The 72,089-nt window shown below is 36.7% G+C and overlaps 5 protein-coding genes and 1 pseudogene across 5 annotated transcripts; 4 read left to right on the top strand and 2 right to left on the bottom strand.

The window, feature by feature from the left end:
* The first annotated feature begins 3,495 nt into the window (after nucleotides 1–3,495).
* Nucleotides 3,496–5,668, top strand: LOC101968742 (olfactory receptor 4C46). Its single transcript, XM_005329957.3, has 2 exons — nucleotides 3,496–4,375; nucleotides 5,655–5,668. Exons 1-2 carry the CDS (start codon nucleotides 3,496–3,498, stop codon nucleotides 5,666–5,668), a joined length of 894 nt encoding a protein of 297 aa, XP_005330014.3.
* A 17,079-nt stretch (nucleotides 5,669–22,747) lies between these two features.
* Nucleotides 22,748–23,677, top strand: LOC101968441 (olfactory receptor 4C46). Its single transcript, XM_005329956.3, has one exon. The coding sequence runs from the start codon at nucleotides 22,748–22,750 to the stop codon at nucleotides 23,675–23,677; it is 930 nt and encodes a 309-aa protein (XP_005330013.3).
* Nucleotides 23,678–30,677: 7,000 nt separating this feature from the next.
* LOC101968144 (olfactory receptor 4C12) lies at nucleotides 30,678–31,610 on the bottom strand. The gene has a single exon (XM_005329955.2). The coding sequence runs from the start codon at nucleotides 31,608–31,610 to the stop codon at nucleotides 30,678–30,680; it is 933 nt and encodes a 310-aa protein (XP_005330012.2).
* Nucleotides 31,611–46,806: 15,196 nt separating this feature from the next.
* LOC144376759 (olfactory receptor 4C45-like) lies at nucleotides 46,807–47,726 on the top strand (annotated as a pseudogene).
* A 3,905-nt stretch (nucleotides 47,727–51,631) lies between these two features.
* LOC101967866 (olfactory receptor 4C3) lies at nucleotides 51,632–55,808 on the bottom strand. Its single transcript, XM_005329954.3, has 2 exons — nucleotides 54,908–55,808; nucleotides 51,632–51,687 (listed from the first exon to the last, which is right to left on the bottom strand). Exons 1-2 carry the CDS (start codon nucleotides 55,806–55,808, stop codon nucleotides 51,632–51,634), a joined length of 957 nt encoding a protein of 318 aa, XP_005330011.2.
* Nucleotides 55,809–68,926: 13,118 nt separating this feature from the next.
* On the top strand, nucleotides 68,927–69,856 carry LOC101967581 (olfactory receptor 4A47). Its single transcript, XM_005329953.1, has one exon. It carries the CDS (start codon nucleotides 68,927–68,929, stop codon nucleotides 69,854–69,856), a length of 930 nt encoding a protein of 309 aa, XP_005330010.1.
* Nucleotides 69,857–72,089: the final 2,233 nt, after the last annotated feature.

Raw genomic sequence — 72,089 nt, 5'->3', positions numbered from 1 at the left:
TAAATTCTCACCAATATGTGCAATCTAAAAATGTCAATGCATAGAGGTAAAGTTGACTATTGTTGCCAAGGGCTAGGGGGTGGAGGAAATGGGGAGATGTTGGTAGCAAAATATGCAGTTTCACTCATGTAAGATGGAGAAGTTCAAGATATCTAATGTACAGTGAAGCTATGAGGGTAAATCTAAAGTCTCACTAACAAAAAAATAAAATTATAACAGTGTTAACTATGTAAATTGATAGTGAATTTGCTTGTGGTAATTATTTTACAGTGCATATGTACCTAAAAACTTCAAGTCATACAATTTAAATATGCACAGATTTTATTGGTTAAATCTAACTCAACAGTCAGGGATGGTGGGGAAGAAAAAGAGATTGTGGAATAAAATACTTTAAAATAACTGCCATTAATTTTCTGCCTTCACCCTGACTTCCAAACAATCAAAAGCAAATTTCCAGAAAAAAAGATCGATATTGATAAGAAAACAGAAGCTCTTTCTGTGACACTAGTCAACAGGGAGATCAGAACCAAGGTTCTCATGCTGGAATCATGCCACCTTTGTATCCACGTGGCATTCAGGCAGCTTAACAACCCAACATCACACAGAGAAAAGAACTGACCTGCTTATATTCCAAGGGCAGGGAATACAATTCCCCATTCAAACACCCCTGACCCCACAACATGCCCATGTCTCTTCAGAATATATACTTCTAAGACAAAGCTTTTCCATCAAGACCTAATTAATTCCTGGGAGATAAAGTCGCAGATATAAGACAAGGTCCTTGAATCTTTGTGGAAACCTTTATAAATGTCTATGCAGTGCAAGGTAAAAAAATAGATTTTGTTGTTAATATCCCCAGGTCAAGATTCACCAGGAGTGGAGTGACTCATCTAAGTGTATTTCCTCTACTCTTTATGCCTTTTGCCCTGTGAGACAGTTTTTCCCAGAATATCAATTTTCCATAATATTTTAAATAATACATTAAAATTAAAATGCTGGGTTTTCCATGAAAATGTTTTGAGGCTTTAGACTAGAAGAAAAGACTTAGATTATAGTGATACTCTGTTAATAGCTGTTGAGTTCATATCAATTTACATGAACAGTTTCTAAGTGTGATTTATCTTTCCAGTTGAAATTTATTTCAAGAGGAACTCAGATTCTGCCTGATCACTCCCAAACACCATTAGAATCATTCAGATGGAGTAAGGTAAGTTTTTCAGTGGTACTGATGCTGATATAAAATTCTTACTTTCCACACATATTTCTTCATTAATTTTCAAACATAGTAATAGAGTCTTTTCTCTTCACCCTAATTCTTTTTTATTTGTTTTAATTAGTTATACATGATAGTAGAATGCATTTATGCACTTTGATGTATCATACATAGATAGGATATTATTTCTCATTTTTCTGAGTATACATGTTGTAGAATCATATTGGTCATGCATTCACATATACATAAAGTAATACTGTCTTTCCTATGCCAAATTGGTAAAATCACTTACATCATTTAGCAGCTAACAAATTTGAACCTTTTGTAATTAAGCAATTTGTAGGGTCCAGTTCTCTGAAATCAGGTATCATGCATTTGCTTTGAGACATCTCCTTAATAAAGCAAGATGAATTATGAAAACAAAGCAAAATTCAATACATTTTATATATGTAGAACCCTTAAATATGAATACTATGTAGCCTAAATCATCAGCTGTTTAGTCCAAGTATGAAAATAAAGACTCCTTCCTGGGATCAACTGCTTTAAATAGTAACAGTCTCTGTGGCTTAGAGAGTAATATTGGAGATGATTCCTCCTGAGTGTATTGAGAGTTTAAATATTACTCTGTATTATTGTTTTACTGTCAATTCTGCCTGTACCTTAGGTATATGCATGCTAATAACAGTAAATTCAGGTTCTGTATATGGCCACAGCACTGTGGTGGATATTTGCCTAGGTTCCTTCTATAGATTCTCATGACAACCTGTAAGGTGTACATCATTATTCTCAGTTTATAGGCAAGAAAATATAAATGTAAGGTGCCAAGAAATGCACCTGGATAAAATAAATTGCATGTAGCAGAACTAGGATTCTAATCTAGACTGTGAGTTCTAAAACCAATATACTTAAAGACTGCAATAATTGTGCAGTCTTTTTCAATATTTTCAAGAAACATTTGGAGACCTGAATTTGGGAATGGTGTTAGAGAAGGAATGAATAGAGCCAGGAGAGAGGACAAGTCAAAAGGCTCTTCATTGAATGCAGCACTCAGTGAATGCGTTTAGATGTTATTGTGTATATGAACATGTGTGTGTCTGCTAATAAAATTGTCCCATACAAATTTGCCTGTGAAGGCAAAATAAAATAGTCATAACTACATTGATCACATCAAAAGGAGATGACTAGCTCAATGTTATTAATTCTAACATTATAGGAGACAAGTTAAAAATTTGAAGTAAAAAAATAAATACATAAAAATAACTTCAGATCTAACCTTGACTTTGCCCTTTATAAGCTGCTGGACCTTGGGCAGAATCTTTAACTTGTGTGCTTCTATTTTCTAATGTGGGAAATATGTATAAAAGTGATTGTAGAGAGGATGGAACCAGCAAATGACTACAAAAACAGAACACACTCAGTGTTCACCACATTTACATAAAATATCATTGTTGTTATGTCCAATAACATTTGATCTTCTAGACTGTTGTCTCATTTGCAAAATGAGTAGAACAATACCAACCATAGGGGTTGTCACAGTTATTAAGTGGAATAATGTGTGAGGAAAACTCAATGCCATACCCATGCATAATCAATTTAAATGGGTATATTATCAGCTCTTATAAAGTTAGATTTTAAAAACAAACATTATTAATATGTCCACTGTAGCCCTTACATCCTTTATTGCTGCATCAACTCTGCCCTCTTCTTATGTCACCTACTCTAAATAGTCTGCTAATGAGCTCCTGTCTCGGGCATCTTCTCCCTTACTGAACCTCAGACCACCTCACCCAAGGCACACAAACATCTTTACTAGAGTAATATCCAGGATTTTCCTTTCTTCAGATTCTTCTTTCCATTTATGACATTGGCTATTTCCAAGGTCCCGCATTCATAAAGATACAGAGAAAATTCTTGGGGTTGCTTTCATGAAGATCATCATCTACTTCCCTTTTAAGACTTAACTGCCACTAGTATATGATCTAACAATACAAGCTGGATTCTAAGTCATCTCAAATGATTAACTGTACACAGATGTCTCTTACCTTGGTGTTCACAAAAGTTCCTCAAACCTATGCTCTTAACAGAGTCTTCATCCAGTAGACAATGTAGGTAATCCTCAAGAATTCAGAATATATTTTTCTGTATCAAATAAAAACTTCACAAGAGTTCACAGCTCAACATAATTCAGACATTTATTATTTATTACAATGGAGAAATTTAATAAATGCATGATTACGTCAATAAATTTTTCAGGTAATATAATTAGTCATCATATGAAATAAATGGAGAAAAGGAACAACGTGACAGAATTTGTTCTACTGGGACTTACAGAGAACCCAAAGATGCAAAAAATCGTATTTGCTGTATTTTTGCTCATCTACATTATCTCTGTGGTAGGAAATGTGCTCATTGTGGTCACCATTACTGCAAGCCCATTGTTGGGGTCCCCTATGTACTTTTTTTTGGCCTATCTCTCCTTTATTGATGCCTGCTATGCCTCTGTCAGTACCCCTAAATTGATAGTGGATGCTCTCCATGAAAAGAAGATTATCCTGTTCAATGGATGCATGACTCAAATCTTTGGGGAACATTTCTTTGGAGGCTCTGAGATAATTCTGCTTACAGTGATGGCTTATGACCGCTATGTGGCCATCTGCAAGCCCTTGCACTACACAACCATCATGAACCGACGTGCGTGTGGCCGTCTAATGGGAGTAGCATGGACAGGAGGCTTTCTCCATGCAACCATCCAGATCCTCTTCATCTTCCGACTACCCTTCTGTGGCCCTAATGTCATCGATCACTTTATGTGTGATCTGAACCCTTTGCTCAATCTTGTCTGCACTGACACCCACACTCTGGGGCTCTTTGTTGCTGCCAACAGTGGGTTCATCTGCCTGTTAAATTTCCTCCTCCTGATGGTCTCCTACGTGGCTATCCTGCGCTCCCTGAGGACCCACAGCCTGGAGAGTAGGCGCAAAGCCCTGTCCACCTGTGTCTCCCACATCACAGTGGTTGTCCTCTTCTTTGTTCCCTGCATATTTGTGTACATGAGACCTGCAGTCATATTACCCATTGATAAAGCAGTTGCTGTATTCTACACCATGATAACTCCCATGTTAAATCCCTTAATCTATACCTTGAGAAACTCCCAGATGAAAAGTGCCATTAGAAAACTGTGTAGTAGGAGAGTTTTTTCAAGTGACAAATAAAATGTGTCTGGAACCCAACAATGATTCAACTGAGTAAAATACCAAAAGGGATTTTTTTTTAATAATTTCAGATAAGCATACTTATTGGATAAAGAAAAAAATATCCATGCAGTTGATTTATAGATTCTTAACTGAAGGGAGTAGAAATGGATACTAGAAAAAATGGGAAAACCTAACGCATTGCCATTCTTTTCATATTGGGGAAATTCTACAGTTCTGATCTTTAATATTATCAGCTTCATCCTTATATATGGGTTTATAAGCAATCACTCAATAAAAAGTATGAATGAAATAATATATATATTAGTGCTGAGCTTTAATCTCTGCAATGATCTGAAGCAATTGGTACTGCTATTATTTCTATGCTACTGGTAAGGAAAACAGCAGAAAGGGTGAGATACCAAAACTCTCAATATTGATATTGATATTGTTGAGCCAGGAGTCAAAACATCACTGATTTCTTGGACCTTTCTTTTTCCTATATTCCCCACCAGGTAATGAAGATAAAAAGATCAGAAAATTATTACAGCTGTAATATTTTTTTAAAAAATTACTCAGATGCACTTTTATTCTTAGCCCCAACTCAAGCATGAGCAACAATGGGAGAACATTTTTTTTAAAAACAGATCATCAGTCACTTAGATAAGAACTTCTCAAGTTTCATTGCAAGGGTGTTTAAAAATAGAAAGCATTTCAGGACTGGTTGCCCTATGAATAAAAGCAAAAGATTTACTCTCACTCTTTTGCAAGGGTAAGAAAATTATTGTCTTCTGTGTTAGGATTTACCTAGAAATCTTTATTGACTTTACTATTTAAATAAACTCTAAAAATAAACCACTATTTCCAACAGCTGGAATTTATTAAACAATGAACTGTATTGGAAACACACATTAGGCAAGAAAAAATATAATAATTTTTTATTAGTAACTCCTTGTATTTGTGTAGCCAAATTAATGGTCACTTGTTTTCTGAAACTGTAGTATTTAACTGTGTCAGGGATATAAAAGCAATGGGCCCTTTCACCTCTGATGGGTAGTGATGAAGACTACACCATGATTCCACACTTCCTTGTTGGCTTCAGATCTATTTTGCATTGCAGCTGTAATCTGAAGTTTGCAGCTGACCCATCATAAAAGATGATGACGACTCAAAGAAAAGAGCATCTGAGTGTCAGATTGGAGTCTCTACTCATGAGCTACACAATCATATTCTGTAAACTCCTACAACAGATTCCATGAGATAGAACAAAGCCTGGTGCACAATACATGTTTCATAAATGGACCAAAGAATAAAGGATAAAAAATAAATTAACGTGTGGAGAACAGGAAAAAATAATGAGGAATATAAAGGAATTCCTTCCTACATTGATTGGATTTAGATTCTAATGAGAATTCTAATAGTCCATGCAGGGAGACCACATTCGTTTTTACTCTTGCTTAAACTGAGGAATGAGAAAGTTATTGAAGCAAATTTTCAGCATGAGAGCAAAGATTTTACCTTGATATTTCTCTGCACTCAACAAGATATCATTTGTCTTACGAATATGAGCTATCTATATTTTGTTGGCTAAACAGTTTATTTGGAGGCAACGTTTTATTACTAAACACCATTAAAAAATATGGCTTTACCAGGGAAGGATACAGTGGAGGGAGGGATGGAAAGAGGATGGCTAATGGGTACCAGTGTGGAGTGGGAGAGGAGGAATAACTACTACTGTTCTACAGCACAGTAGGATAACTACAGCTGACAACAATTAATTCACTACTTCAGAACAGGGAGTAGAGAAGATTTGGATGTTTCTAACACAAAGAACTGATATAGGTCTGAGGTGATAGATATGTCAATTACCCTGATCTGATCATTACATTTTGGATGTATGTATTGAATGTCATATTGCAACCCCCGGACATGTATGTAATTACTATGTGTCAATTAAAAATAAAAATATTTTTTTCAGTTTTTAAATGTTTTCATTAGTGTATTATAATTATGAATAATATTTGGATTTATTTTGATATAATCATTCAAGTATGGAGTAGAATTTTCTCCACTTTAGTCCCCAGTACTTTCTCTTTCCCTTTCTTCATTTTCTCCTTCCTATGCTCTTCTGGTCTTCCTTCTATTTATAATGATTTTTTTGATGCTTTATAGACATACACAAATGTGAAATCCACTGTGGTATATGCCTATCAACACACAAAGCAATTTCAGATTAAATACATTCTATTTATTCCTCTGTCATTTATTAATCAACAATTATTGTGAGTGCAAGTTTGTATCAGGCATCCAGATATTTGACAGAGGTTTGGTAATGAATAAAAAGAAACCCAGATCCTGCCTTCACAGAGAGTCTTTGCTACAACATTTCCAGAACAGGACAGAAATAAAAACCCAGCAATATAAATGGGATGATCGTGGGAAGCACATGGTGCTGGGAAAGCATGCTGAAGGGCACACAAAAAAAATTCTTTTGGGAATCAGGAAAGGATTCCTAAAACAAACAATCAAACAAACAAACAAAAACACCAACAATGGGACCTAAAGGATCAGAGTCAGGAGAGTGCATAGGCAGGAGGCTGAGCTGAGGGTATTCCTAGAAGACTAGAAGTTCTCCATCTGCATGATCATCTTTGAGCTGCACCATCAGTTTTTTTTTTTTCCTGCTTTGGGTTTGCACTGTAGCTCCATCTCTTCCTGCCAGCATGTCCGCTTGAACCATAGCACTGACTCTGTTTCAGGACTTGTTCTTGGGGTGAAAATGGCTCTCCTAGGTCTCCAGCCAATTGTGGATCTTGGAACTTATCAGCCTCCATAACCACATGAGCCAATTTCTTATAATAAATAAATAAGTGTGTGTGCCTGTACATATGTATCATATATATATATATATATATATATATATAATACATATACAGAAATATATTCTTTATAATAATAAATACTTTCCCCATATTTATTATAGTAAATCATTATGTTATTTTATTTTATTACAATAAAATAATGTTTCATTTATTTGAGGCCATGTGTTTGTATTCTCCAAATAAATAGAACCAACAGGAGACAGCTAGGTAAGTAGAGAGAATGACAAATAGATAGATAATCTCCTATTGGTTTGTGAGCATCTCCTGTCAGTTCCATTTCTCTGGAAAATAATGACAAAGGTCCTAAAGATGTGATGGTCATTTCTATAGCCATTTTGAAAGCTAGAAAAGAAAGTTAAATTTTCAAGACTTTAGGAGTTGATTAGAAGTTCCCTGGTGAGAAGCCCCCTGAATCCAATTCTACTGAGCCTTCTTTCAAAGTATCCAGTCTCCGGGTAGTCACATACTCTGATCCCTGGAACTGAGCCTTCCTTCTCCCATCAGCTCACTAGAACCTCATATCTAGAACTGGGGAGAGGCATTGCCTTTGTGATTAGCTCTGCCCAGAAATCCTCACAATCTGTGTTTTTCAACTCCTTTAAACCTTATGCTACAGAACCATGAGTCTGATTCAAGTGAATGACTCATGTTTACAATCTTTCCTTAGAAAAAATTATTTAATTTTAGGAGCCATTCCCCCCAAAAATCAACCAAGTGATGTTTCACTTTTCCTTTCTCCTACTGTTCTTTTGACCAGTGAATGACATTTTTGACAAGGTTTAGAATTCATCTATGGAACAGGGAAAATTATCAGGCTGCAGTTAGAACCTTGAATGTTTTTTTCTTTTTTCTTTCCAACAAGTGTTCATTAATATCTAAAATACACCAGGCCTGGTGTTATTAAAGGAAAAAAGAATTACAGTAACTTTTGAGTGTTATCCACCACTGTGGGAGGCCATCCTCGCACGTGATTTGAGTTACCTCCCTGGCTGGGTGAGAGGCGCTTAGACACAGCTGTGTCAGAGCTTTCCCCACCCTTTCCCAGGCCTGAAGGCTTGTCTGTGCAGAGGCGTGCTGGCCACTGCCCTGAAGACCCAATCCTCGCCCCTGACCTTGGGATGCTGCCCCCTTAACCTTCATTGGATGGGATTTTCCCTTGATTTTTTTTTGTTCACCGATAAAAGCTCACTCCCTGGCGTGCTCTCCCTCTCTTGCCAGTCTCTTCTGTAAACCTCACCACTGCATTAGGTGGCTGGATGTTGGAGCTAGGAGAAGCTGACTCGGAGCTGGTATTAAAGGTAACGAGAGTCTGTCTGTTTAATTTAAAGCTCCCTAGCATTTACTCATGAATGGAACCTTCTTTCATGAAGCCAGCGCTGGAGTGGCAGACACCACATCCCGCCTTAACTCTGTGAGAGGTCCTGCTATTAATTCTACTTTATAGCTGAAGAAATTGAAGCTCATTGAATTTAAGTAGCTTAATCAAGACCAAAAGTGAGGAGGATGGGCTGGGATGGTGGCTCAGCAGTAGAGCACTTGCCTCATGTGTGTGAGGCACTGGGTTTGTGTCTCAGCACCACATATAAATAAATGAATAACATAAAGGTCTATCAACAACTAAAAAAAATATTTTAAAAAAGTGAGTAGATGACTGAACTAATATTGAAAGTCCCCCAAATCTGCCTCCTTTGTTTGGATGGTGTCTTTAATTTCATGATGCAAGAAACCAATCACTAAAAGAAGACCAGGTATTACTATAAAAAGGACACAGTACCATATGAATGTATAAGGAAGGTGTGGTCTAAGCTGGGGTAGGGGTTGAGTGGTCAGGGAAGATGTCTGGTCCACATCCCAACTGTTTTCTTAAGGGAGGGTTATTTAAGCTGAAACCAAAGTTATTAAGCCCAAGAGTAGATAAATAATTGAGAGCTTGGGAGGGCTAAAAAGTTTGGGAATGAAGCTGGACTGTGTTATTTGGTCAACAGTGAGAAGTTATATGTGGTAGCCCACCAGGTAGATTTGTAGATCTAAGATTTTTATGAGCTAAAGTTAGTCAATTTCACTTTCCTGAAGGCATCTTAAAATACATTATAAGCTCTAATTGTAACTCTCAATGAGCTGGAAGTTACTAAATGTATTGAACAAGTGAGAAACTAGTTATAATTGACCTACATTTGAACAAGTACAGTTTAGTACTTAACATCTACCTTTAATCTAAACTGTCATAAATGTTCTCTTACTTTGAAATAAGCTACTTAATCTTTCTGAGCCTCAGTTTTCTCATCTTCAGAATGGGACTAATAATATATTTCATTGTTTTGAAGGTTAAATAAACCTGAAACTGGAGTTTTGAGATGAGACTAAACATTTTTAAAGCAACCAAAAAAGGGAAAATATAGAATCAATTGCAACTAAATTTATAACACATCTAAATTTATAGAAAACTGTAAAAGCAATGGATAATGTGCCATTCGAGCCAAACCTAGTCAACATAGTACTAGAATTCCAACCAGAAAAATTAGAAAAGAGAAAGAAATAAAAGGCTTACAAATCAGAAATCAAAATCAGTCTGTTTGCAGAAAACATAAAACTCCCAAACTCCACCAAAACAATCCTGTTAGAACTAATAAACAAATTCAGTAAAGTTGCATGATACAAAATCAACACATCCCCAAACAAGTTTTATTTCTATATACTAACAATTACTATAAGATAAATTATAGAAACTATCCCAACTGGTTACAAAAGCATCAAAATAATAAAATATTTTAAAATAAATTTAACTAAGAAAGTGAAAATGAGCACTGTTATGGTTTGGGTGTGAGATGTCCCCCCAAAAACTCACATGTGACACAATGCAAGAAGGTTCAGAGGAGAAACAATAGGGTTGTGAAAGTCTTAACCCATTCAGTGAATTAATCCATTGATAGGGATTAACTGAGTGGCAACTGAAGAAATGGGATGTGGTTGGAGGAGGTGGGAATTGGGGATGTGGCTTTGGAATATATATTTGGTGAGTAGAATTTCAATCTCTCTCTCTCTCTCTCTCTCTCTCTCTCTCTTTCTCTTTCTCTCTCTTTCTCTCCTTCCTGGTCATCATCCTGATCATCATGTGAGCTGCTTGCCTCTACCATTTTCTTCCACTGTGATGGAGCTGGCTACATATGGAGTGAGACATCTGGAACCATGAGCTCTCAAATAAACTTTTCCTCCTCCTCGATTGCTCTAGTGGGTCTTTTAGTCCCAGTAATGAAAAAGCTGACTAAAACAAGCACCAAAATCTATAAATGATAAAAAGTATTAAAACCAACAAAAATAAGTGTAAAAAAATAGCACATGCCCATAGACTAGAAAAAAAATAATACTATTAAAATATTTGCACCACCCCAAATTATCCACAGATCCAACATAATTTCTATCAAAATCTTAGTGGCATTTTTCACATAAATAGAATAAACAATCCTAAAACCCTCTTGGAACCATGAAAGACCACGAATGGCCAAAGTGATCTTGAGAAAGAAAATCAAACCAGGAAGCATAATACTAGCTGATTTAAAATTACATTTTGAAGCCGTTGTACTCAAAATAACATGCCACTGACATAAAAACAGACAAACCAATTTAAAAGAACAGAGAATGCACACACAAACCTGTGTATACATGATCAACTAAACTTGGATAATAACACCAGGAGTACAAATTAGGGAAAGGAAATTCTTCAATAAGTGGTGTTGGAAAAGCTGGATATCCACATGGAGAAAAAAAGAAATTGTATTCCCATTTTATACCACATACAAAAATAAGCTCAAAATGATTTCAAGATTTAAATGTGAACCTCCTAGAAGAATACATATGAGAGAAACTCTTTGACATTGGTCTTGATATTGTTTTTTTTTAGATAAGACAAAGATAACAAAAAATCTAAAATAAGCAATTATGACTATATCAAAGTAGAAAGTTTCCATATAGCAAAGGAAACAACAAAATTAAAAGCCAAAATAAAGCATGGAAGAAATATTTACAAACCGTGCATCTGAGAAGAAGTTATATACAAAATATCTAAGGAACTCACACAACCATATAGCAAATAAATAAATAAATAAATAATTTGACTTAAAATGGGAGAAGACCCTGAGTAGACATTTCTCAAATAAAGTCATACAAATGACAATGAGCTATATTAGTGAACATCACTAATTATCACAGAAATTCAAGTCAAAACCACATTGAGATATTACTTTATACATGTTAGATTGGCCATTATCAAAAGGTTTAGGGATAACAAGTCTTGGCAAGGGTATGCAGAAAAGAGAGTTCCTGTACCCTTTTGGTGGCAATTTAAATTAGAAAAAAACTGTAATGGGAAGCATTACTGTGGTTCCTCAGAAAATTAAGAAGAGAACTTGCATAAGACCCCACAATACCAGGTCTAGGTATGTGAGAAGGAAATTAAATCAGGACCTCAATGAGAGATATCTACACCCCTATATTTATTCACAATAGCCCAAACATGGAAAAACCTGTTTCCTTTGGTGGATGAATATACATGATTCCTCCCTTTGTAACAACACAGAAGAATCTGGAGGACATTTGTGTTAAATAAAATGTACTAGAATCAGAAAAACAAATACTGTATCTCACTTACATTGGGAATTTAAAATAGTCAGACTCAGAGAGGAGAATCATGGTTGCCAAGGGATGGGGCGAAGAAACAGGAGCATGTTGATCTAAGAATACAATCTTTCTAGGGTGTTAGAAGGAACTGCATGGGTCACTTGGGAGATCGAGAATGTCACTTTGTGTTTGGAATCATTATAGGAAATGGGAATATGCTAGAACGTGACTCCCTGGGAGGGATTAGAAGTAAAATTATTTATTTTTTAAAAGAAACAGTACAATCTAAAAATATTCCATTTTTTTAAAAGAGTATAATCTTTCAGTTTTAAGGTCAAAAATTTCTGGAGATGTAATGTACATCATCAGTGGTGATAGGTGTTAATTTGTAATCGTTATACAATGTGTAAATATATCAAATCAAATCATCACATTGTACACCTTGAATATACAGTATGTCAATTAAGTATTTTAAAATGGCAAATAAATGAACAAAAGGACTGACGTAAATTATATGCCCTCACTTTCTCTGGCTCTCAAGCAAGCGTTAGTGGTTTTTTAGAAAAGTTGCAGCCCAGCAACCCGCGGAGGGGCAGACCTGCCCCCTCCCCCCGCACCAGCAAGGTAGGTGGAACTGTGACCACCAACAGAACAGGCTCAGTGGCCTGTGGAGGGGCAGAGTTGCCAACCACGCCTGCAAAGTAGGCGGACCTGCGACCCACCAGCAGAGTAGGCCCAGCAACCTACGGAGGGGCAGAGCTGCCCCACGCGCCTGCAAGATAGGTGGACCTGGGACCCACCAGCAGATCAGGCCCAGCGGCCTGCTGAGGGGCAGAGCCGCACCCTCCCCCCATGCCTGCAAGGTAGGCAGACTTGCGACCCACCTGCAGGTCAGGCCCAGCAACCTGGGAGTGGCAGAGCCGCCCCATGCGCCTGCAAGGTAGGCGGAACTGTGACCACCAACAGAACAAGCTCAGTGGCCTGCGGAGGGGTAGAGCTGCCAACAACGCCTGCAAAGTAGGCGGACCTGCAACCCACCAGCAGAGTAGGCCCAGCAACCCGCGGAGGGGCAGACCTGCCCCCTCCCCCCACGCCAGCAAGGTAGGCGGAACTGTGACCACCAACATAACAGGCTCAGTGGCTTGCGGAGGGGCAGAACTACCAACCACGCCTGCAAAGTAGGCGGACCTGCGAGCTACCAGCAGAGTAGGCCCAGCAACCTGCAGAGTGGCAGAGCCGCCCCACGCACCTGCAAGGTAGGCGGACCTGCGACCCACCAGCAAAACAGGCCCAGTGGCCTGCTGAGGGGCAGAGCTGCCACCTCCCCCTGCTCCAGCAAAGTAGGCGGAACTGTGACCATCAACAGAACAGACCCAGTGGCCCGCAGAGGGGCAGAGCAGCCAACCACACCTGCAAGTTAGGCGGACCTGCGACCCACCTGTAGAATAGGCCTAGCGACCTGCTGAGGGGCAGAGCTGCCCCCTCCCCCTGCGCCTGCAAGGTAGGTGGAACTGTGACCACCGACAGAACAGGCCCAGTGGCCCGCAGAGGGACAGAGCTGCCAACCACGCCTGCAAGGTAGGCGCACCTGCTACCAACCGACAGAACAGGCCCAGCAGCCTGCTGGTGTGGTAGGCACATTGCCCCAATTGGAGGAGGAGCAGAGCCCTAGCCTGCGCCTGTGTGGGAGACTTTGCAACTATACAAGAGTAATACAATTATATAGGGGAAAAATCCAATAACACAACAGTTTCAGCAAGCAGAAAGAAACACGAACAGTATGAAGAGACAAGGAAAGAAAGGACCACAAGCAATGCAGGTCAACTCAATGTTAGAAGAGGTAATATCTGTAGCAGATGGAATGTCAGATAAAGAATTCAGGATATACATGCTTCAGATGATCTGGAGTCTCAAGGAAGACATTAGACAGCAAAATCAAACAATGAAAGATCACTTCAACAAAGAATTACATAAACAAATCCAGGAAGCAAAAGATCAACTATACAGGGAAATAGAGGTTATAAAAAACAAACAAACAGAAATCCTAGAAATGCAGGAAGCAATAAACCAACTTAAAAACTCAATTGAGAATACTACCAGCAGAGTAGAACACTTAGAAGATAGAACATCAGATAATGAAGACAAAGTATTTCAACTTGAAAATAACATAGACAGCTCAGCAAGACTGTTAAGAAACCATGAGCAGAACATCCAAGAAATATGGGATAACATAAAGAGACCAAACTTAAGAGTCATTGGGATACAGGAAGGTATAGAGGTCCAAACCAAAGGAATGAGCAATCTACTCAATGAAATAATATGAGAAAACTTCCCAGACTTGAAGAACAAGACAGAATCCCAAATCCTAGAAGCCTACAGGACGCCGAATGTGCAAAATTATAAGAGATCCACACCTAGACACATTATAATGAAGATGTCCAACATACAGAACAAGGAGAGAATTTTAAAAGCTACAAGAGAAAGGAAGCAGATTACATTTAGGGGTAAACCAATCAGGATAACAGCTGATCTCTCAACACAGACTTTGAAAGCTAGAAGATCCTGGAATAACATATTTCAAACACTGAAAGAAAATGGGTTCCAACCAAGAATTGTGTATCCAGCAAAATTAAGCTTCAGGATGGAAGATGAAATTAAAACCTTCCATGATAAACAAAAGTTAAAAGAATTCGCAGCTAGAAAACCATCTCTCCAAAAAATCCTCGGCAAAACATTACAGGAAGAGGAAATGGAAAATAACAATGAAAACCAACAGTGGGAGGTAGGACAGTAAAGGGGGGAAAATAATCAAAGAAGAAAACAAACCATGTTCAGTAACAGAAATAAACAAATATGGCTGGAAGAACAACCAGTATCTCAATAATAACCCTGAATGTTAATGGCTTAAACTCACCAGGGTAGTAGAATGGATCACAAAACATGACCCAACAATATGCTTCCTACAGGAGACGCATTTGATAGGAAAAGACATACATAGACTGAAGGTGAAAGGTTGGGAAAAATCATATCACTCATATGGACTTCGGAAACAAGCAGGAGTATCCATACTCCTATCAAATAAAATATATTTCAAGCCAAAGTTAATCAAAAGGGATAAAGAGGGACGCTACATACTGCTCAAGGGAACCATACACCAACAAGACATAACAATTATAAATATATATGCCCCAAACAATGGTGCAGCTATGTTCATCAAACAAACTCTTCTCAAGTTCAAGAGTCTAATAGACCACCATACAATAATCATGGGAGACTTCAACACACCTCTCTCACCACTGGACAGATCTTCCAAACAAAAGTTGAATAAGGAAACTATAGAACTCAATAACACAATTAATAACCTAGACTTAATTGACATATATAGAATATACCACCCAACATCAAGCAGTTATACTTTTTTCTCAGCAGCACATGGATCCTTCTCAAAAATAGATCATATATTATGTCACAGGGCAACTCTTAGACAATATAAAGGAGTAGAGATAATACCAAGCATCTTATCTGATCATAATGGAATGAAACTGAAAATCAACGATAAAAGAAGGAAGGAAAAATCAGGCAGCACTTGGAGAATGAACAATAGGTTACTGAATGATCAATGGGTTTTAGAAGACATCAAGGAGAAAATTAAAAAATTCTTAGAGATAAATGAAAACACAGACACAACATATTGGAATCTATGGGACACATTGAAGGCAGTTCTAAGAGGAAAATTCATTGCTTGGAGTTCATTCCTTAAAAAAAGAAAAAACCAACAAATAAATGATCTCATACTTCATCTCAAAATCCTAGAAAAAGAAGAGCAAAACAACAGCAAAAGAAGTAGAAGGCAAGAAATAATTAAAATCAGAGTTGAAATTAATGAAATCGAAACAAAAGAAACAATTAAAAAATTGATAAAACTAAAAGTTGGTTCTTTGAAAAAATAAATAAGATCCACAGACCCTTAGCCGTGCTAACAAAGAGAAGAAGAGAGAGAACTCAAATTACTAGCATACAGGATGAAAAAGGCAATATCACAACAGACACTTCAGAAATACAGAAGATAGTCAGAAATTATTTTGAATCCTTATACTCCAATAAAATAGAAGATAGTGAAGGCATCGATAAATTTCTTAAGTCATATGTTCTGCCCAGATTGAGTCAGGAGGATATAGACAACCTAAACAGACCAATATCAATTGAGGAAATAGAAGAAACCATCAAAAGATTACCAACTAAGAAAAGCCCAGGACCAGATGGGTATACAGCAGAGTTTTACAAAACCTTTAAAGAGGAACTAATACCAATACTTTTCAAGCTATTTCAGGAAATAGAAAAAGAGGGAGAACTTCCAAATTCATTCTACGAGGCCAACATCACCCTGATTCCTACACCAGACAAAGACACTTCAAAGAAAGAAAACTACAGACCTATATCTCTAATGACCCTAGATGCAAAAATCCTCAATAAAATTCTGGCGAATCGGATACAAAAACATATCAAAAAAAATTGTGCACCATCATCAAGTAGGATTCATCCCTGGGATGCAAGGTTGGTTCAATATACGGAAATCAATAAATGTTATTCACCACATCAATAAACTTAAAAATAAGAACCATATGATCATCTCGATAGATGCAGAAAAAGCATTTGACAAAGTACAGCATCCCTTTATGTTCAAAACTGTCGAAAAACTAGGGATAACAGGAACATTCCTCAACATTGTAAAAGCAATTTATGCTAAGCCTCAGGCTAGCATCATTCTGAATGGAGAAAAATTGAAGGCATTCCCTCTAAAATCTGGAACAAGACAGGGATGCCCTCTCTCACCACTTCTGTTCAACATAGTTCTCGAAACACTGGCCAGAGCAATTACACAGATGAAAGAAATTAAAGGCATAAAAATAGGAAAAGAAGAACTTAAATTATCACTATTTGCAGATGACATGATTCTATACCTAGCAGACCCAAAAGGGTCTACAAAAACCTATTAGAGCTAATAAATGAATTCAGCAAAGTGGCAGGATATAAGATCAACACGTATAAATCAAAGGCATTCCTGTATATCAGCGACAAATCCTCTGAAAAGGAAATGAGGACAACCACTCCATTCACAATATCCTCCAAAATAATAAAATACTTGGGAATCAATCTAACAAAAGAGATGAAAGACTTAAACAATGAAAATTACAGAACCCTAAAGAGAGAAATTGAAGAAGATCTTAGAAGATGGAAAAATATACCCTGTTCATGGATAGGCAGAACTAACATCATCAAAATGGCGATATTACCAAAAGTTCTCTATAGGTTTAATGCAATGCCAATCAAAATTCCAATGTCATTTCTTGTAGAAATAGAGAAAGCAATCATGAAATTCGTATGGAAAAATAAAAGACCCAGAATAGCAAAAACAATGCTAAGCAGGAAGTGTGAATCAGGTGGTATAGCAATACCAGACTTCAAACTATACTACAGAGCAATAGTAACAAAAACAGCATGGTACTGGTACCAAAACAGGCGGGTGGACCAATGGTACAGAATAGAGGACACAGAAACCAACCCACAAAACTACAACTTTCTTATATTTGATAAAGGGGCTAAAAGCATGCAATGGAGGAAGGATAGCATCTTCAACAAATGGTGCTGGGAAAACTGGAAATCCATATGCAACAAAATGAATCTGAATCCCTTTCTCTCGCCATGCACAAAAGTTAACTCAAAATGGATCAAGGAGCTTGATATCAAATCAGACACACGGCATCTGATAGAAGAAAAAGTAGGCTACAACCTATACACTGTGGGGTCGGGCTCCAAATTCCTCAATAGGACACCCATAGCACAAGAGTTAATATCTAGAATCAACAAATGGGACTTACTCAAACTAAAAAGTTTTTATCTCAGCAAAAGAAACAATAAGAGAGGTAAATAGGGAGCCTACATCATGGGAACAAATCTTTACTCCTCACACTTCAGATAGAGCCCTAATATCCAGAATATATAAAGAACTCAAAAAATTAGACAATAAGATAACAAATAACCCAATCAAGAAATGGGCCAAGGACCTGAACAGACACTTCTCAGAGGAGGACATACAATCAATCAACAAGTACATAAAAAAATGCTCACCTTCTCTAGCAGTCAGAGTAATGCAAATCAAAACCACCCTAAGATACCATCTCACTCCAGTAAGATTGGCAGCCATTATGAAGTCAAACAACAACAAGTGCTGGCAAGGATGTGGGGAAAAGGGTACACTTGTACATTGTTGGTGGGACTGCAAATTGGTGCAGCCAATTTGGAAAGCAGTATGGAGATTTCTTGGAAAGCTGGGAATGGAACCACCATTTGACCTAGCTATTTCCCTTCTGGGTCTATTCCCTAAAGACCTAAAAAGAGCATGCTACAGGGACACTGCTACATCAATGTTCATAGCAGCACAATTCACAATAGCAAGACTGCGGAAGCAACCTAGATGCCCTTCAATAGACGAATGGATAAAAAAAAATGTGGCATTTATACACAATGGAGTATTACTCTGCATTAAAAAAATGACAAAATCATAGAATTTGGAGGGAAATGGATGGCACTAGAGCAGATTATGCTAAGTGAAGCTAGCCAATCCCTAAAAAACAAATGCCAAATGTCTTCTTTTATATAAGGAGAGTAATTAAGAACAGACTAGGGAAGAAGAGCATGAGAAGAAGACTAACATTAAACAGGGATGAGAGGTCGGAGGGCAAGGGAGAGAAGGGAAATTGCATGGAAATGGAAGGAGACCCTCAGGGTTATACAAAATTACATACAAGAGGAAGTGAGGGGGAAGGGAAAAATAATACAAGGGGGAGAAATGAATTACAGTAGAGGGGGTAGAGAGAGAAGAGGGGAGGTGAGGGGAGGGGAGTGGGGATAGTAGAGGATATTAAAGGCAGCAGAATACAACAGACATGAGTATGTCAATAAGTAAATCAATGGAGGTGTAACTGATGTGATTCTGCAATCTGTATACGGGGTAAAAATGGGAGTTCATAACCCACTTGAATCAAAGTGTGAAATATGATATATCAAGAACTATGTAATGTTTTGAACAACTAATAAAAAAAGAAAAATAAAAGAAAAAGAAAAGTTGCAATATTTATTTCAAAAAAGAAACAGAAGCCCTTTCTGATTAGTGAATTAACAGGAAAAGTACAGCAAAGGTCCACCCACTTGATTTACTACACCTTGATCTTCATATGGCACCAGATTTTCTACCAACACAGGTTCAGTTAGAGAAAGGTTTAGGTTACAACTGGAGGGAATATAATTCCCTATTCAAGAATAGGATATTTTCCAAACATCTCTCTCCAGAATACCAATTTTGAAGAAAATCTTTTTCATCAAAGGGGCTAATTAATTCCTGGGAGAGAAGGCAGCAGAAACAGAACAAGCTCCCTCAACCTTTATGGAAACCTCTTTAAATATCTATGTGGCACAAGGTGAAATGTTTTGTTATTCAAACATCCATAGCAAAATTAAGCCATGGGAAGAGTGATCCATTTCCATCTGATTCCTCCATACTGTGTTCTTCTTGCTCTGCAGGACAGGAGCCATATATAGGAACCATTCTTCATGTGTTTCAAGTAAGTCCATTTTAATTGAAATCCCAGGTTTTCTGTGAAGAAGTTTTTTCAGTACTAAACTAGATGGGAATATTTACACTCTTAAGAATGTTTTCATTTTTTTTTCAGGCAACTTTACTTTGGTAATTGATGTGTAAGGAAAGGAACATGTTTAATACAATTTCTTAACAGTAATTAATTTAATATTGAAATTTCTTGGTTTTTCCTTCTTTCGGTGTGTTGGAATTAAACTCAGGGTCTTGTGCATGGTAGGTGAGCACTCTACCAACTGAAACTACATCCCTAGACCCAATTTTGATGTGTTTGAACAAGCTCTTTCTGAAGAAGTATAGCTTTAATATTGAAACTTTTTAATTCCAAGATGAGGTCAATTTGAGACGAGATTGTTTCTGAATGCGCCCAAACATCATTAGGATCTTTTAATATGACTAAGGTAAGGTTTTCAGTGGTGCTGATGCTGATTAAAGATGGTTACTTTCTATGTACAGTAATAATTATAGTTCAACACTTCAAATATAATCATAGCATCTTTTGTCCTCACCCCAATTCTTCAAAGTATAGTTGGTAAATATCATTAACCTAGTTTGCTGCTGAAAAATTTGAGGCTTACAGAGACTAAGCAATTTGTAGGACAAATTCTCTCTTGACATGAGACACCATGCTTTCTCTGAAACACATGTTTAATAATCAAGACAGATAATAAGTGTTAACTTCGGTTTGTCTAATTTTTATTGATGTATTATCATCATACATAATACATTATATACATATATGAACATGCATATAACATGATTTGATCAATTTCATTCCCTATTAACTCCCCTTCCCTTTGCCTCTCACTCCAACCCTCTTCCTCAATTCTGCTAGCCTCCCTTCTATTTTCATGAGGTCCTGTTTGTCATATTTTTCTCTCTAATTTCCATGTTCGAAAGAGAACACAGGAAACCTGACAGAGTCTGGCTTATTTCATTTATCATGATGTTCTCCATTCCATGCATTTTCCTGTAAATGATGTAATTTTATTCTTCATTAGGCTGCATAAAACTCCACTGTGTACATTTACTTCCTTTTCTTTATCCACTCACCTTTTGACAGACACTTAGGCTGGTTCTACAACTTGTCCATAGTCAATTGCACCGCTATAAACATTGATATTATGTATTTCTCTCATATATTGACTTTAATTCTTTTAGATAAGTACCAAGAAGTGGTAAAGCTGGGTCATATAATGGCTGCCTTTTTAGTCTTTTGAGGAACCTCCATACTGTTTTACATAGTGGCTGTATAAATTTATGATCCTACCAACACTGTATTAGTGTTTCTTTCCCCCCTACACCTTTACCATTGTTGTTACTTCTAGGCTTCACCATTCTAACTAGAGTGAGATGAAATCTCAATGTAGCTTTGATTTCCATTTCCATGATTGCTAAAGGTATTAAATGTTTTTTTTTCCAAATATTTGTTATCCACTTGCACTTCTCATTTGTCTATACAAATTTAAAAAACAATTCAAAGTTAACACCAATAGAATGTTTTCAGTAAATTTAAAATGAATTAAAAATTTTAGCAATTGGTTATTTGTGACAATGTAGAAATAGATTTTTGGCAAATATATGTTGAAATGACAATATAGCAGAGTTCTAGGATGAAAAACAAAAATATTATATTTAAACAAGTTTTGACTGTGTAAGAGGTGCTAGCCAGGGAAAATTTAAGATTACAGCCAATAAAGTAGTGCATTTCTTTGGAAGACTATGTATCAAAAATTGTAGAGATAATACAACATGCAGTACTAACTCTTTAGGTGTAACTGCTTAGGAATTCACACTCATGGAAATATTAGCTCTTCAGGAGAAAAGATTTATTTCCCCCCAAGTAGGATCTGGTACATGGAAGTTCCTCACAAAATATTTGTTGAACCAATATAAATGAATTCTAGTAAATTCAGTAATTAAGCAAAAAGAAGACTAGTCATAGGATTTAAAAATTTAAATATACTTCATACACACAAGACATAAATATGAATATTAAATGGCATCGAGTAGCTGATTAGTCCAAGTGCAAACATAGAGAACTCTTCCTCCTGTGGATGACATCAGTGTCTGTGGTTTCTGTGAGATCAATATGGGAAATGATTCTCCCGGAACTTATTCCATGGTTGAATATTTCTGTTTATTGCTCTACCATCAATTCTTCTTATCTCCTAGGCATAAACCTATTCATATAAATGAAATTCCTATGTGCATCTGCAGCTCTGTAGTGAGTGTTCATATATATACTCTTTTGATCAATTTTCATAACAAACCATAATGTGATACTATCATTCTCACTTTATAAATGAGGAAACAAGGATGTGAGGTGCCAGGAAATAAACCACAGGTAAAAGAAATGGAGTGGAAAACACTGTGATTCTAACCCAATGTGCTTCTGATTCTAAATCTGATGTACTCAACTACCATTGTCACTTTAAACATCTTGCCAGAGTCAGGTTCCATGCTTTGGAGGAGTGGGAAGAAGAAAGAGCTGAGACTGAGGGAGAGACCAAGATAAAGGAGACTTTAATGCATGTGAAACTACACTTTTCCTAATATCTGGGATATCAAAGATGTCATTATCTATGTAGGTATCAGTGTGACTGTTAATGAAATTGCTTCATAAAAATATTTCACTGATGTAGTGGTAAAGTAATTATAAATATAATGGTCGTATAAAATGGAGATTACAAATTCAAAATCACTTATTATCACACAATGGTATATGATCTAGGTTAAGAATATGGAGGAAAACAATTTAAGAATTAACTAATCTAAGCTCCACTAAGACTTTTGTGAACTGCTTGATTTTAGATGTGTTATTAAATTTCTCTGTTTCTATTTTCTAATATGTCAAGTTAAGCATAAAATGATAGTAGTAGTTAATTGAATTTGTATTAAACATTAAATCAGCAAATGTCAGCAAAAACATTTAAAATACTCTACCTTTTAATAGGTTTAGTTCATATTATCATTATAACTATTAATTGTATAAGATTAATATGCTATTATTATAATTATCATTGTGTTAATGCTATATGATCAATGTTCATTTTCATCTCAAGAAAAAACTATTGGTATTCAGTAGAATCCAAGCATTTATTATTTATTAGAATGATGAAGTGCAGTGAATTTTAAGATTGCTTTGATAACTTTTTTTTCAGAAAATGTAATTAATTTTCACATGAAGTACATGGAGAATAGGAGCAACGTGACAGAGTTTATTCTACTAGGACTTACAGAGAACCTAAAGATGCAGAAAATTATATTTGCTGTATTTTTGCTCATCTACATCTTCTCTGTGGTAGGAAATGTGCTCATTGTGGTCACCATTACTGCAAGCCCATTGTTGGGGTCTCCTATGTACTTTTTCTTGGCCTATCTCTCCTTTATTGATGCCTGCTATTCTTCTGTCAATACCCCTAAACTGGTCATAGATTCACTCCATGCAAAGAAGACCATCCTATTCAATGGATGTATGACTCAAATCTTTGGGGAACATTTCTTTGGAGGTGCAGAGGGCATCCTGCTTACTGTGATGGCCTATGACCGCTATGTGGCCATCTGCAAGCCTTTGCACTATACAACCATCATGAATAGAAGGGTATGTGGCCTGCTAGTAGGAATAGTGTGGGTGGGAGGCTTTCTCCATGCAACCATCCAGATCCTCTTCATCTTCCGACTACCCTTCTGTGGCCCTAATGTCATCGATCACTTTATGTGTGATCTGAACCCTTTGCTCAATCTGGCCTGCACTGATACCCGCACTCTGGGGCTCTTTGTTGCTGCCAACAGTGGGTTCATCTGCCTGTTAAACTTCCTCCTGCTGCTCATCTCCTATGTGGTCATCCTGCGCTCCCTGAGGACCCACAGCCTGGAGGGTAGGCGCAAGGCCTTGTCCACCTGTGTCTCCCACATCACAGTGGTTGTCCTGTTCTTTGTTCCCTGCATATTTGTGTACATGAGACCTGCAGCTAATTTACCCATTGATAAAGCAGTTGCTGTATTCTATACAATCATAACTCCATTGTTAAATCCTTTAATCTACACCTTGAGAAATGCACAGATGAAAATTGCCATCATAAAATTATGTGGGTGGAAAGATATTGCTGGTGACAAATAGATGTTCCTGGTGCTCAATACTGATTCAGCCGAGGCAAGAATCAAAAGGATGTTACAGATGCAAGAAATATTTACCGGATAAAGCAAAACATTGCCTGCTTTAACTCATAGCTAAGTAATGAGGGGAACAGAAATGGGTCCAAGAAAAGAGAGAATGTCTATCTTAGGACTATTCTGCACACTTGGGAAATTCTATCAAATTTGGATTTAGTTTTACTAGTCATGCAGTGTATGGATTCATAGGCTTTTATCCTCATTAAAAAGGAAATGGCAGTGCTGGGGTTGAAGCTCAGTGATAGAGCACTTGCTTATCAAGCATGAGACATTGGGTTCAATCCTCAGCACCACATAAAAATAAATAAATAAAATAAAGGTATTGGGTCCATCTACAAATAAAAAACCTTTTTAAAAAACAAAATGGCAAATGTATTGATATTGATCAGTGATATACAACACTCCAAAAACGTGAGCCATTTTAGGTGAGGAATTATTCCCATTTATAGGAGAGGAATCTGGAAGCAAAGGGAAGTTAATAAAATAGACATGTTAATGAACCAGCAACCAAAATGTGACCAGTTTTCGAGACCACACTCTGAACTCTGATATGACAGAATTGATGATAAAAAGTCAAATAATTCAACTCTTTACCATCAGGAAGGAGACTGAAGTGGACATATAGTATGTATTATCTCATTTTCTATTTTTAGGGCTCTTATAATTTTTATATATACCTTTTAATGTATTATAATGAATGGCTACCTGTTACCGAAGCATTATGTTATCTACTATGAAGCCCTGCTAGCAATGGCTCTTGATCCAATAGTGAGTAGATAATGTAAATTTCATCATTTTTCTAAATGTCCATGTAAACTTCAGAATCATTCTGTGTTAACAGTGTCACGGATGCTGTGCTAACAACTCATTAGAAAGAGCAATCACTCAAATAAAATGACATCTCCATGTCAGGCAGAAATTTCCATTTATTAATTATAAAATTTTGCTCCCAAAAGTTTTTGCCTGCTAGAGCAATTGTTGCCACAAGGTAGCACAATGTCTGGTGCAAGATAAAGGATGACTGAATGAATAAAAATGTTAAAGAAGATAATTAAACTCAACAAAATTTAGATCAAAAAAGAAATAGTATTGGAGACTGGAGAATCCTTTCCTGCCCTTATATGATTTGAACTCCAAGGAGAATTCTAGCTAGACGCCTTGGAGGAACTATGATTTGTTTTTATTCTTCCTTAAATGAAAAATTGAAAGAAATCCTCAGCATATGCGCAAATAGTTTACTTGAAATATTCTCTGTTTTCAACAAGATGGCATTCTCCTGATTGTGAGTTTATTTTTTTTTAAAGTTTTTTTAGTTGTTGATGTACCTGTATTTTTTATTTATTTATATTTGGTGCTGAGGATTAAAACCAGTGTCTTACACATGCTAGGCAAGTGCTCTGCCACTGAGCCACAACCTCAGCCCTGTGAGCTGTTTTTTTTTTTTAATCAATTTACTTTGGGTCATATTTTATTATTAAAAGTTATTTGTAAAACTATGTGGCTTCATCTGTACACAAAGCACTTTCAGAATAAATGCATACCTCATATTGTCTATCCCTCATTCATTGATCAACAAATATTTTTTAGACAAAGAAGATATCAGGCACACTGACTTTTGCAAGTTTTTGTTGAAAAAAAATTCCTCATAGTCCCAAGAGGGTCCCCTTGCATTTGCCAAGTTGCTTATCAATTTTAGCTTTCAATAATCTGTCTTTATCCTTAACTTTTGACAATTTTATTATAATGTGTCTCGGTATAGGATTTATTCTATAAAGAGCCTATTGGATTTCCTGATCTTTTATTTCCTTCCCATGACTTGGGAAGTTTTCTGTTCAAAAACTACAGGTATAGAAGGAATGGATCTCAACACAATAAAGGTGATTCATGATAACCCCACAGCTACAATCATACTCAAGTAGAGTAGAAAGCTTTTCCTCTAAAATCAGAAATAAGACAAGTTTGCTCACTCTTGTCTCATTTATTCTACAGAGTAATGGAGACTGTAGCTACAGCAATTAGGGAGGAGAAAAAAAATAAAATGCATTCAAACATCATAGGAATAAATGAAATTGTCTCTGTTGGTGAAGTGATTTTATAAAGAAAACCCTAATGATTCCACTGAAAATCTGATAAAATTGATAAACTTGGTAAAGTTTTGGGTTTCAGTACAAATTCAGTAACATTGTGGTATAAAATCCATACATAAAAATTGTAACGTTTCTGTACATTAATAATAAACTATCCCAAAATGAAATTAAGAAAATGATCCCATTTATAATAATAAAAATTAGTTAGAAGTAAATTTGCTCAGGAAAGCAAAAGAAAGAAATATTTGTATATCAAAAACTATAAAACATTAATAGAAAAATTTAAAAAGACAAAAATAAATGGAATGATTTGTCAGAATGAATACTGTTAAACATCTCTACTAGGCAAAATACATAGGCAATCAATAAATTCAACACAATTCCTTTCAAAATTCCAGTATCTTTTTTCACATAATTATAAAAACAATCCTAAAATTTGTATGGAAACATAAAAGATCACAAGTAGCCAAATAAATCTTGAGGGAAAAGAACAAAGATAAAGGTATCATATTCTCAAATTTCAAGATGCATCATGAAGTTATAGTAATCACAACAGCATAAAAACTGGCAATAAAACAGACACACAAAAAATGGAATAGGATTCAAAGCCCAAAGTAAACCCAAGAATATATGTTCAATTGATTTTTGACAAAGATGCCAAGAACACAATGGGGAAAGGTCAGTCTCCTCAATAAATGCTACTGGTAAAACTGGACATCCACAGGCAGAAAGAATGAAGTGGATTTTTGTTTCACACCATATGCAAAAAATCAATTCAAAATAGATAAAAGTTTTAATTTTAAGACTGAAAACTATAAGCCTACTAGAAAACATAGAGGGAAATACTCCTTGGTATTGGTCTGGGCAGTAACTTCTTAGATCTGTCTCCACAACCACAGGCAACAAAAACAAAACTAGACAAATGAACTGAATCAAACTATAAAGCTTATGCACAGGAAAGGATTCAATTAACCAAATGAAAAAACTACCTATAGAATGGAGGAAAATATTTGCAAACACCCATGTAATATCCAAAGCATCTAAGAAACTCAAACAACTCAATAGCTAAAAACAATCCCAATTTAAAATGGACGCAAGACCTGAATAAAAATTTTTTCAATACAATGGGTACAAGTAGTTAATGGGCATATGGAAAAAATGCTCAAAATCCCTAATTATTAGTGAAATGCAAATTATATCCACAATGAGATATCACCTCAACCTGTTAGAATGACTGTTATCAAAAAGACCAAGAATAATCTGTTTCTGCAAGGATATGGCATCAAAAGAACTCTTGAACACTGTTGGGAGTATGCAAATTAGCACAGTCATTATGGAAAACAGTGTGGATTCTTCAAGAAATTAAAAGTACAAGTACCATCTGATCCAGCAATCCTACTCCAAAGGATATGAAAGCAATATTTAAATGTGATATCTGCTCCTGTGCTTTTCTTTTTATTTTTTGGCAACACTATTCACAATAGTCAAAATATGGAATCAACTTAAGAATCCATTGATGGATGACGAATGGATAAAGAAAATATGTGTGTGTGTGTGTGTGTGTGTGTGTGTGTGTGTGTGAGAGAGAGAGAGAGAGAGAGAGAGAGAGAGAGAGAGAGAGAGAAATACTATTTAGAATACTATTTAGTCTTTTAAAAAGAAGGAAACTGTCATTTCCAACAACATAGATGAATCTGGATGACATTATCCTAAGGGGAGTAAGCCAGGAACTGTAAAACACATACTACATGGTCTCACTTATCTAAAGGAACTAAAAAATGTTGAACCCATAGGACAGCAAGGTCATTGTCAAAGAGTTGAGGGATGAAGGTAACAGGAAGATGTTTGTTCAAAGGTACAAAGTTTCAGTTAGACAAGAGAAATAATTTCTGGGGCTTCACTGTATGGTGACTCTAATATTAATGCAATGTGCTTGAAATCTTCTAGAAGAATAGATCTCAAAGCTTCTTGCCAAAGACAGTAACAATGTGAGTTGACATGGTAGTCATTTCACAATGTATGTGTATATCAAAGAATGACATTATATATCTTAAATGTACAATTTTTATTTGTCCCTTTTACCTCAATAAAACTAAAGACAAGATAATTTGTATGATATAAGTATTTTATAATATGTACTTATTATTATAAAGTTACTGATTCTGTGACTATTATCTTCATAAATCCAAACTGTGAAAATCATAGTTGAACATATCTATGACAGTTCCTGGCAGTAGCCAACACTAAGACAAAGTACATAAACTAGTTGGAATAAACTGTTACTGGAAACCTGGTGATTTGAGAAGTATGGCTATCAGGATACAAAGGAGTATGGACAGTGAAATATCCCTGATTACAGGGCATTTTTTTCCCATGAGAATTAAAATTATCCTGTAATACTATATGGAAAAGAGGTTTAAAAACATGAATAATGAAGTGCAATGTGTATGTGGATCATCATTTATTAAGGCTATTTACCTAATGAAAATATCTGGGACCATTGGTATATACTCAATGAAGAACTCATGTAAAGTTCATAAAAAGTTTTGATAGGGCTGGGGATGTGGCTCAAGCAGTAACACACTCGCCTGGCATGCGTGAGGTCCTGGGTTCAATCCTCAGCACCACATAAAATAAAATAAAGATGTTGTGTCCACCAAAAACTGAAAAATAAATATTAAAAATCCCCTCTCTCTCTCTCTCTCTCTCTCTCTCTCTCTCTCTCTCTCTCTCTCTCTCTCCTCTTTCTCTCTTTACAAAAAAAAGTTTTGATAGACATTACCAGGTTCATTGACCTCCTTTTGGTCTAAACTGTTTGGGTATCTGTGTCGATCTCCTCACAACTTTAGAATGACTTGGAAGATACTTTAGAGCTGTACTGCAGTAATTACTTCAGGCTCCATTTTTTTTTACACATTCCTCAAAAAGTTCTTGGGTATGTTGATGTTGGATATCTTTCTTGTTGACTTACATATGATCTTCACCTTCCTATCAGTTTGAAGACTCATTCATCTTTGGATATCAATTCTAGTTTTGTCCTGGTTGCTACTTCATATTTTTCATAGCTCTGATTTCCACAGTTCCTATTCCACTGCCAAAGTCTAATACCTAGAGATTCATCAACATTTTTTATAAAGAAGCAAAGACTAGATCATTCATACTTGGACAAGTGCTACACTTACTGAACCTGAAATCCAGTTAAAAGTTTAAATAATAGTAATTCAATCTGTTCTACGAAACTACTTCACATAATTGTTCATCTTCTTTCTATATACCTTCAATGGAAGGATTAATAAAATAACAGTGTACACTAGTAATAAAATTAGATGAAATTACCACAAATTAGTTTATACAGAATCTTTCAATGAATGAGGCTTCTTTGGTTCATGCATAGCTACCTTATCCCAGGTAAGAAATGTGATTTTTACTTAAAGCTATATAAAATGGGTAGAAAGTATGTAGAATAAAAATTTACATCTGTTTGTATATTATTTCTTCCACTAACATGAAGTGTGGTCAAGTCTTGCCATGTTGAACTTTAATATCCTAGAAAACATGTTATATGAATCAAGGATAAATTTAGCGCCTCTATCCTTCATTGCCTGCCCCATATTAAGGTAAAATGGCTCTGTAAGTACTTCATTCCCTGATCTGCTGTGGTGTTAGTATTTGTAAGTATAGTACCATGAAACAGGCATCTCTTCCTAATTTAAATATGTTTCTGTTTTCATCTTGTACTGACTATGTGGCCTCCAACAGTGTGTCCCTGTTTGTGTGTCAGGGGAGCTATCCAATGGCTCTCATTTCCCCTGGGTTTCCCTGACATCTTCATGGACAATTTCCCATTGTGTTTTAGTGGCATCTCTGCAGGGAGATTCCAGTGATTCTCATAGGCACCAACCAATCACTCTCCCAACTCAGCCTATGCTCACTGTAGTAGGATGTTCTCTTCCAGGCTTGGTCCAGCTGCACCCAACCTGCTTGCCAATCCAGACCACAGTTCCTTGTCTACCAGCCCCAGCTTCCCCATCACCCCAGTAGGAGGCTCACAAATTACCAATACCAGACAAGTTTCTTGTGTACTAGTTTCTAACCAGATACTGTGAACTAGTTCTGGCACCAATAAACACAGTGGACTTCTCTACCATTCATTGGATAACGGACATACCATTCCAAAGTATGGAAGCACAGCCTTCCTTTGAGGGTTGGGGAGGAACCAACCCTCAAAATTTGAATACATCCTAGACCTTCATCTTTCAGCCTTAAGGTGTTCTTATTCCTTTATCATTAATCCTATGATATAATTAATAAATTTATGTAAACTTTCCCTTTTCAAATCAGAAAGCTGTGTGATCTGTCTCCTGATTGGACCCCAGCTGATACAATATAGATGACAATGCCAGATTTTTAGAAATTAAATAAATAGCATCTCTTTTTACTATACACTCAATGTTTAATGAACAACAAAATGCACAAAAATGAAGCTATGTGGAGACCAGAGTCCAAAGTAAAAGAATATCATAATACATATGTCTTCCATTATCAGTAGAAACCAACATCTCAATGTTGATAAGCTAGTTTTAATATCAATCCAAATATTCTATATCCATAGTTTAGCTTCTAGAGGCATTTCAGGTTTTCAGTTCATTTATGAATATTGCAACAAAAACTTATGCTGGGAAAAGTATGGGATGGGGAACAATAAGTCTGGATTACAACCCAGGCTTTAAACTTATGCTTGAGTAACCATCTACAAGTTTGATCAAACTCCTTGTTAGAGCTAAAATCTTTATCTGAGGATCCAGGAACTCAGATTCAGTTCCATCTGATACCTCTGTATGTAATGTTCAGCGATTCTGTTTAATTGTTGTTACCTGAAGTCACTTTTTTTCTCCAGAGCTTCCTGATTGCATTTTTTACCTCAGCATTTCTGAGGGTGTAGATTAAAGGGTTTAACATAGGGGCTACCATCGTATAAAAGATGGCAACAGCTTTATCCATTGGCAGAGTGGTCACGGGGCGCAGATAGACAAATATGCAGGGCACGAAGAATAAGACGACTACTGTGATGTGCGACACACAGGTGGAGAGAGCTTTACGCCTCCCTTCCAAACTATGGTTCTTTAGGGAACGCAAGATGATCACATAGGATACCATCAAGAGAAGAAAGTTAAACAGGCAGATGAACCCACTGTTGGCAGCAACAAAGAGACCAAGGGTATGAGTGTCCATGCAGACAAGTTTCAGCAAAGGGTACAAGTCACACATAAAGTGATCAATGGTGTTGGGACCACAGAAGGGCAGCCAGACGGTAAAGAGGATTTGGATGGTTGCATGGAGAAATCCCCCGGTCCAGGCCACTCCCACCAGGAGAAGGCATAGCTTGTGGCTCATGATGGTTGTGTAGTGCAGAGGCTTGCAGATGGCCACATAGCGGTCATAGGCCATCACTGTGAGCAGGATGATCTCAGTAGCACCAAAAATGTGTTCTGCGTAGACTTGAGCCATACATCCATTAAAGGAGATGACTTTCTTCTCATGAAGGGAGTCCATGATCAGCTTAGGAGCTGAAGAAGAAGAATAAATTGTGTCTATAAAGGACAGGTGGCCCAGGAAGAAGTACATGGGGGAGCTCAGAGACTGGCTGTTGATAATGGTAACCACAATCAGCAGGTTGCCTGAGAGTGTTATCATGTACAGAACCAAAAATATCACAAATACTACCTTCTGTATTTTGGGGTTCTGTGTAAGACCTATTAAAATGAATTCAGTCACATTCCTTTTATTCTCCATCCAAGTGGCCTAGGTGATGAAAACTCCAGGAAGGAATATTTTACCTTTAGGAAAAAGGAAAAAAAGAACCATGAAAGAATAATAGTTCAAAATTCTGTCTTTTCAGTACTCGGCCATTTCACAAAACTCTAGGAATCAGAACTTCAAAAACTCTTTAGATGATTCTTTCAGTCTTTTTTTTCCTGACTTAAAAAACATTCTTATAAGATATATAACATCCAGAACAAAGGGATTTCATTTCCTAGGATCAGGGGAGTAATTATAAAACTTCACTGAAGCATCATTACGATGGAATAAGGTAGTTAGTAGAGGTAATCATATTAACTTAACAAGATTTTAAAATGTACATATAAAATAATGTGAATCAAAACCAGAGAATAGTCTATATGCCCTAATTATAAATATGTAAACACATTACAGGTTAAAAGTTAGTGATATTAGTTATGGAATTAGTATTTGAAGATTGTAGGTTTTGTGTCTGTATTTTAAGAATAAAATTCAAAGGTTTCACCTAGATTTTTATGTAAGTTCTGTTTCACCTATGCCCAACATAGATGTATGTTTCCTTTGCCTTACATCTCTGCCAACATATTTTTACTTTATTTTTATTAATGTTATATAATTATACATTATTATATGAATGGATCTGGAGGCTTTTAAGTGAAAAAAGCAAGGTAAATAAAGTCAAATACCAAATTTTACCTCTCCTATGTGGAAGTAAAAAAAAAAAGTAATCTGATTGCAGAACAGGGAGGGAATACTAGAGGCTGAGAAGATGGGAAGGGAGGCCAAAGGGAGGTTGCATAACGGGTAACAAAATGCACCTAGAGAGAAGGAATGAATTCTGATGTTCCACAGCACAGTACAGAGACTAGAGTTCATGATAACCTGCTGCATATTTTATAAGTACCCAGACTGGAGAAGCTTAAAGATGCCAAATATAAAGAAGGGAAACAGAAATATACCCAGTGCTTAATGTATGCATGTGTTGAAATATCACATTATACTCCCTTAATATATGTAATTATAACATATTAATAAAAATGAAATAAAATTCTCCAACATTATGCTGTCATTAAATGTATGTATAGAAAAAAAGTGATAAGTCAATTAATATATTTAGGACATTTACTTCAGGTGTGAGATTACAGCTGACCTTTTCCTATTTTTAACATTTTCCAAATTTCTACAGTTTGCATTATTAGTTTTATAATCAGAAAATAAATAAAATTTTCATATTTTTCCCCCTGGAGGCCTGTACTTGAGGGCATGCATTTTTAAACTGAGTAGAATGTATGAAATAACAAACAACAGCAATTGTGAATTTGCCCATCATAGGGATACAGAAAATATTATTTGAATATAATTAAAGTAATACATTAATTACTTTAGGTGCTCATGAAATTGTTGTCACCAATTCACCAAATGGACATAGGATGAGGGCCTGAATGGGGGCACTGACCACTCAAAGAAGTTCAGAAAAGAAGATGAGTCTGCCCCTGTGAAACACTTAGAATTGTTATAAGTACTATTTTTAGTCTACCAGCCAGACTATTGAACTCTGGTTCTAAATTACACAATTAGTCAAAAATTTATGTGGGTAGTCAATAAGTCTAATTTGAATAATCAACCAAAATCTATTTAATGCAATATCTATGTTAATTTCTTGATGTGGAATGCCAATGTCACTCAAACTTTGAGATAGTGTTTAAAGATAACTTTTGCCATTATTAATTCTCACTTTTTCCTGGACCTCTGATTCCTTTTCTTTTTTTCTCTTGTATCTTAATGTATTCTAAAAACACCAAGGTTTTGAAGGGCAAGATGAATTGTCCCCACTATATGTGGGCAGGATATATAACTAATGAGGTACATGGAAAGGTAACCTGCTTCACATGATCCCACAAATGCTTCATTAAGGAGCTGGCCTTGGAGAGCCAAGCCCAGAACTTCAGCTTCCCTTCTGGTTAGTCCAATGTACCAGAGAATCCTTCCAGGGCCCAAGAGCCCCTGAGAATACAACCAAGTGAACGTCTAATTGCCAACTCTCCTCTAGAGGACGCAGCCCTTGGGAGAACCAAAGGCTGAATAGAACATTTCTTTCTTTCTTTCTTTTTTTCTTAATACCAGAGATTGAACTCAGGGAGCACTTGGTCACTGAGCCTCATCCCCAGTCCTATTTTGTATTTTATTTAGACACAGGGACTCACTGAGTTGCTTAGTGCCTTGCCATTGCTGAGGCTGGCTTTTGCACTCAATCCTCCTGTCTCAGCCTCCGTAGCCATTGGGATTGCAGTTTCTATAACTTCCTGGATGTCTGTGCCAAAGGTCAGATTTCATAGTCAAAAACAGACAGAAAACCCTAAACTTGACTTTTTCATCTTCATTATTTACTTATTCATTCAGTGTCTTATAAACCTTGAAATAGTCTGAATATTTTGAAGAACATTCTCTTTTACAAATTTCATCTTCCTCCTTCTTCACATCCCACAGAACAGACACATATATGCAAACCAGGTAACTCAGTTTTATGTTAAAATTGATGTTCTTGGTGTTAATTGGCATGTTCAGATTTTTTTTCTTGTCTACTCCCAAAACCAGTAGTGTACCCATTAAAGCTAAATCTTCTAATACCAAACTTCAACTTCCATAAAATGGTTCCTAGACTGTATTTGACAGACAAGAACCTAAGTAGACAAACTTCTTCCCAGAGAAAACTTTGCTACTTATTTAAATTCCACATACTCAAATATTATGAAATGAAAACTTTCATTGTAACTCTGTTTATCCCTTTTTAATGGCATGCAGAGAACTATTTTTCAGCCACATGTTTCCTATTTAAGAATTTTTATTGTCGGTCATTTTCTCAGCATGATACTTAATGATTTATATGTACTTTTTTTTTTTAACCTAGTCCTCAGGACAATGATTTGAGATTGTTACACAAGAAAGGGAAACTGGTTAGAAAAAGGTAAATGACCTGCCCAAAGCCATCCTGATTGAAACCATAGGAGCTTTATTCAAATACACACTGTCTGTCAATATCTTTAGCACTCCACTCAGTGCCTCTAACAGATCCAGTTTACCTCTAGGGATCAGCTGTGCCAGAGTTTGCACTAGAAGCTAAAGCCACCACCTGTAACCACATGGAATCCATGCAGTCATTTTGCTAAGCTATGAAATGTAGTGTGGATGTTAATTTGTTCAAGTTTCCACTGGAACAAGTCTCTAGAATTGTTTTAACTCAGAAGTCCTCAATCTTGCATTTGATCAAATTAATCATGTTTTAAGGGTGAGTAAACTGATACAAGGCAGGCCAAGTCCTAGCAAAATAGTTGATAGATTAGTGGCAGAGGACAAGAAGAACCCAAGTCTACTAATGCCTAACACAGTCAAATTTTTTCCACCTCCATATCTTGTCTTCCATAGAATGCCATGAGATGAGTATATACAAGGAAATTCACAACAGAGAATTAACTTTCAATTAATATTTATCAATACCTGTATTAATTCTCTAAGAAAGAGGGCTGGACCTGAGCTCAGGGATGCAGGAATTGATTCAGGTCCACTGAAGCAAAACAAGCTCCTGCTGAGTTAGAACATTATCTGAGAAAATCTGATAAAGTCATAATTAAAAGTATCTCTAGGTTGGATTTTAATCAGATTTCCAGTCACAGCACAAGGTACACCGTTTCCTGGCAGAGTCTCTTTTTTAATACATTTGCCTTTTGGATCTCAGTTTTGGAGTTAAAGGATTCCTTTGAAAAACAGGATTCAGATGCTGTGCCTCTTTCTCCCATGCTAATCTGTCTTGACTAGAATGAAGGTCACATCCCCTACCTCAGCTCTACCATCAATTTACCTTTTTTTTTTTTTTTCCTGAGCTGTATCTCATCATATCGCCCCTGAAAAACACCAGGTGAGGTTTTCCCTCTGTTTCATCCCTGGGAAGGTCAGAGCATTGTTTCAAGGAAACTAGTGACTGACGGTACATAAACCAATCTGACTATTCAAACCACCATCTCTATGCCTTACCCTTGGAGGAAACCCCCAGCCACCCATCCAGCCACCCCATTATCTCCACACTCAAAAGCCTAGAAATTAACTTCAGATTCTATAAATTATAAACTGATAAATTGTAGATTATACAGATCTAGTTTATGAGAATAAATACTTCTGCAAAATATCCTAAAATGTATAACAGTGATCTCTCATCACATATCAGAAAGTAATGCCTCAATGATTTTAATTATGAACACCTTGGAGGCAAATGGAAATACAAGGAACCAGATTAAAAATCAATGATTCTAGGTAACTTACTGCGATCACCTCTGTAGTTGAGAAGAATGCCGAATATATTCAGAAACACAAAGTAATCGTTATATGTAGCTATCAAAACAGTATTTTTTGTCATGTATATTTTCCAAACCCGTATCCACTAGACAATATTACCGGAAGCAGAAAATATCAAGATGGCACAAATTTCTTCAAATGGATTCAGCAAGTATTCTCAAAGCTCCAGTACCTTTGGAACTCATGTTAAAAAGAGAGAAGAAGGAAGGAAGGAAGGAAGGAAAGGAGGAAAGGAGGAAGGATGGAAATAAAGAAGGAAGGATGGGAGAGGTAACTTGAAGTCCTTGGATGCTGAAGAGCGTCGTCTTCTCCTGCACCTAGGTCTATAGTTACAGAATAAAGGCATGAACATTGGTATTGATTATTCCACACTTAAGATAAGAGAATAACTTCTCTTGAATTAGAGTGTGCAGGAAAGGAAGGTCCTGAGAAGTTTATAAGTGATGCATCCTTCTAACTAAGGCTTCACCCTCCCAGGAATTAATTATCTCTGTTTTTCAAATATTCTACCTTAGAAACATATATTTAGGAGTATTTATCTATAAATAATACATCTTTGCCTGATTAGAGATTTCCCTGCAGTTTAATCTGCTACCAGCCTGCGTTTCTGGTCTGGAATATTGTGTGATAAAACACTTCTCCACAAGCCCTGGAGTATTGTAAACTGGGACATGAGGGACTCTGGATGCTGTGTGGATAGCAACATGGGGAAACTTCCTCACCTCCCTAGGTCATGGAGGACGTTGAGATACTGAGTCAATTTCTCAACAGGTGTTCACCTGGGGACATATTTTGCCCACAGGAATGAACTATAAATTTGATACTCTTCAGACAGAGTGATATGTAGAGCTGAAAGCTAAAAGGAGGCTAAAATTTTGGTGCCAACTTTAGTCTATTTTGAATTTTATGGCTCCCCATTGACACGTTAAGAAGGTAAGGAATCTACTGGCTGTTCGGTAGAAACAGCCTCCCCTAGGCAAAAGTTTTTCTTCAAGTTTTCTTCACATGTCATTTCCCCAGGACAGAGGAGATTGGTACAGCCAAATATTTTCTGACATCTTGCAAACACATATTACAGCAATTACTCTGTAGCCTGGAGGACAGGGTGTTGTTCAACTCACATTTCATAAAAGTTGAAAGAGTTGCTGTATTTTAATATATGGCTGGGCAGTCAATGGAGAACAAGGAGAAGCAGTAACAACAGCTGCCATTATTACAGAGCAGTCCTTTATTCTATTAAAATGGGGCATTACATCAGTTGATTTTCATGTACAGAAACAACCCTCATTACCAGCACAAACCCCACTTGGTCTTGTTGTATAATACTTTTTATGTGATAGCTTTGGTTTTCATGGAATAAATTGGGGAATATTGCCTCTTATTCTGTTTTCAGAAATGTTTGTGAAGAAATGGTTTTTAATTCTTTTTAAAATCTTTTATAAAAATTACCATAGAAATTACGTTTTTTTTTTTTAATTTAGTCTCTCCCTTTGTCCTTCCCACTGTTCACCTTCCTCTATACTACTGGTCTTCCTTCCAATCATTTATTGTTTCTCTAACTGGATATACATACTTTGAATTTCATATATATATATACACACACACAGATATATATATATATATATATATATATATATATATACACACATATATATACATATAAATATATATATACTTATTCATATATGTATATAACATAATTTGATCAATTTAACTCTGCAGTTCCTCCCTTTTTCTATCCCTCTTCCTTCCCCCCTCTATTACTTTCTTCTATTCCACTAATCCCTGATTTTCATGGGATCCTCTCCACATTCCCACTACTCCTTATTTTGGTCTATCTTCTATGTACAGAGATAATATTTGACCCTTGAATTTTTGAGTCTTGCATGGGGTTGCCTACCTCTTGTTTCTCCTACTAACTGTCAACTTCTTATGATTACCTTCTCACTAGTCATACAATCTAATACCTCCATAATCTCACATCCTACCTAATAAACATCTCAGCCAACCCTCCACTCCCCCTTCCACTATCAGAAGCTATTCATTATACAAATTTATTGGCTATATGGTTGAAGATAACCAAACTCATCATTTTGATTATAGTGACAAAACTGTAAATGTAAAAATATAAGCTGATATATGGCTGCACATTGAGCATACTGAGTGCTGTAACATGGATCTCTCCCTTAAAAGGGAGGTATGGGTAACCTGTAGGCACACTATAAGACAATAGGGCAGAAGCTGTAATAACTCAGAGCTACACTGCAAGAGAGGAAGACACATAGACATCATGAAAATATATGGGAGAAAAGTGCCCCAAACAAGCCAAGACACTATAATAATAGAATCCATAGATAGTACAGTAGGTGAAATGTCAGAGGTGGAGTTCAGAATATACATAACTAAAAGGATTTGGGAATTAAAGAACAATCTAAGTGAGCAGATACAGGCAAAAATTGATGACTCCAACAAAGAGATAAGAAAACAAATTCAAGAGACCATGGATCACAACAACAAGAGATAAGAGAGCAAATACAGATTGCAAGAAATTACTTCAAGAAAGAGATAGAGATACTGAAAAAACAAACAAACAAACAAACAAACAAACAAAAAGAAATCCTTGAAATGAAAGAAACAATAGCCAATTAAAAAACTCAATAGATAACATCACTAACTAGACTAGACCACTTGGAAGACAGAACCTCAGACAATGAAGACAAATTATACAATCTTGAAAATAAAATTGACCTCACAGTGAAGATAGTAAGAAACTATGAACAGAATATCCAATAATTATGGAATACAATCAAAAGACCAGATACAAGATTTATTGAGAAAGAGGAATGTTCAGAGATTCAAACCAAAGGAATGCACAATCTCTTCAATGAAATAAATTCAGAAAATTTCCCAGGTATAAAGAATGAATTGGAAAATCATATACAAGAGGCCTACAGGACACCAAATGGACAAAATTACAACAGATCTACACCAAGACACATTATAATGAAAATGCCTAGCATACAACATAAGGATAGAATTTTAAAGACTGCAAGAAAGAAAAATCAGAGTAACTATAAGGGAAGACCAATTTGGATCTCAGCAGATTTTTCAACCCAGACTCTCAAAGCCAGGAGATCCTGGAAAAACATATACCAAGCTCTAAAAGATAATGGGTGCCAACCAAATACCTTATATCCAGAAAAATTAAGCTTCAAATTTGATGATTAAATAAAAATCTTCTATGAGAAACAAAAGCTAAAATAATTTGCAGCAAGAAAGCCTCCACTGCAGAATATTCTTGGCAAAATATTCCATGAGGAGGAAATGAAAAACAACAATGAAAATCTGCAAAGGGAAGAACTACAATAAAGTAAAGGCCAACCAAAGGAGAAACCAAAGTCAAGCTAAATACAAAAAATAAATAAAAATGACCCATAATACAAATTATATCTCAGTAATAACCATAAATGTCAATGGCTTAAACTCACCAATCAAAAGACATAGGCTGGTAGATTGGATTAAAAAGACTCAACAATATGCTGCCTTCAAGAGACTCATCTCATAAGATGCCCACAGACTGAAGGTGAGAGGTTGGGATAAAATATACCATTCAATTGGTCTATGTAAGCAAGCAGGGGTTTCCGTCCTCATATCATGAGGTAGACTTCAAGCCAAAGTGAAGTAGACTTCAAGCCAAAGTTAATCAAAAGGGATGAAGATGAACACTTCATACTGCTTAAGGGAAACATATCAACAAGACATAACAATTATAAATATATATGTCCCAAACAATGGAGCATCTATGTTCATCAATCAAACTCTTCTGAAGTTCAAGAGTTAAATACATCACAACATATTAATTCTGGGTGACTTTAACACACCTCTTTCGCTGCTGGATAGATCTTCCAAACAAAAGCTAAACAAAGAAACTATAGAACTCAATAGTCCAATCAATAACTTAGACAGAGGTGAAAAATGCCATGAAAAAGCTCTGGGGCCAAAGAATCACCTTGGGCAATGATTCACATGAATACAGAATATAAAAACAAAATCTATTTACATATTAACATAAAAGATGAGAACTTGATTAAATGATGACTGAGGCATTTCCTGTTAGAAACACCCTGAAATTTATAAATTAGTCACCAAAAGAAAGCACATTTCTAGCTAGCATAAAAATATCACCACCTAGAACAGTTCTATTAGTTTATGTATCAAATATGATAATTTGGGGCAAAGTCTGAGGACACCATACATATCAATAGGCCAAGTAATTGCAATATTTTAGCAAACGGACTTAATATTAAAAACTGTGTTGCAAAGCATAATTTTAACTATAACTACTGAAATCCAGGTGTACTTATTATTGTGAAAGAGAGAGGAAAACCAGAAATGAATTGGTTTTGAGAATATGAGTCGTTGAGACAGGATTCACTCAGAAATTAAGACTGTTGTGCTGCACAATTTCAGGAGGTTCCATTTACCTTAAAATATTGCTCTTTCCAGAATAAATTTGTTTTTCTGCTGAAAGTCATGGAGGAGTATAAAATTCTTCCAAGTATAGTCATAAAGAAATTTTGGACATCATTTCTCAAATAGAAGATACTTCATGAGGAGCTTTTCTACACACCATGTCACCACCTAAAAACTTCTATGGGTTGTATTTGTGCCTTGGCTAAGAAGGACAAAGGCAGCTGACATACAAGAAAATGATGATATCTGAGTAATCAGGGAAGACACTCAGCACATACAAATTTGGGTAGAGAATTACAGACAGATGATATGGGAGTAATTTCAGTAGTACCCAAAATATAATTTTAAGAAAAGAAGCTTAGATTTAGAAAGAAAGAAGAAAAAGATTTAGGTCGATTCTAGGACACAAATCTTGCAAATCTTCTCAATCCTGCTTCTGTCATTATAAAAACGAAACCCAAAGAACTCCCTGGCCATCCTACATCTTTTGTTAAGTATATATTACATGCAGATGACTTTCAGCAGGTTAGTAAACTATTCATTCCAAATGAGACATGAGTTCTTCTTGCTCATGGTCAACCCAATTGATGATCATGAAATACCACTGTGAAGCAGCCTTACTTTCCAGCCAACGTACTTTTGAAGCAGGACTACGTTTGGGGAAATTATTGATATGTGTCACTTTCAGGCAGAACTACTTAGCAGCCAATTTTTATTCCCCAGCCTTCTTTTTCCCTCCTGTAACAAGGCTAAAAGACATACTGAGCTGGAAAGGCCATACAGAAAAACAACCTGGATCCCTGGGTACCCACATGGAGGAGAGTTGTGCTACAGAAACACCCAAACCTAGAGGATGAACAGGAAATAAGATTGTATATGTTAAACCACTAAGACTTGGTTTTGTTACCCTAGCAAAATGCAGCTTATCCTAACTAATGCACCCACTAACTTCGTCCTTTAAAAGACATATTGGTATTAATGTGAATACATTTAACATAACTTTTGCAATTCTCTTGATTCTCAAATAGCATAGGATGTTTAAATAGCAATGTGTGTGTGTGTGTGTGTGTGTGTGTGTGTGTGTGTGTGTTATTCTTTTTTGTATCAAAGATTGAACTCAGGGGTACTCAACCACTGAGCAACATCCCCAGCCTTATTTTGTATTTTATTTAAAGACAGGGTCTCACTGAGTTGCTTAGCACCTAAATTTTGCTGTCAGGCTTTGAACTTGTGATCCTCCTGCCTCAGCCTCCCAAGCTGCTGACAATACAGATGTGCACCACTGTGCCTGGGTTAGCAATCTGTATAAAACCAAGCCCATATACGGACTTTTATGATTCAATGTAACTAAATGTCATATATAAAACACAAATTTATATAACTTCCTCCTATTCCCATTACCTACTATAAAAGGCAATACTAGAGAAAATTATACAACTTTGTACTACAACAGTGCCAAGAAAAATTATGACCTCAGATGAGAGCTAGGACTGCAAAGGCTCCAGAGCATATTCCCTCATACAGGTCTTTTTTCCTACATGTTCTTCTCAGCCTATTTTCCAATTTTCACCAATTCCCTATGATCTATATCCCATAAGTTTCTCTTGAATCTTGGAAGACTATGCTTGGTACATGTCAAGAAAATAGAGAACAAAACAAAATCATCCTTTAAATCATTAGTTTCTTCATCAATAATAGTATCCACATTGAAACCAGAAGATAGAAGAATAAGAGTCTGTATTCCCTTTGTCATCTCATAAACACCATTTGAACAACTATCAAATATACAAAAGCTCCTCAAAGAAGCTTAGAAAACTAGGAGAGAACTTATAGCTCCTGGTTTAGCACAGAAACAAGAAAAGACACGTGGCAAGTGATGTAAGAGAAATTTTTGCAATACCTGCATCACCCTCTCCCCCAACACAAGCAGCACGGCAGGGAAAGAGATCTGCTTTTCCTGGGGGAAGTAGAGGGAAGTGAGTCCTGGGCTTTGCCATGAATACCTGCGTCAATCAAACCCAGCAATGACTGCACAGCTGGCCTGCTCTCCAAACCCACAGCACCAGCAGGCTGACCCCAGCAGCTTCAGACCTTCAGCTTGTCCCACTTCCAGACCAGTCCACTTAGATTCAGCTTCAGGCCTGTTCCCAGCAGCTGTGGACACTGTTGGTGGAAATGGGGCAGCTGCTATGGAAAACAGAAAGAAGATTCCTCAATTGTTAAAAATCAAACTACCATATGATACACAAACCCCACTTCTGAGTATTTATATGAATGAATTGAAATAAGAGTTCAACTTTCTTAATGTCTAAAACTATTTCAAAACAAAAGACAAACAAGACATGTGGGGTACACCTGTGATCCCAGCAACGGGGGAGGCTGAGGCAGAAGATCACAGGTTCAAGGCCAGCCTTAGCAACTGAGCCTGGCCCCAAGAAACTTAGTGAGACCCCAAATGAAAAAAATAAGAAAGGGCTGGGACTGTAGCTCATTGTTTAAGCACCCCTCAGTTCAATTTATAGTACCCCAAAAGGACAGGGGAAAAAAAACTCCATAAAATTAAAGAATTGACATAAAGAAAACATAAGAAATATCTATAGTCAGTCTGTTAATTATTGTGGGATGGTTAAAGAAGTAAAAATTTTCAACATTCTTATGTAGATGAATGGATAAATAAATTGTGGAATATATATTCAATGGAATGCTCTTAAGTCTTACAAAAGAAGGAAACCTTATCATGTGAAACTTTCTTTATAAGGATTTTTTTTTCTTTATAGGGATAAAGCTTGAATATACCATGCTAAATGAAATAAAAAAAAAACCAAACTGTTATAGGGGATCAAATACCCCATTATGCCACTCATATAAAATATCTCACAAATTCAAACTCAAAGAAATAGAGAGTAGAGTGTTAGTTACCCTAAGCTAACTGAAAAGAACAGAAGAGTGTTCATTCAACAGATACCAAGTTTGAATTATGTAAAATTGTTCCATTGCTATAAAATTGATAGCATATTAATATTTGTACTGTAATTTTAGTTTTCTTGAACTTTCGTTGCATTTTTATTATTTTTTATCATATAATGTATCTGTTTTGCTTGGTTATGGAAATTTATTATGTATTTAGTCTCTAATGCATATCTTTATTATCCTTTTTACCATTACAATCAAAATTGACTAAGAAAATAATAAATGAGAGGAGGACTGTAAGTGTTGTTGGGGGTACATAAGGGCAATAAACTGACAATTACTGAGAGCAGAGGAGACTCTTTCCTATTCTGTCTTGGACTTCAGGAATGCCTCAGTTTCATTTAAAGGTTAATAGCAAAAAAGAGTGTTTCCAGGTGAGGTTGCAGCCATTTGTCATCACCTCAGAAGATGCAGGAGACAAGATAACTCCTTTCCAGAGTGCTCTGTGTGTCTTTATCCACAGTGTTCAAGGGACTGTGGTGTTATCAATAGCTACTGTTGGAAACATGATGCCTAAGTCTAAGAATCAGTATTCTCTCTTTCCATTAGCCGGGGAAATGTGTCATCTCTGAAATTCCCTTGAAATAACTTGACAACCTTATGGGTTTAAAATTATGCAGTCTTGGGTAGCTGGGATGCTGCCATCTACATCTCTTCAGTCACCAATAAGAATGCACAATCTTCAAGCATCGTCAGACACAGAGTCTTGGCAGTTCCATCCTTCTGAGCAACCATACCTTTGACACCAATCATGTTTCAGAGAAGAATTATTCTCTGGTTTTATGCCTAAACCAACCCAAATCCTAGGCCATGCTCAAAAAGTCACAATTAGACAAAACAAAACAAAAAACAAACCCAATAATGAATTTTCCTAATTTTATTACTAAATTTCATCCTAAACTGTAGCCTGGACATACTTTTAGCCCCACCTTAAGTAACTTTCTAAAACTAGCCACTACTGATGTTTATGGGTATCAAGGGGGAGTAAGCAGAGGACTATTACTGTTGCCTTGGAAATCAGCAGAGCCAATTACGGATTCTCATGGGTACTTGAGAGGTCAAAGCATTTCCAAACCCAGCAGTCTGTGAAAGTCAATTTAAACATCTCTCTAGAGTCCACGAGGAGAGAATTATAATAAAGGGTTCGTGAGCCACTGACAGCAGCAGAGCCATGATCTACAAGATGGAGACGTGTTTGCGAGGCTCCACTCCTGAGCTGAGAACTTGAGTTAGGATGAGAGGAATCCCCTCTCCACATTGCTCCTAGGCTCTTAGGAAGGAATAGTTTGGTGAAATTGATTGAGAAAACAACGTTCAAACCATGAGATTCACTTATGTTTTGTTGTTGTTTTTAATGACTTTCCCTTATTTGGATAATTAGGCTGTATTCCTTTTGTTTTTAATTTGAATTGGATATAGTTCAAACTACCTGAAAATGTGTTTTTCTGAAAAATTAATACAGAAGATTCATTTATGCTTTCATAAGAAACCAAAGAAATGAGCAGAAATTAAGTACTAGAGTTATCAAAGTTTCCTAACTAAAATTGTTCAGTTTTCTGAGTAAATTCAGACTGACAATGGAACCAAATACACTAAAAGGTCCACATTGGAGAATTGTCTAAAGTGACATTAATTCCAGTCTTAGGTCATGGAGTCCACGGATTGCAAATTCCCAGAGGGGAAGAAAACATCAACAGAGAATTCCACCATCACCAGACCCAGGTTAGTGAAAGCTAAACCTTTTTCTCCAAAAATTTCAGCAGAGTAACTTGATTGATCCAACTTATTTTCTCTGAAGTTGTTTTTGTAAATACATATTTGATTGGAAGTTTAGTATTTTATTATGAAAATGAATTTGGACACAAATTTCCATTGAAAATATCAGTGGAAAATATGATCTGCATTTTTTTCCAAATCAGTTGCTGGTAAGAATGACTGGAGTCACTTTTAAGCCATTGTGGATAATATTAATGCCTCACTAAATACACTGAATCTGTAGAGTTCTGATTGTAAAGGTTTAAAAATTTCCCCTTTACCTGACTTTCATTTGCCACTTTAAAATAAGACTGTGAATTAAGTCATAAAAAAAGAAAAATTAATAACTGCATTTATCATCCACAAGAGTCAAAATAGAAAGGAAACTATTCAGGCATAGAGCTTCCCTGCCACCAAAGACATTTTTTTTCACACTTTTATGGAAGCTGAGTGGTCTTGAGGCTGACTTGTGTGTCTAGATTTTTTTTTAATTATGTGGTTATGGATGATTTGGGGCAGGAATTGGGAAAAGAAGTATAAAAAGCTGAGAAAAAAATAAAATACCCAATGCTCGTTTGTAACAATATGAATTTAATCTTGAAAACCCAGGCCTAGGTAATTCAATAAAAAGGAATATTTTTTAAATTTTTGCATATATTCAATACTTCCATAAGTTAGCCATGAAAATAACAAATAGATTTAACTTAATGAATTTATGGTAACTATGATAATTGTATCCTCTTATCAGATCCTAATATATATGTCTTGTCAATAGAAAATTCAGGGTAAATTCATGTTTCTTTTAGTTCCATTTGTAAAATGTGAGTGGGGAAATATATCTAATCCAGAGCATAGCACTGTATCTATTAAAATTCCAAAAAATGCAAAGAAAATTTATTTGTGAATTGTTGTGAACTTTCAGGAGAATCTTGTACCATTTACATCCATATCCAAAGGTGTAGAAAGACGTAGCATGAAAGGGTGGCATAGAGACAGGCACAATATCTGGAGCTTTAGAATGAATTGTTCTCACTGATATGTAGTAAAGACAATTCCTTGGCATTCAGAAAAAGAAAAAAAAAACACCTCTATCTGCAGGTCTATCTCTATGTTCATGTGCATTCATATGAGGTAGAGGAACCAAAGGTCAAAAAACATAGATGGTTTAGATCAAAGACACTTGACACCCTGATATAGGATACAGTTGACTTTAATAAAATATTGTGTTCATATATCATATCCATGAAGATAAAGAAATAGAACTTAAAAATAATTGTTATGATATTTGAATCCTCCCAGCAATGAAAGAAAGCCATCTTTGAGATTTTTTAGAGAAAGAATTTTCAGAAGCCAAACATAAGTCAATGTTCATAAGAGCATCTTGCTTTCTTGTGGTACCTCTAAGGTATTGTCACTATTTTATAAAAATGAATCAAGAGAAATCTAACCTCCTTCTGTTCTTTACAACTACCTGCAAAACAGCTGATATAAATAAAGTCTAACTCCATCCATTGCAAGACCAGGTCTCACAAGGCAATGGAGTACTTTAACACAGAATTTGAAATGTCATAACTCAGAAATGTTGTGATTTTTTTTTCCAGATGAACCATGATATGCCCCAACACAAGCTAACTTGATAAGAAAGATGAGCAATGTAACAGAATTCATCTTGCTGGGCCTGACCCCAAATCCACAACTGCAGAAACTCTTATTTACTGAGTTTCTACTGACCTATTTGATCACACTGGCAGGTAATATGCTCATCTCCATCACCATCTTCATCAGCCCAGCCCTGGGCTCTCCCATGTACTTCTTTCTGTCTTGTTTGTCCATTATAGATGGTTTCTACGCTTCTTCCATAGCACCCAAAATGATCTTTGACTTGATCTCTGAAAAGAACACCATATCCTTCAGTGGCTGCATGACTCAGCTCTTTGCTGAACACTTTTTTGCTGCAGCTGAGATCATCCTGTTAATGGCCATGGCCTATAACCGCTATGTGGCCATCTGTAAGCCCTTGCACTACATGACCATCATGAACCGGCAGGTGTGTGGTTTCCTGGTGGGGGCGGCTGGGGTCTTGGGGTTTATTCATGGAGGGATACAGATTTTGTTTATGGCTCAGTTACCGTTCTGTGGACCCAATGTCATTGACCACTTTATATGTGACTTAATTCCTCTCCTGGAGCTGGCCTGCACAGACACCCACACTTTGGGGCCCTGATTGCTGCCAACAGTGGGTCCCTGTGTTTGATCATCTTCTCCATGCTGGTGGCTTCCTATGTCATCATCCTGCGTTCCCTGAGGTCTCACAGCTCTGAAGGTCGCCGCAAAGCCCTGTCTACCTGTGCCTCTCATGTCACAGTTGTCATCCTATTCTTTGTACCTTGTTCATACCTGTACCTCAGACCTGTGGCCTCCTTTCCCTCTGACAAGGCTATGACTGTGGTTTTTACCCTAGTGACACCTATGTTAAACCCTTTGATCTACACCTTCAGGAATGAGGAAGTGAAAAAGGTTCTGAAGAAGCTCTGGAATCAAATGATGAAAGCTGATGACAAATAAGCTCTGTGGGTAGTGCACTAGGCAAGAATATTGAGTGATATTTTATAAAGCTCTATTCTCCTTAACTCATTAAAATTGGGATGGTCAATTATCCTCTGTGCATCAAAATTTTAATTGGCATATAATCATATATATTTCTGTACAGTGTGATCATTCAGTATATGTAGAGTGTATAAAATAATCAAATTAGGGTATTTAGAATTTCCACCTTCTTAAATATTATTACTTTTTACAATGGGAATCTTTAAATTCCTCTCTTCTAATTCTTTATGAAATATGTAATAAATTGTGAACTACATTAATCCTCAGCTCTCAGAATCATTCCACCTCTGAATATTCCTGCATTGACACAGGAGCCTTTGGAGGACACCTCATATCTAAGCCATAAGAAAGTACATTTTGGTTCTCATTATCCAACCTTCTGTTCCTCCTCCTCTTCCACATGCTTCCTAGACTCCAGCAGCCACTGTTCTACTTGAAACCTCTTTGCAATCAACTTTTTTAGCTTTCACATGGTGAGAACATGCAGTGTCTTTTTTATGTCCCTTACATAATGTCCTCTAGTTCTGTTCATGTTGCTACAAATAACAGAATTTCATTCTCTTTATGGCTGAATATTATTCTATTATACATACACATTATTACATATGGGTTTGATTTGCATATACATCACAGTTTCTTTATCCACCCGTACATTGGTGGATATATCAATTTTTATTATTAGCCCATACAGGGAGATAGTGCCAAGAGACCATGATACTTTAAGGAATCTGTGCATTGCTTCATTTCTTGAAAAAAAGAATAAATATGATCCAAATCCAACTTGGGTTATATTCATCTTTATACCAATACACTCATAAAATATAATTTTTAATATTTTCTTGAATGGGTATATGAGGGCAAAACTACCAAAGATTCAGATTGTCAGCCTCACTGTGGTGTGACACATATCAAGGGCAATATTTCTCCTTTTATGCTCTTCATTACAGCCATACTGAAGTTTTATTGTGAAAGAGGAACAGAAACTACACATGAAAAGACTATAGAGCAGTAGGAAGTTTCTTTAAAAGTACATTCATCAAAATACACTTTTCTTATCTTCCTGAGTTTGAGAGGTTAACAGAAGTTCCATTACAGCAATAGAAAACTTTTCACTTAACACAGTCACACAAAGAGCATTTTCACCAAGAAGCTTATTTTGACAATTGCATCTCTACTATTCATTCCTTGTAGTGTATAATTATCCACAAAAGGAAGTGGAAGAAGAATTGGCTGGCACAAAAGACAGAAAATGAACAAATCTTGAAGTGTTAAAGCTGAAAATATCTGAACACTGAAGTTGGATTTTAGACAGAAACAAAGGAGAAGAAAGTTCTGAAAACAGCTGTTACAGGAAATTACAAGTGTAAGAACAAGTTGTGTCACAGAACTGAATGATAATGTTCTCAAATCTGGATCATAGAAAAAAATCCTAATCATGAACATAATGAAATACTAAAAGATTTAGAAACTGCAGATGCTTTGATATCATAGAGTAAGAGTTTTAGAAGAAACCATACATCACGTGTATGGCCTGATGAAATATATAGATATACATTGCAAAATGGATAAATTGAGCTAATTAAACATATGTGTTATCTCTTATCACCATCTTGTCAGTGCTAAGAACTCTTAAAATCTAATTAAATGAGCTTGATATTTTATTTCACTAAAATTTGGCTTAGGCAGAATTCCAGTCTCAGTCAATCTAACTCAAAGCCCTTGTGCTTCACCCAACCTCACAATGATTCCCCCAGATATAAACAAATGAGTTTATTTTCTATGTTTGTTTAAATTTCTAATATTTTATTTGAAATTCTCTTTTTTGAAATCCCCCTGAATTCATCTGCTTTCACAAACAGACCTGGCTGAAAATGTTGTCTTCAAAGAGTCAGCTAGTGATTTGTCAGTAATCTATAACTCCATAATTCTCGCGTAACAGGAAACGTCTTTGAAATTATTTCTCTCTCTTTCTTTAATCTTTGAGTTTGAAGAAATAGCCTGCCGCTTTCAAAGTGATACACTAGAAACAAAAGAAAAAGATCATCAATCGTATTTCACAGAAATACGTTGTTTTAGTCAGCTTTTCCTCACGCTGACTAAAATACCTGGCTAGAACAATTTAGAGGAAGAAAAGTTAATTGTGCTTCACAGCTTTAGAGGCTCAGTCCATGATCTGCCCATTCCATGGCTCTGGGCCTGAGTGAGGTGGAACTCATGGTGGAAAGGTATGACTGAGGAAATCAGCTCAGGAACTGAAAACCAGGAGACAGAGGAAGAGATCCAATCACAGTGGTCAAACTATAAACCTCAAAGGCAAAGCCCCAAGTGACCTACTTCCTCCAGCCACACCTACCTGCCTACAGTTACCACCCACTTAGTCCACATCAGTGGGTCAATCCACATATTAGCTTATGCTTCTTTTTTAAAAAAATCTTTATTTTATTTATTTTTATGTGTTGCTGAGGATCGAACCCAGCACCTCACACACGCTAGGCAAGCACTCTACCACTGAGCCACAAACCCAGCCCCTAGCTTATGCTTCTTAATCTAATCATTTCAGCTCTAAAGATTATTGAATTATTTCACGCAAGAGCTTTTGTGGGACATCTCATACGTAAACCATAAAATATGTACTCATCCTAATATTTTCCATGAAGAAAGAAACTTCACATGATGAACAGGTTTTCAGAGAGGTGAACAAAATAAATCCTATTTTTAAGTTCTTTGCCAGTGGCCACATAAGAAAGAATCATAAAAGAAAAATTTCAAATTACAGATATTCTCCCTTTGTACTCACTACTATTCTTTTTACAGCACTTAAAATCTGGAGGTTTAGGTAATTTTTAGTATTGATTCTTCTGTTTCCCCTTTTGGAACTAGCATTTATCACACTTCCGTCACTAGGCAGCTACTACTGTTTCTGGGTGCACTCTCCTTTTACTGGGGCATAACCTAAGGAATAACATACCTGTATTTGGACAAGGAAATGGAGCATCTGAAAGGTGCTTCTTGCTTAAGATGCTTCGTAAGCCGAACAAAGAACTAATTTACACTCAGAGTGTCCTTTTCATCTTTCAGGCTAGCAGGGGCTTAACCAAGTCTGTAGATGAAGTCAGTTATAACAACAGAGCATCAATTGACAATAAAAGGGTCCTGGAGCTGGTGGGTTTAGAGGAAGTGATGGGAGCATTGGAAGGACCAGCCTCAACTGGGAGAATAAGTCAGAGTGAGCACAGATGCTGTTAAATATGTAGGCACTTTAGGAATTCATTGACTCAGGAGCCAGGCATCATCAGAATTTCTTCATTTTGAAGGAGGAGCAAAAATCACCATTTTCTATCACCATTAAACCGCAATTCTGAATGATAGAATAAAAAACATATCTGTACTTATGTTTATTTTTCACTTTCATTATGATACTATATATACAATTATTATCTTTTTAAAATTAAATTTAAAACTAAGATATAAAATAAAATAGGCTCCTTTCCTATTTCTCATGACTAAAAAAACTATGATTATGAATTTCATAGTATTTTTTTCAGTCCTTTCTTTAAAAATGGCACTTGTCTTCATAAACATAAGTGCACACACGCACACACACACACATTCACCCATAGAAACAAGATAATATTGTGTTTGATGCTGACATACTAGATGCACCATTTTTCACCTCACTTCTTCACTCAGTTTTAAGCTTTTCAGACAAATCTTCATTGGCAGAGATTCAGCGTCTTTCTTTTTCACTGGTGTGCTATTACCCATCAGATCTGCCATATTTTATTAAAGTATTCTCTTTTATTATGAAGATTCCATTATGAATACCCTTGTATGTTCCCATGTGCACATTCATCAGAGTTTTTCTAAATAAACACCTGTAAGTGGACCAAATGTTTGTTTTTTATCTTGAATAATTTCCATGGAGTAGCTTTCTGTGGTGAATGTCACCAGCAGTGTGAGAAAGCCTGCCACTTCTCATCTTTAGCTACATTGATAATGTCAAGTGTTTTAGTCTTTGCCAAGCTAATATGTAACAATGGTATTTCCTAGTTACAATAACTTGGCATTGTCCTGATTACCACTGAAGTTGGGCATCTTTTAAAATGTTCATAGCAAGTATAAATTTCTTATTCATGCATTTGCTTTTTAATCTATTGATTGTTTAACTTTTCTTCTTACTTTTAGTTGTGATTTTTGCATTCTGCTTTTTTGGTAGTTATATAGATCACAAATATACCCTCCCAAGTAGTGACTGCTCTTTTAACTGTCTATGGTGTCTTCTTATCATTCTGTCCTAGGTCATGAATATATTCTCAAATATTGTCTTCTGATGAATTTTTAAAAAGGAATTTTTGAGTTTGGAATTTTTTAATCTAAAATTTATTTTCATAGTTCTGTAAAACAAGAACCTAATTTTATTTTAAGTCCCTCAAAGAACTCCACATTTGTTTACCATGACTGAGTCAAACTCCCACTCATGTATGTTTCTATATGAATGGGCAAGATATTCAATTATTATTAATTTAGTTATTTTGGTAGGCTATTATTAATTAGCCTATGAAAAGGTGATTAAACAAAAGATGACAATATTTTCTTTGCCTAAAAGTTCTGTTTTTTTTTAATAGACACAGAAACTTAAGGGTCAAGCAAGAGCTATTTCTTTCTTTCTTTTTTTAAAGAGAGAAAAAAGAGAGGGAGAGAGAGAGAGAATATTTTTTAATATTTATTTTTCAGTTTTTGGTGGACACAACATCTTTATTTGATTTTATGTGGTGCTGAGAATCGAACCCAGCACCCCACACATGCCAGGCGAGTGAGTTACCACTTGAGCCACATCCCCAGTCCAAGTGCTATTTCTTTTTAAGCTCCCAAATTTGTTGGCTCTTAGGAACTAATTTTAAATATTACATCTAATAATAAAAATATTTCCTTTCATATTAGTTTTCATCTTGTTAGACTTTTTCTTTGTACAAATGTGGCATGGGGCTGACAGTGTAGATCAGTGGTGGAACACTTATCTAGCATGTGCACGTCTCTGGGTTCAAATCCTGAAGCCTACAAAAGCAGAGGATACGTTGCAACCTGGTAAGTTACAGATTATTTGTCAAACAAGAAATAGAAATATGGAAGCCTTTGGCTGAATAAAAATGCCACTGTATAATGTCATTTGCAAGAAAATAGGTGGAACTAGAGCAAAATATAATTTTGAGAAAAATAAGTCAGATTCAGAAAGAGAAGTTTTCTCTTCTTTGTGGAAGCTAGAAGGAAAAATATTATGTAAGAAAGGGACTCCATGAAATTAGAGGGAGATGAGTAGGGGGTTGGGGAGGGAGGAGAGGAACCTGGGAGCAGTGTTGGGGAATGAGGTTGATGAGATTATATTTTTGTGTGTATATTATATACCACAATGAAAACTACTATTGTGTATAATTAATATGCACAAGTTTAAAAAAGGTAAAGTTTGAAAAGAATATATGCAGAGCTTGTAAAACTAAGAAAAAGATGAAATAAACATGAGCATGTGTTCCAGATTCCAGAACACAAGAAACCTTTGGTGTCTGAAAAAAGAAGAACTATAAAAAACAAAAGGAAATGCCTCTTTGCATCACTCACACAAAAATATCCTTCTATAAGCATGCATATTTCAAACCCAGCAGAGACAGGAGAGCAGGCACTTTATGGAGGGTTTAGGAAAAGCTTAAAGTAGACATGATAATATCAAATAAACATCCTGGGAGGTTACTTTGTGCCAGAGAGTGCATTTAAAACTGTATAGATCATGAAGTTTTCACAATAACACTTTGGAACATATACTACCTTCACTATTTGCCCGGAGCTTAATTGAGGTATACAGTTAATACCTTAAAAAGAGGAATGAGCGCCCTGGCATTGCTACATGTGGGTAGACCTGGGGGAGGTTATGCTAAGTGAAATAAGCCAGACACGTGAAGACAAACACAACCTTATCGAACATGTGAATTTGAAATGTCATGACTTTTACTTTAAAGATAGGCATCACTTGGGGACAGGTGCATGGAGTACTGCATAGGTGGCATACGTTAAGGGCGTCCCCCCGCCCCCTAATAGGCGTTTGAGCGGCAAACCACTCACCCTGTAGGCACAGCCCTGGGCATAAGACTACGTGTTGCAGTCACAATGTTTGCTTCACAGCCCATTCCTTGACTGGTTGCTGCAAGGACAGTTGGCAAGAAATTGTATTGGTGGCTGCCTGTAACCTGCTTAGCTACTGCCCAAGTATACATAGATTGGTAACTATCAATAAAATCAGATGCTTCCACCTTGGTCTCTGAAGGTCTTGATTAGTGACTCTGCAGCCATACTCTCCTCTACCCTGTTCCGTGGAGCTCCTCTTTGGATGAGAGAGAGCCCACGCAGCATCAAAGACTTGTAGAAATATGACATTTTTGAGGGCGGGGATTGTGGCTCAGTGGTGGAACACTTGCCTAGCATGTGTGAGGCACTGGGTTCGATTCTCAGCACCACATATAAGTAAATAAAAAATAAAGATTCACTGACAACTAAAAAATATTAAAAAAAAGAAATATGACACTTCCTCAAGGCCATGCCACAAGTAAACATAGGAAATTAGATTCAGACTCTGGTTGATCTGTCTGCAGCTCTCAAGATGTCTACTGTCTGCAGCAGCTATATTGATGACACCACACAGGGTGACAGGAGGGACAGAAGCTGCAGGCATGGAAGGCATGGATAAGCTTGAAGGTATGAGGTTATGTCTTGCCTTCTCTAAGGCTCAGTTAATTATCACACAGATTCAAAGTTATTAATGTGGATTGCTATTTAAAGATGATTGATCAAAATAACTGAGCTTCAGAACCAGATAACCTTAATTAATCAATTAACCACATCACACAACACCCATTGCCTCATTTATAAAATATGAATAATAATTCAGGCCCTGTGGATTCCATACAGCTGTTTTATAATGAAATTATGCAATGCAAGTGAAAAGGCCAAATAAATCATGAAAGTGCATGAAGAAGAATGATGGAATAAGATGATTTACAGTACCAAAAGTGTCAGTTGTTTTATTTGCAGAAATTAAGTCACTTGTATTCCCAATTTACCGTTTATCATCCCACCTGCAATGTCTTACAGTGTAAAGAGCTTTCTTACGGCAGTTTTTACCTCTTCATTCCTCAAGGTGTAAATGAGTGGGTTTAGCATAGGTGTCAGAATCCCGTAGAACACTGCCATGTGCTTGTCTATTGGCAAAGTGCTTGATGGGCGCATGTAAATAAATATACAGGGCACAAAGAACAAGGCCACAACCATGAAGTGGGCCCCACAGGTGGAGAGGGCCTTGCGTCTCCCCTCTGCACTGTGGGACCTCAAGGTGTGCAGGATCACCATGTAGGAGGCAGTCAGCATGAGGAAGTTCAACAGGCAGATCACACCACTGTTGGCCACCACCAGCAGACCAATGACATGTGTGTTGGTGCAGGCGAGCTCCAGCAAAGGGTACAAGTCACACACAAAGTGATCAATCACATTGGGCCCACAGAAGGGCAACCAAAGGACCAGGAGGAGTTGAATTGAGGAATGCAGGAAGCCCCCCAGCCAAGCCACCCCTACTAGCATGGCACAGAGATGCCTGGTCATGATGGTTGTATAGTACAGAGGCTTGCAGATGGCCACATAGCGGTCATAGGCCATCACCGTGAGCAGAATGATCTCAACACCTCCCAAAAAGTGGGCTCCAAAGAGTTGAAGCATGCAGCCTTCGTAAGAAATGGTTGTGCCCTCATACAAGGAGTCAGCGATGAGTTTAGGGGCCAGAGAAGAAGAATAACAGGTGTCCACAAAGGACAGGTTGGCCAGGAAAAAATACATAGGGGAAGCCAGAATGGAGCTGGAGGCAATAGTGACCACAATGAGCACATTGCCCCCAACTGTGGCCACGTAAATCATCAGGAAGACCATGAAGAGAATTCTCTGCACCTCTGGCTTCTCCGAGAGACCAAGCATGAAGAATTCCGTAATATTGTGAGATGTTCCCATGGAGTCCAAGGTCACTGAGAATGCAGGCACGGTATTGCCTGTAATGTCAAAAAGCATAAGTAAGAGAATTAATTCCAGGGGTGGGATTGTGCCAAGCTTTCTTTTGGCAAAACCATTTACCCTTTGTCCCTCTTAACCCTCCTGTGTTCCAAAGATCTTATACCAATTGATGCTGTTAATTACAAAATGTGATCATGTCTGTAGCTTTTACATCACTGGGCACTGGATATTCTAGTTATTAGCTGAAAATATTAACTCAATTATTTTAGCGTGTAACTGTTATTTACAGCTGGGATTGAACGTTTGACAACAATCGATTTTACGATTAACACTGGAGTGCATCCTGACCATTTTCAGCATAAATAAGATGGCACTGGAGAAAACCATGAATATTTTGGATCTCCCGAAGTCCCTGCCTTTGTGGTCTGTAGCCTCTGAATTAAAATTTTCTTCTCAGACTTCACAGAAAGGCTTGCTGAGCTGCGAATCAGGGTTTCCAGTGGCAACACAAACTGATGTAAATCAAACTGAAACAGAATGGGGTGAAAACGACTTGGTTGCTCTGGGAGACTCGCCCCTGCTCCCTTCTCTCCTTGCTCTTTCCTCCCTTTCTGTCCCTGTGCAGTGCAGTGGGCCATATCTAGGAAGCAGCCTGATTTACTCGCCCTCCACTTGCTTTACACATTTGCACACTTCTGGGTGTTTCTTACCCTGGCATTTTAGAACCACCCAGGTAAAGGCTGCTGATCCCTCTTCAGTCTACATGAAGGACTCAAAGTAAAATATAAATAAAGACATAAATTGATGAACATCTTTTTATTACCTGATTATCTGTCACCTGACTACATAAGGGAGGCTACAAGGACAGAGAGAAGAAAGGCCCTATCTTAACCAGCTATGGATAATAAGCTCATCTGGCAGAAGATACCTACTTACTCTTCATTCTCCTAATGATGTTAAGGACATGCCTATCTTAGCCTTTGTTTGAAAGATCATCACGGGACTCCCCACATCTTAGAAATACAGGCCTTCTTCAAGTCGCTGAATCTTTCAACTTGCTGAAGATCTAATGTTCAGTGTGACAAGCGTTAAGGAGATCCAGTGTCAGCAGAGGAAAGAGACACCCAGATAGGAAATGATGAGGAAAATTCCTCTGCTGACCAGGAAGCTGCTCCCTTTCTTCTGCAAATGCTTTATTGCAAGAAGGCAAATTCAGTTTCTGGGAGGGTCCAGTCTGATGAGGACCTTTCCTGAGCAGAATTTTCAGAAGCACAGAGAGCGCCATAGAGCAAAGACCCACCCGCACCTCACCAAGCACCGTATAAAACTGCTTCATCCTCCTTTCAGCCCCGGGAGGTCAATTCCTCTTTGAATCTCATTTTGCAGAGTGAGAAAGAGACACAGTTCACAACTTTCAGGTGGGGATCTCAACTTTTTCCACTGCCCTTCCCTCTCTGTCACTTTGTGAAAAGCACAAATAGCAAACAAGTGGCAGAGCTGAGGTTCTACCAGGCAATCTTGCCACAGGGTCTGTGAGCTTTGCATACTACACTGTCACTCAGATACGCCTGGGTTCAAATCCTTCCTCTGACACTTTTGGCCACATGACTATGAATGAGCTCACAAAGCCTGGATGTTCTTACCTGTAAAATAAAGAAAAGAGTTTGTATGATCATTATGTGTCATTTTTTTTAAAACTACTTAATTTTTAAATAAAAGAGCTCTACTACAACCCAAGGTTAAGAGAGGATATGAAAATAGTGCATGTCATGTATTTGTAGAAATCTGGATGTGATAAACCTTCAATAATTTGCATCTCTGATTGTCACCATCATTGCCACCTTAAGCAACAAAACTTCATATGGCTTGAGTAGCCAGGACACAAATGTATGTGTACCAGACTAAGCAGGTCTTGATGTGGATGTATTTCATCATGAGTATGAAATATATCCTATCACTCATCTTCATACAGAACAAAAGAATGCAGAGAAAATATAATAATGAATTATATAGTAGTACATCCAAATAATGAGTTGATAATGCCAATAAATAAGAATGATAAACTGATACGTTTCTGGAATTCAAATTTTTAGGAGTATGAAATAAAGCATTTGTTAAAAACCAGTAAAGAAAAATCTCCTGTTTGGGTGATCCATGAGAAACAAAATTATTTGTAGAACATGATGGTAATGTTAGCAAAATTATTCCACTGCATTTTTTTTTAACTCAGATTGAAATTTTTGTTTATTAAGTTTTAAAGATAACTTATAAAAAACTTACATTGATTGGATCTGAGGATACAACAAGTCTCCAGAATATCCTTAATTCCCAAATATCATAATACCATGATGTTCCTGAAAGGTCTTTGAGGCTAGCTTAAAGTATATGATTCTAAATTTCACTATTTCATGTTATAAAATATCAGTTGAGATTTAACTTCTTTTTTTTATATTGAGGCAAAGCACAGACTAGGCAGTTGCTATTCACTGAAGAAAATATCTAATCTAAAAGTCTTTTACAAGAGAACTAGGTGAAAACCTAAAGAGGGACATTCATTTACAATCAGCTAGGAATTTGTCCCACCATCCATTCCCCTTTGATTTGCTGAAGAACACATGACATTTAAAATCATCTTTCCCAGTTGCCTCCGTTTAGTGGTGGATTTGAAACTCTGCAAGATGAAATGCAGCTGTTCTGAAGTTGCGTGGGTGATTGGGGCAGAAGCACAGCTAGAACCCAGGTCTCTCGTCACTCCACTACATAAGGTAGCCTCCAATCTGTGCCTTGGGCAAGTGAAAAAGGCACCCCTGCCAATGCCCAGGTGCAAAAGCCTCGGGGAAGTGACAGCTGGCTTTCTGGGTCTTCTTTCTGAGAAAAATATTCATCAGCACAGTCTCAGAGAAAATCTTTCTCCTCCCAGTGAAGAGTGTCCTTTATAAGGTAGAAACGAAAATGAGGGGTCATTAGCACTGTACACTCTCTGCTTCTCTGAGGGATAGAGTGCTGGAAGCAGCTTCTGCCTGTCCACAGGTTGGAACAATGTGGATGCATCATTAATTAGTCCCCGTGAATATAAAGTGTCTCTCAGGGAAGTCACTTGTATTCTACTTCTTGAAAATGTGCAGTGGCCTTCTAGTGTCTAGAGAAAAAGTCCACAAAGTTTCAGGAAGAAAAGGAGTTAAGATGTTTCAGGAACTGATAATGGAGGGTCAGCAATTTTAGAGAAATCTCTGACCTACCCTAATAAAGTTGACAGCTTTTGTTGAATATCTTGTTCTAGGCACAGACTAGGTCCTCCTACATCCAACTCCCCTGCAAAGCTGAGAGATAAGAATCACTGTCCTGTTGTCCCCAACACTAGTGTGTAGTGTGCTAAAGGTCAAGGGAACTAGAGTCAGAACACCTGAATTGGAATCACAGTTCCACCAGGTCCATCTGTCAGTTAGTAGTTGTTCAGGCTTCACCTAATATAAGGAAGCACTTTGGTAAATGCCAGGCATACCATGGTGAGAAAGACAGACCTATATCCTAGCAGCTTGGAGTCTTTATTCTAAAAGGAGTGGTATCCAGTCAAAACAAAGCAGGAAAAAATAAATAAATAACCTGCTTGCAAAACCAAATAATATGGCATTGCTGAGTTAATTTTAGTTACATTGTTTATGATCATAATGATTGACAAGATTCTCTCCAAAAATCCATTACAGTTTACACAACCATCTGAGCCCAGCAAGTACACATTCAGGAATTAATCCATCAGGTTCCACCTGCATGTGTAATGGGATTGCTGAGCCAGAGGGACAGACATGCTTTGTATATACGTGGATACATGAAGGAGCCTTCCTCCAGCAGTTGTGTAACCATTTAGATTTACAGTCCTCTTTCTAGAATTGGCCAGGTTTACTCAACAGTTGTACCCAATGAATCCCACCCTAAGCCTTCTTGTAAACTGTTGCCTCAAAGCATCTAGAATAAGACAAAATAGGGAAGATCTAGTCAGCTGTGAACTTTGTCACCACCCTCAAAAGGCCATCGGGACTGCCCAGCCATGCTACTGTGTTTCCTTCATCAGCACATATTCCCAACCCTCCTCAAGGACCATGCATGACCTTCCTCACTCTCCTCAGAATTCCCTTCCCTCTCCTCCCATCTCACTTTGAAGGTAGATTCTCCATCAGTCCGGACAAAACTTCTACCACCACATTGTAATCCACAGCTTTCCTCCCTCCCCTCCCTCTCTCCTGCGCAGAAGTCAGACCTGCATTCTTCCTGATGGTTCTTCCCTCCTTCCCTCTACAGTGTTCCCAGTGAATCCCTTGCATCCCAGACAACTGGAACTGGTACAGAATGTTTAAGGTATTCCTACACATCAGGAATATCGCCAGCCAAGAGAATCTCAAACAAGGACCTCAGGACAGAAGATGACTAGGAAACACTAGGACTTTGTCATCCAGAAAATATGATGGGGATACACGATAAATTACCACTACTGTGTTCCTCCTACATGACTGAAGTGAAGACTCTCAATACCCAGTGTTTGCTGTTGACATAGAGGAATGGCTTCTCTCACACACAGCTGGTGGAATTTCACAGTAGTTTTCCAAAGGTATATAGGAAAGCTATTCAAGGTTGTCTACTAACGCTGACTACACATACAAATTATTACCCAGAGAACCCATTCCTAGGCACAAATACAAGAGAAATTTATGCACCTGGGCATTGAAAGACACATTGTAAGTATAGATAACATTGTTCATAATATCATAAAACTGGTAATGATGCTAATGTCTATCAAAATTAAGATAGACTTTTAAAACTATGGTATATTCGTATAATGAGGTAACACAGTGTAGGGAGCATCTGCCGTACACATGCTGGGACATACTGGGACTCACTAAGTTGCTGGCCATAAGGAACAGTAGCCATTGAACTTCTTAGTCATGTCTGCTTACGATTGATAAAGAGCTGTAAGGGGCACTAGCCATAGGCATGCTTAGCAATGACTAGTTACAATTGATAGGGAGCACAGCTCCATGGACATGAGCAAAGAACATGCCAGTTGCAATTACATCACTTCACTGGACATAACCAATGGATATTGACTTTCACTGGTGTAAACCAATCATTAACTTGCACCATCAACTTGTAATTGTATTTCAATTGCTGGTCCTGCCACATTGAAGAGTTTTACTCCAAGGACATTGGTAAGACTGGCCACCTTGCTGTCATTCCCTGGACTGACATCAGTCTCTGATGTCCAGCCATCAGTTGTAGAGAATCACCAGACAAGGACAACATTGGCTCTTTGGCTAAGAGAAGTTGTGTGGCATTGGAAGTATTTTGGCTTGTGGTTTGTGGGGACAAGCGCATGGAGTACTGCATACATGGCATACATTAAGGGTGTTTGAGTTGCAAACCACTCCCCTGTGCTAGGCGTGTGAGTGGCAAACCGCTTACCCTGTAGGCACAGCCCTGGGCACAAGGCTGCATGTTGCAGTCATAGCACTTGTTCAATGGCCCACTAGTCAATTGGTCCCTGCAGGGACAGTTGGCCAGAAATTGTATTGGTGGCTGCCTATAATCTGCTTAGCTACTGCCTGAGTATATATACATGGTAACTGCGCAATAAAATCAGACCTGCTTCCTGCTTGTTCTCTGGAGGTCTTGATTAGCAACTCCACATCCACACACTTCTCTACCCTGTTCCATGTACCTCCTCACTGGACGAGAGAGAGCCCACACAGTGGTTGCCCAAAGATTGCGTGATTTGCTTTTAGTGTTTAATTTGTGTGCATTGAACCCTAGTTGGGGTGCTCCAGCATACCCAACACTTTTGCATTAATTGTCTATATTTGATGACTGGTGTGATCTAATATATACTTGCATTGAAAGACAATCTGCCTCTGAGTAATTATTAATAGTGCTACTTTGCAAGTGGCACAGCAATAAGAATAAATGCACTATAGGTACCTGTAGCATGATTCTCCCATGTCCAATGATGATTCAGAAATTGTGGAAAGCCAGGAGCACATACTATGTGATAGCCTTATTTAAGTATGGACAAAATTAAGTATATTCCAGTGTATCAAAAGTTAATGTACCAAAGTATAAAGTCAAACACAAGTTTTATCATAAAAATCATAGTAACCACGCTGATTTTGAGAGAAGAGAGATATTTGTGACTGGGAAGAGATAGTGGGCCCTGGAAGGACTAGTATTTTCCTATATCTCGAGTGGGTGTTATGATTTGGATATGAGTCTCACACACAGCTCATGTGTGAGACAATACAGGAATGTTCAGAAGTGAAATATCTATATAATGAGTGGGGTAACCTAATCTATGGGTTAATCTATATCATGAGTGAGTTAATTTGAATGGATAAATGTGTGGTAACTGTAGGCAGAGATGGCATGGGGGAGGAAGTAGGGCATGGGAGTGTGCCTTTGGGAAGTATATTATAAATTATTCCTTTCACCCAAGATCTCTCTGCTTCCTGTGATATCACTTGTAACATCACCTTTCACTTCTGATTTTATTTATTTGAGTCTTCATTTTCCCTAAAATTTTGCCTTTTGTTTATCTTTTTAAAAGAACTCTTAGTTTTGTTGATCCTTTCTATTTTTTTTCTAGACTTTATTTATTGCTGCTGTGATTTCTGTTATTCCCTTCCTTTTGATGACTGCAAGTCTAACTGGTTCTTCACCTGGTGCAGGTTTCATAGTAGTTTATTTGGGATCTCTCTTCTTTTTTGGATGTCAGCATTGATTGCTATAAACTTTCCCTAAAGACTGCTTTTGCTGCCTCTCATGTCTTGACATGTAGTATGCTTCCAATTCATTTGTCTCAAGGTATTTCTTACTATCCTTTTAAATTTCTTCTTTGACCCTTTGGTTGTTCAGGAGTATATTATTTAATTTCTATCTATTTGTGAAGATTCTAAGAATTCCTTAAAAAGTTAATTGATTTAATTCTCCAATCAAATAACACTGAGTTTCTGAATGGTTAAAAAATACAAGATGCAAAGAAAATGTGGTATATATACACAATTGAATATTATTCAGCATTAAAAGAGAATAAATTCATGGCATTTGTGGGTAAATGGGTGGAGTTAGAGAATATAATGCTAAGTGAAGTTAGCCAATCCTCAAAAACCCAAATGCGGAATGCTTTCTCCAATTTAAGGATGCTGATTCATAAAGTGGTTGTAGGGCAGGGAGGATTATATGAACTCTAGATAGGGCAAAGGGGAGGGAGGGGAAAGAAGAGGGCACGGGGATGGGAAAGACTGTGGAATGAGATGGACATCATTACCCTAAGTACCAGAGATATGATGAATTGTGCTCTATATGTGCAATATGAATTGTAATGTATTCTGCTGTCATATATAACAAATTAAAATTTAAAAATTCTAATAAAAAAAATACAAGACTCACCAGGCATGGTGGCACTCGCCAGCCATGATGGCGAACACCTGCAATCCCAGCAGCTGGGGAGACTGAGATAGAAAGATTGGAAGTTCAAGGTCAGTCTCAGCAACTTAGTGAGACCCTAAATAAATGAATATATAAATAAAAATTAAGAAAGGAAAGGATGGGGATGTGGCTCAGTGCTAAAGTACCCCTTGGTTAAATCTCATACAAAAAAAAAGAAAGAAAGAATAAAATGATGGGGTGATTGCAAGAAAATAAAAGGGAGAATAATAAAGGAAGAGAACTGAGTGGGAGGTAGGACGGAAGGGAATGTGGAAATCCTGGAGAAGGATATCTATCAAATTATCCTATGTAATATATGGATATACCAAATGAATTCTCCTTTTATGTATATTATAATGGAATAATAATAATAAAAGAAGGGAAATCAATAAAGTGGAACAGGTGAATGAGGGGAGGAGGATGGGAAGAAAAGGGAAGGTACTGAGGAATCTGATTGATCCAATTGTGTGTGTAATGTTGTATGTTTTATGGCATAATGAATCCAACTAATATGTATCATTATAATGCACTAAATGAGAAATTTAAAAATGTAATAATTGGCTTATTTTTAATTTTTTAAATTTATCTTAAAAAGCAAAATCAGACATGGTCGATACTTTCATTTAACAAAAGCTTTAAACATTTCTGGTTATGAAGCACTTTGTATGCAGTGTACACACATTATGTTGTATTAGCAAAATTTCTTGAATTGCAAATTATCCTCTTCATTTTGAGAAAATAAATATCAGATTTAAATATGTTTAATGTATTCCAATGATAAAATCACAAGCAAGAAGCCTAACCCAAGTCACAATTCTTCAGCATCTTTGCAATCCTGATCAAAATTATGCTATGTATGTGTATGAATATACCACAGTGAACTTCACCTTTATGTATATCTATAAGGCACAAAATTTTTAAAAGAAAACTATAAATAAATAGAAGGAAGAGTAGAGCAGAAGAAGGGGAAGGAGGAGGAAGAAGAGGGGAGGGAAAGAAGCATGGTGGACGGAAGTGGAGCAAATTATATTCCATACTTGTCTGATTATGTCAAAATGAGCCCTGATATTATTTATAACTATAATGTGCAAATAAAAAATCATTAAAGATTTACATAGGCTACGTTCAAAGTTTCCATCCTACCTTATTTGTTTTGACCTCAACTTGAAATAAAGATGGTTGGCTCATCTGGCCTATCTGCAGGCAGGTTTGTGCTTCCTTACCCTGGGTGGTTCTCCATTTTGGTTTTTAATAATGAACTTTATTTGTAGGGCACTCTTATGTGCTCAGAATTTGTTTTGAGCAGAAAGTATTCACACTTACTATATAATCTCTGTCCCCAATAGGCAAGGCCTCCCTGACTACCTTAGTCCATTTTTTTCTGTCATCTGAGCATAACTGAGACTGATGAATTCATATAGAACAGAGATTAATTCGCTCATGGATCTGAAGCTGGCAAGTCCAGGAGCACAACACTGGCATCTGCTTATTAACAAGTTGTCTTACTTCCATTTTCTGTCACATGGCCTGTTGCTTATGTTTTAAGTACTGTTCAAAGGCCATAATTATTATTTTTACTTGCTTCTGTCATTATTGATGGACTATTATAAAACATAAACCCAACACATTTTTTTTCTGTAATCTTCTTCTGTTTTGTTAAATCTTGTAACTCCAGTTAATAGCACAAAATATGAAATAAAAGAGATGCTATAAGATTTTTCAACAAGTTAATGAATGAATAAATAAATAGTTATCTCAACTACATAAATGGTCTTCTATCCAAAACTAGTAGTAAGAAAAAACTTGAATGTTAGTTAGATTTTTAAAAAATGCTCTTTCAAAGCAGGTAACATGTGAGAATTTTTCTTCACTGAACAAATTAACTGGGATGATATATTTATTATTATTATTATTATTATTATTATTATTAGTAGTAGTAGTAGTAGTAGTAGTAGTAGTAGTAGTAATCATTGTTATTATTTGCACTGGGGATTTAATGCAGGTGCACTTAACCACTGAGCTACATCCCCAACCTTTTTAAAATTTTATTTTGAGACAGGGTCTCACTAGTTGCTAGGGGCCTTGCTGAGTTGCTGAGGCTGGCTCCAAACTTGTGACCCTCCTGTCTCACCCTCCCAAGTTGCTGAGGTTACAGGTGTGCATCACTGTACTCATCTTGAGATGTTATTCTAGACTGTTAATTTTTTCATAGTGTTTCTGAAACAATTTTTTTTCCTTTTTACATCTCCCAATCTTAGTTATGTGATTGATCTAATGATATATTTACATATTGATGTTGTTTTAAAAACTTGTGGAAAATCCCAGTGAATATAATTAAGCAAGAATCAGTTTGGACACATTCCAGATGCAGGACTCCAGGATTAACATGGGCTCATGGTATAAAATCTTCAGTGAGCTTTGCCCCCACAGGTAGAAGATGCTGTCCTCTTAGTAACTGATAATTTATTTCCCATGAAGCTTTATTAGGCTTGCAGCCTGATCTGCAAAATGTACAATAATACGCTGTCCTAAGTTCTAGAACAAATATTTGAGTGGATCAACACCAGAGGAGATGGGTTAAACAGCCGAATGGTAGTTATTCTTTATTAAAAAGTATTTATTTTTTCTTTATTTTATTTAATTCTTTAGTTTTACAGGAAAATAACTGAGGAGACATATCCCTTTTAAAATGGTTAACTTCTATTCTCTTATGCGGACAAATGATTCGTGGGCATTTATCCTCATGTGGAAATTTCAATTTCTCTATTTGTACCATGGAAATCCTTTGAAATTGATTTACAATGCTATTAATGGTTTCTGCAATATTTAAAAGACTCTGGAGTAAGTAGACAGACATAGCCATATGATTTAAAATTCATTTTTAAGGAATAATATGTTTTTTTTCTTTCTGCATGTATACTGAATGGAAGAGATGTTTCTAGCTCTTTGTGAGTAAAAAGTTCTTTCAATATGTAGAGAATCTCCCAAAGGTAAGATTTCATCAACTGGTAGTGAAAACTCTGCTTCACAGTTATGTGAATTTTTTTGTTACACAGGAAATTATATTACTTGAGTTTGTAAGAATTAAAATGTTGAAAAAATTTCTGCAGGCAGAAAGTGACTGGTCAAGTTTTACATAATAGTTGTCACAAATATACACATATATATGTATATATAACATATATAAATTTTAATATATTATATATTTTCATAAATATATAACTTAATATATATATATATATTTATATATAATTTGTGAGAGCTTTAAGCAATTATAGTTGTAGAAAAGGAGGAATATGCAAGAAAGACACTAAAGGGAGGTTTCAGTGAGATGGTGGATATCTGAGACTGTGATAGTTATTGGTTACTCATTGGCATATGAAACAGTTATGGTTTTATTGTGCCTTCCATATATATATATATATATATATATATATATATATATATATATATATATATAAATTCAGGGACATTTTATGTTCTCAATAGTTATGCTTCCATCTGGAAAAGTAGAAGATTCATGGTGAAAAGCTGATTATCTGTCAGCACCAAGATTTCTGTCTTCTGAAGACATGACCCCTGATGTAGACCCTGAGCCTTAAAGAGCTAGTCCTGAAATTCCTCCTTATTTGATCAGCACAATGAAAGCGACATGCTGGACCAACCCATGTTGGCAGAATAAATAAATAAAAGATTGCAGATACAATATAACTTTCTGCAACACTTTCCATTATTTCACAGGTTGTGGTAACTAACTGCTTCTGGTCTCTGAAATTAGTGTCTATTTAATAGGTGAAAGTAAAGTGGAATCTCCTGGACAGGGTTTGAGTAAGGGAATGATATGATCTTTATAAGATTTAAAAGGATCATTTGGGATGCTGCAGGGAGACATTTTATTGGAAGCCAAGATGAAAGTAGGCAGACCAGGCAGGGGTCTATTCCAGGAGACAGGAGATGTGAACAGAGTGTAGTGAGAATAGTCAGATTTGCAATGTGTTATAAAGTGAGACTGAATAAGACTTTTTAAATGTATGGATGAATAACATGAGAGAAATAAAGTAGTTATGGACATCATCTGAATGTAGTCTTGTCTAATACAAAGAAGCTTCTATTTCTTTAAATAGAGAATGAATAACTTATCAGGAATACATTTATCATGAAAGCTTAAAAACTTACTTTTTAAATGCTAAGTGAATACTTAATTGGGGGTGCCAATTAGGTAGTTACAGACACCAGTTTGAAAAGTAGGGAAGAGATACTGTTAAGGACACAGAATTTGTGAGAGCTTTAAGCATTTACAGGTGAAGTAAAGGAGGAATATGCATGTGAAGACACTAAAAGGAGGTTTCAGTGAGACAGTGGACATCTGAGACTGTGGTAGTTATTATCGGTTACTCATTGTCACATGAAACAGTTATGGTTTTATTATGCATCCTTTCTCAAATATTTATGTCAAGTTCTTTGCCTGTTATACCTCAGAATATGACTTTATTTGGGATAAAGTCTTTAGGTAGATAATCAAATTAAAATAATTTGGCATTAGGGTGGACATCAATCCAATATGGCTGGTGTCATATTGGAATTGAAAATTTAGACATAAGGAGAATGGTAAAGTTCACCATCTCTAAGCCAAGAAGACATACTTGGAACAGCTCCTTCCATTATGGTCTTCTAGAGGAATCAACACCGTAGAAGCTGTGATATTGAGTGTCCAGATGGTGGAATTTTTGGAGACAAAAATTGTGCTATTTAACTACACAGTTTGTGCTGCTATGTTGTGGAAGTTTTAGCAAATGAATATATTTTAGCTACTGGGAATGGAGTGAGGCTGCAATAAATATCCAAAACTGTGGAACTATCTCTTGGATTTGTGGTTAGTTGGTCAATATTGCCTTGAAGAACCCACAGGTAGAAATGTGAATATTGCAAGGTGATTATGGTGAAGACTCAGAGGGAAGAGGGAGTCACAGAGAAGGCATGCACTGGACTTGAGAACCCATACATCATAATGAGCAGAGTGTTTCTAGAAATATGAATGCTAAGGCGTGAGTGTCTGAGGTCTCACATGAGCAACATGTGATTAGAAATTGGGAGGAAGGCAATCATTGTCTACAAGTTATAGCACTGGCAACTAATAGTGTCTTTCGTCCAATTTCAAATTCATAATTTATTTTGCCATAAAATTACGTCAAGTGAGTCTTTGGCATTACACCTTCCTGACTTTACAAATGTGTCCTTTCATGGAATTTCTTTTTTTTTTTTAAATCTATTTTAATCTCATTTCTTTAACCTCACCTAAAGTGCTGATTCCTATGAGAATATTTTCCAGATACCAGTGGGTTTGGATGTTTCAGCACTGTAAATCCTATAGCATGGCAAATATACCTGTATGACACTTATCAAGTTGGTCTTTAATTGCCTGACTCCATGATTTTGTATTATGTCACTTGTGGCAGGGCACTGGGTTATATTCAACTCGGTAATTAAGCTATCCACAGCAGGTATCTTGATACAAGTGGACACTTCTTATAAGTTTTCTTAGTGGATAAATGAGTAAAAATTAATATTAGAATACTTATAAGAATATTTTTCATTGTTTTGTAGGTAAACTGCTTTAATATCTGGAATCAGCATCAATAAAGGAATAGATGGAACACAAGAGCAATATAACTTACTTTGTCCTCTTGGGTCTCACACAGAATCCAAAAGTGCAGAAAGTACTTTTTGTTATGTTCTTGCTTTTCTACATCTTGACCATGGCAGGAAATCTGCTCATTGTTTTGACCATAACCTTCAGTAAGACCCTGGGCTCACCAATGTATTTCTTTCTTGCTAGCTTATCATTTATGGATGTTGTTTATTCTACAGTCATTTCCCCCAAATTGATTGTAGACTTGTTCTTTGGAAAAAATACTATATCCTTCAAGTTTTGTATGACTCAACTTTTTACAGAACATTTTCTTGGTGGATCAGAGGTCTTTCTTCTGTTGGTGATGGCCTATGACCGCTATGTGGCCATCTGTAAGCCCTTGCATTATTTGGTTATCATGAGGCCTTGGGTGTGTATTTTACTGCTTGTAGTTTCCTGGGTTGGAGGTTTTTTGCACTCAGTAATCCAGTTGGGCACTATTTATGGGCTCCCATTCTGTGGCCCCAATGTCATTGATCATTTCATATGTGACATGTACCCCTTACTGAAACTTGTTTGTGTTGACACCTATGTCATTGGTCTCTTAGTGATGGCCAATGGGGGACTCATCTGCACAACTGTGTTTCTGCTCTTACTCGTGTCTTATGCTGTCATCTTCCACTCTCTGAAGAACCTGAGTCGGGAGGGGAGGTGGAAAGCTCTCTCCACCTGTGGCTCCCACATCACTGTGGTTGTCCTCTTCTTTGTCCCCTGTATTGTCACGTATGCACGACCAGCCAAGACTTTCCCCACTGACAAGTCATTGAGTTTGTTTTACACAGTCATAGCCCCCATGTTGAACCCCTTCATCTACACTCTGAGAAACTCAGAGATGACAAGTTCCATGAAGAAACTTTGGAGAAGAAAATTCTTATCAGGTAGCAAATAAGTGAGTTGCCACTATGAACCAAGTCATTTCAATATAAAACTGTCTCTTTAGGAATCATAAGACTTTTATAAACTGATGCTAACTTTCTTTCCCTCAAATGGATTTCTGGTAAATATAATTAAACAATAAATTATGTGTTTATGTCATTAATACATTTCTCTGCTATAACTATATAATGTCTTGTTTATACCTGCACTGAAAAATTATAGTGCACATGTAGTTGGGAGTCAGTATAGAATATGTAGAAAATTAATAAGATTTTTTATAGCTTTACAGTATTTTTTATATTTCTGAATTAGTTTTAGTTCCTTGGGATTTCTTGTTTTCTTTTGCATTGATTCTCTTTATCATTCTATTTGTATTCTATATAAGTAGTGGTAATTATTTGACCTCAGTGGCATTACATATGCAATTTTAGTGCAATATTTTATTCTTTAAATTATAAAATCATAATATAAAATGACATTATAAATAGAACCCACAGGAGTTGTGGCTCTAGCCCCTGTGCAAGGCACTGGGTTCCATCCCCAGTACCACTTAAAAATAAAGAAATAAAATAAAGGTATTGTGTCAATCTAAAACTCAAAAAAATATTTAAAAAATATAACCCACACAAAATGGCAAGATTAGAATAAATCTTGTGTTTGTTACCCACCGAAGTCTCCCAGTGCTACTTGCAGATGTACACACTGGACTCTTTCTAAAATTCTTCAAGAAAGAAATGTTATCATTTGTGACAATGAGAATTACCTTGGAGGAAATTACACTAAGTGACATAGGGTGGATACAGTAAAAACAAATAGTGCATGATAGTTATTATTTGTGGCATTTATAGGAGCAAAAAGCATAATGGTGGTTGTCATGAGCTGGAGGGTGGTGGAGGAGCAGAGATGTTGGTCAAAGAGTACAAAGTTTCGTTTGAAAAGCTAAATGATATCTGGTGTCTTATGACAATGATACTTTCATAAGATGATGTGTGCATCAATTAGCTCAATTATGGTGATCATTTTGATACTATTGGTTATCAGTGGTGAGTTCTGTTCCTTCAAATGTTGAAGTTTGAACATTAGAGAAGCATGCCGAGGCAAGCATATAAAGCAGGGTTTATTTAAGAAGGGGTAACATCGACGTCTCCTGGGAGGGAGAAGGGGGCCATAGCTGGTATCCTGGTATGCCAAAAAGTGAGATGCTCTGCCCTTTTTGTATGTCCTAGGCTTCCTTTGCTCTCCTGCCCTCTTCTCCTTATCTTTCTCCCTCCTGCTTAAGTGACCAGGAATGCTGGGTGGGATGGCCAAAAGGTGAGAAACAGGTGGGCTGAAGGGGGGGAAGGGCAGGATGGAGCAGCCCTGGACACATCAATTATCAATTTTATAGCTCCCTGTAGGGAGGGGCAATTCCTGGAACAGGTTACCTTAGCAACAAGTTGGAGCAGGGGGAAGTTCTTGATAAGGGTGGAGGAAGGGCTCTGAAGGAATCAACAATTTAATCCCTCAGGGGACAGACTCCAACTTCCCAGGACTCACTCAAAACTGGCTTGACTTCATCTGACCTGACTCAATTTACCTATCATCTATACTGACTGCCTGTCTAGTTCTGGCTTCGATTTCACAATGTGTGTGTGTGTGTGTGTCTCTGTGTGTGCGTGTGCATGAGTGTGTGTGCATATGTATGTGTGTGTAGATATATTATTTTGTCTACCTGAAGTGTGTATGATGGTTATTTGTCAATTTTACCTCAATAGGGCTAAACATTTTTAAATATAAAAAATGCTTATGATACTAACAAATATAACTACTATTTGATGCAATTTAGCATTTTCTTGGCTGTTCTTTTTACCTAGAAGACTTATTTTAGTAGAGAGTCACAATTAAAATTATTTGTGCTTTAAGTTTCTTAGATTGTCCATTTATATTTATAGTTATGATACAACTTTATGAAACTTATGTTCATTGGGGAGTTGTTTTCAAACTTTGAAATTGCTTCTTTTTCTTTTTTCTGATTGTCCTTATATACATCTATTTAATTTTCTACTATCTTCAGCATTTCTTTTAAACTCTACCACTGTTAATTCATTTCTCTGGTTGAATTGCATTGGCTCCTACATCCAGCAAAATGTGAAATAATGGTGATAAGAGCTGAACTTTATCTTAATTTATATTTTGTTGAATTTTTTTAAATAATCAAGAATGATATCACTTTTCAAAATGTCTTTTTATATGTCATTCAGATAACT

The sequence above is a fragment of the Ictidomys tridecemlineatus genome, chromosome 4, assembly GCF_052094955.1.
Source record: "Ictidomys tridecemlineatus isolate mIctTri1 chromosome 4, mIctTri1.hap1, whole genome shotgun sequence".
NCBI classification, from domain to species: domain Eukaryota; kingdom Metazoa; phylum Chordata; class Mammalia; order Rodentia; family Sciuridae; genus Ictidomys; species Ictidomys tridecemlineatus.
The sequence above is the reverse complement of the archived record's forward strand: the minus strand, read 5'-3'. Positions and strand labels throughout refer to the sequence as shown.

Bases quoted from the DNA above. Each gene is read 5' to 3' on its own strand.
- LOC101968742 (XM_005329957.3), top strand. From the start codon at position 3,496: ATGGAGAAAAGGAACAACGTGACAGAATTTGTTCTACTGGGACTTACA.
- LOC101968441 (XM_005329956.3), top strand. From the start codon at position 22,748: ATGGAGAATAGGAGCAACGTGACAGAGTTTATTCTACTAGGACTTACA.
- LOC101968144 (XM_005329955.2), bottom strand. From the start codon at position 31,610: ATGGAGAATAAAAGGAATGTGACTGAATTCATTTTAATAGGTCTTACA.
- LOC101967866 (XM_005329954.3), bottom strand. From the start codon at position 55,808: ATGGGAACATCTCACAATATTACGGAATTCTTCATGCTTGGTCTCTCG. The intron at 51,688-54,907 runs CACTGTAAGACA...AAGCTACTCCAT, and splicing joins TGCCGTAAGAAAGCTCTTTA to GGAAATTATTCAAGATAAAA.
- LOC101967581 (XM_005329953.1), top strand. From the start codon at position 68,927: ATGGAACACAAGAGCAATATAACTTACTTTGTCCTCTTGGGTCTCACA.